Here is a 72,089-nt window from a genome sequence, read left to right as displayed (position 1 = left end):
CAAGTAGAGCAGGGACATCTTAACATACCACTTTTTGCATCCGGTTGCTGTTGAACAAGCCTCATGAATTCTCCAATCCCTTGAACGTATTCTTCCGTAAGCAAATTGGTGTTGGGATCCAAATGAGGTTTATCCATCCACGAACGATAATAAGCTCCTGAAGACATGATTTTCACGGAATTGTTATGACTAAAGAGAAAGAAGAGAGAATGAGGTGTGAATGAGTTGAATGAGGAGGGGCTGCATTTATAGGAAATTGCTTACGGACATCCGACGACTTTCCGACGGAATTCCGACAGATATAAAGCATTCCGTCGGAATTCCGTCGGTATTTTCCAATCTCAAACGGCTATAAAACGGTCATATATATTTGTCGGCAACGGTCACTTGGTTCGTCGGAAATTCGTCGGAAAATTCCGACGGAATACCGACGACCGTAACGGTTATATCTTTTAATCGGAATGACGTCGGAAATTCGTCGGAATTTTCCGACGACTTTTCGACGACTACAACGGTATATTGTTTATCGGAATGTCGTCGTAAAGTCGTCGAAATATTCCGACGACCCTTGGTTTCTCGGAAATTCGTCGGAATTAGCCGACGGAATTCCGACGACTTCAAATTTTTTGTTTTCATCGGAAATCGGTCGGAATTCCGTCCAGAAAGTCTGACGCCTTTGGCGTCCGTCGGAACCTCCGTCGGAATTCGGCGTGTTTTCTTGTAGTGCATCCCACTGTAATAACTCCGTAAACTGAATCTTCAATCGGTCCCATATCTTGTTTAGAAAATTCTACTTCTTAAACTCTTGAGATATGTCCAACTCGATCTCACCTCTCTGAAGTAATTCTTGACTCTCGACTAACAACTCATCGCGTTCATCTGCAAATAGCTTGCTACCAAATCCTTCTTGTAATTGTCTGAACAACGGCCACGTGAATATTCTGCTCTGAGTGATGGATCTCAAATCTGCCTCAAGCCAAAGTATACTTCGAACGATTTAGTCCTTCTTCAGTATCTTATGGTCCCAACTTCTTCTTCTTTGCATCATAAGCTTCATGATATTCCGTTGCAAACAGAATGCTTCTGGTGCTTCCATCATCTTGTAATACAGTCAAACCATGTCCTCCTCCTACGCTAAGCTTGAAACAAATGCTGAAGAAATCATGCTTGTATGGCTCTGGTGCTTGTACGTCTTAGCCTGAGCTGGTTAGACTTGAGAAACCGGAAGAATAAGTGCATCTAAGTGATCATGTCTAGTCGAATTGCTCTGAACCGGATCACAAACAACACCCACCTTGACCTCGATAACACACGAGTCCGAAGATGTATTCGATGTATCAATTATGTCCCATAAATCTCTCTAAAGTATTAGCATCCCCCACTAAAACTCAGAAGAACGGCATGAAGGCATGAGGTTACTGACTTCTAGCAGGACGGTAGTGAACCCCACCATGAGGGTAGCAAACTCGATGCGATGATAGTAACATCGGTAAGTAAGGTCAATCCGTTCAAGCTTGTCTTGGTGCTTCTGCTATGAAATATCACTGTTAGGTAACTACCCATGACTATCTATCCTAAAATGAAGGAACAAGCCAGCATATCCTAGTTATCTTTCGACTCATTTTGACTCGAAAAACATTTGAAACAAGTCCCATTCTAGCATCGTATAACCATGCTCTGATACCACCTTTGTGACACCCCCGATCGTAGATGACCAGAAATGACACGGTCGATGTTCCTCGATTGTTGATCTGAGGTTCTCAGAATACTTTTGATCGCCTTAGACCAACAACCAAAGAACACCAACGCTCCTATCGTATATAACTCTAGGCTTTTCAACCCGACAAAGCAATACCTGATAGTTAGTTCGTCCGGACAAGGACTAATATCATATGGAACCCGTACTTAAAAAAACATTCTTTATATATCAATCAAAAGCATCTTACAAAATTTGTTATAAATTAACCTCGAGGTTTTCGGTCAACAAATCTTATACATAAGATATATCAAAATGACTTTGCAAGGATAATAAAACTACCGCTGGCTAATGCTGTTCCTTCCCCTCCTAGAGTAAGGTCTCCCGCCTATTGGTTACCTGCATCACAAATGAGTCATGAGTAACTAGTTTACTCAGTGAGCCTCGTCCCGCACCCCAACATATATTAATAATATCTCAAGCAATCAACTTCATTTGTATACAATGGAAATATATTCCATATCTAGATATGTATATATAAGGAATATTCTTCCATCATTGTGAATCTAATCATATACTTCACTTCCTATTCCCGTCTCTCATATCATTCATATAATCATATATATATATATATATATACCAGACCCGAGAAACCACAAAGGCTAAACGAGTCTAGCGAGTTAGCATCACCATCATCGCCATCAGATATTCAAAAATTGAACATCTAACGCTGCATGCAGTTACACGGCCTCCAGGGTGCGACCATCATCGTGTCTTCGTGACCTTGTTCCATATCGCATGACCAATTCACGGTAATCATCATTCATACGGGAATATTTTGGAAGACAGGTTTATAATAAGACTTCACATGATTAATACTTCTATACTTAATTATATTTAATACTATACATATGTATTAGTACTTGAGAACAAGTACTAAGGTTTGAATAAACCTCTATGATCATTCATAAATATTTAATAAGTGTTTACACTAAGTAAACACCTTACCAATTCAATATTGATCAAGAGACAAAGCCTATCAATCATCTACAATCAGTACGTTCAATCAAGAAATATTCATTCACTACTCATCAATCATCTATCTAGACTCACATTGGATTCCATGAGATTGGCTAGGAAAGACTAGACTCGAGCTCAACTAATAACACTCCATTTCACTCCGATTTCCTCAAGCTTTAATATGAACTTGGTTGATATAAACTTCAATCTGAACACACGTCTAACCGATAAAATCCAAGGCTAAAGAACTTGGGTGTCTAAACTCTTGAACACCAAACCTTCAGCTCTTAACCACACCAGAACACACTGATTAAAGTCACAGGATGGTGAGAAAGGGTCGTCCAAGCTCACTTCTCTTCCCTGATTCTTTTCTGAATTTTTCAACTAATTTTTCTCACAGATTTTTCTCTTTTCTTTCTCTCTTTCTCTCTGAATTTTCTCTGGTTTTTCTTGCAGTAACAGGACGTCCAGAGGAGAGAAAAAGATGTTTTATACCATATGGGGTTGCTTCAGCTCAGGGTTTTCTCTTTACACAAAGTGGTAGTTTGGAGAAACATGTGGCAACCAGCTTCAGCACAAGCAGCTCACCTTTCTCTTACAAGAAGAAAGCTGCAAGCAGCTGAAGCAAACAGCTTGTGACCAGCATGTGACTTCTAATGAGCAAGCAGGTAAGCAAGTAGGTGCATGTCATGTGACCTAATTACTGAGAAAGCAAGTAGGCTAGAAGGTGCAAGGCATGTGACTGTTCAGAAATAATTTTAAGAGTTTTGTCGATATTTTTCGGACTGTTTCGACTAAATATTTTTCATCATTCGAATCTCGTCCTGCTCTGAATAAACTCGCCTAGCATGAACAAAAATCGACAATAATAATTAACACTCGACCAGAACCATCAAGAGATGGTTTTTCGACCAAAAGACAGCCCGTCGAGAGATTAATTCACCGTGTCGATTTTTATTTAAATTTTGATCGATCAATCTTCAAACTGATCTTAAAGAATTTTCTCGACCAAAATTCTATCTGCTCGTGAGGGTTATTACAATGGGAACCCTCGCTAAACAGGTAGAAACCCTAACAGCTAGAACCGCGGCCATCCTTCTGCATGGAACAACTAGAGTCCACAGAAGAAGGCTCGATTTCGCAACTCCACTAAACAAACCCAGCAACGCGCAGGGAAACTAGTTGGAACAAAACCTTGACAAAATAGCCCCTCTCGCGACGCAGAAAAACACGGAAATTCTCCAGCCTCTTGATCAGGAGGCGGACAAAAACAAAATCGAGCGAGTTGACTTGGATCCCAACGATTAGTCTGATCATTCGGACGAATAAGCTGACATTCATCCAAGAAGAACTAGAAGCTGCACGACTCGGTTTGTTCGACAAACCCATGACCAAGGAAGTAGAAAACATCTTTTGGATAGAAAAAGAAAAAATAGCCGAGTAAAAGGCTTAGGTCACTCGTAGCAAACAGTGACAAACTCGGAAAACTGCAACTAAAGATTCTCTCGAGATTCGCGATCTCCATGATTACATCACGAAAACGGCAGTAGAAGTGAAAGCGGTGAAGTGTCAAATCCACCATGCTACTAGCACCGCACCTGAGATCGACAGGCTCCTCGAAGAAGCTCGGAAAACTCCCTTCACCGCACGTATTACCGAGACAAAAATCTCGGATCCTGGAAAGATTAAAATCCCCATTTACAACGGCACAACCGACCATAAAGTGCATCTGCAGACCTTCCAGATCGCCATGGGAAGGTCAAAAGTAAGGGAATGGCTTGTTGTCAATTAATTCTAGGATCTAAGTTAAAGGGTGATCAATCATAAACTTAACTTTAAGAACAACTAGATAAAGAACTATATTTTAAACACCCTAGCAACATTTTGAGTTAGCAATACATATATAAATCTTATGAGAAACCTAAATCTAACAGTAAGACTACTCAGACATATTCATAAGAGACATGGTTATGATGGTCTGAATAATACTTAAATAAATCAATAGTAAGAGAAACAATAAAAAAAGTAAAGAAAGAAAGGGAGTTCAAGATCTACCCTTTCTCAAGGTGTACAGATCTCTCTCTCCAATCCTAAGCTCTCTCTCTCTGGAATAGGATGAAGCACAGCCGTCAACAATGGCTTAGAAACGGTAAAATAGGGTTTCTAGTCGTCTAGGGGTATTCTGGTTATATGTGGTGACTTCTGGGCTTAAATTGGTCACGAAATAGGCTCGGAACGTATTCTGGTTACTACCGTATTTTCGAGAAGATAGTAAAAGAAAAATACGATTTTCGTAAAAAATAACCAATACGAAGTTTTTACGAAGAAGTATCCTTGAAAGCTCAAAATGGACAACTTAAGCTCGATCATTGCGAAACGACCGCGAATGCACGCTATCCGGTCGCTACATAGCAACCAAGTCCAAGCCAAAGCTCGGTCGCTACGTAGCGACCGAGCTCGAGCCAAAACTCGGTCGTTACGTAGCGACCGAGCCCGAGCCAAGCTCGGTCGCTACGTAGCGACCGACCGAGCGTCCGTCTTGCTCGGTCGCTACGTAGCGACCGAGCGTCCGTCTCGCTCAGTCGCTACGTAGCGACCGAGCCCGAGCCAAGCTCGGTCGCTACGTAGAGACCGAGCGTCCGTCTCGCTCGGTCGCTACATAGCGACCGGGCTCGAGCCAAAGTTCGGTCGCTGCATAGCGACCGAGCTCTTCCGAAACGTCGAGACGACACCAGTCCATGCATTCTCGTCAAACCTTCAAATGCTATCTCCTGAAGACCGTAGCGAGCTAAGTCTATGATTTCCGCTATTCTAAATCATAGATCAAACTTTGCGGATTAATACCACAGAAAGTTCGTTCCTTATCGAAAGAAATCGTAATAAACGCTTCGAGTCGGAAGACGGCCCAAAGGGACCTAAAACACGACGCGAGGCCCATCCTATGATTTCTTAACCAAAAGCCCGTAAACCACAGCACGGTTTACGCTTGGTCCGCAAGGAAGGATAAATGTCAAGTTTCCGCGGATAAATACGGAAGAGTAAAAGCGTAAACCGACCTTGGAGCTAGTATATAAGGAGTCCTAGGCGAGGAGCGTGAGGGGAGACGATTATTCAGAGCAAACTTTGCACTTAGAGCATTTAGGGAATTTTTCGTTTCTGATATTTCGAGCTGCGACTCAATTAGGTTTAGCCGTCTTAAGGTTGCTAGAACTAGGAATCTCGCCGACAGCTCTCGAGCCCAGGCTTATACATTGTTGTAAACGCTCATACGCAAATTCGGAATAAGATCTTCTTTGCTCTCTTTTCGATTTCTTATACTTTATCGTTGTTATTCTCGTGTTCTGATTGCTTGACGTGTGGTAAATAGCAGATATCCGGGTCCTCTGGAAAATTAGGGTTTTCCTAGTTTCCTTATTTAAATGGAAATCGACAGTGCGAATTTCGGTTCCCACAGTTTGGCGCTAGAAGGAGGGGGGGGGGGTACGGATCAATCTAACCCGCAAAAGCCACATCACGCTGAATCAGACATGTCAACTAACGACGCGGATAACGTGCAGACTCCTCTTAACGGAGGCAGCGGCACCGATCTCCACACTTCAGCAGCGGACGTATCCGCGGCCAATGCACCAGCCAACGCCGCGACGCTCGAGGAGTTTAAGAAGATGTTCGCCACCTATGAGAAAATGTCGGAAGAACAGGATAAGCTCGTGAGTACCTTGACCAAACAGGTTGAAACCTTAACGGCAAGGACTCGAGCAATCCATCCCCGCGGAACCACCAAAATCCACGGGAAGAGACTCGACTTCGCTACCCCACTCGACAGATCTGGAGTTGCGCGGGAACGACCTTTGGGTCAAAGCCCTAGCGAGAAATCTCCCATCGAAAAGGGGAACCCTGAAAGTCCTCCGCCTCCTGCAAAGGATTCGGAGGATAACGAAGCCGAACGCATCGACCTGGATCCTAGTGATGTCTCCAACGACACCGACGAGGACATCGACAGACATCCAAGAAGGACCAGAAGCCGTTCTGCTCGAGAAAGCTCTCCGTTCGAAAAACCAATGACGGAAGAAGAGGAAATCGCCTATTGGAACGAACAAGAGGAGCTGGCTGAAAGGCAAACCGAGCTCACTCGCAGTAAACGCCGACAGGCTTGGAAATCTACTGACAAGACATCGGATATCCGCGATCTTCGCGACTACATCACCAAGACTGCGGAAGAAGTGAGAGCCGTAAAGTCTCAAATCCATCATGCTACTAGTGCTGCCCCCGAAATTGATCGACTGCTGGAAGGAGCTCGTAAGACCCCTTTTACCAGTCGCATTTCCGACATGAGGGTATCCGATCTGGGAAAAATCAAAGTACCAAAGTACGATGGTACGGCCGATCCAAAAGCGCACCTTCAGGCTTTCCACATCGCGATGGGAAGAGCAAGACTGAAGGACGGCGAAAAAGATGCCGGCTACTGCCGCCTGTTCGTCGAAAATTTGGAAGGAGCGGCGCTCGAATGGTTCGCACGCCTTCATCACAACACTATCGGGAGTTTCCGACAGCTCGCATCGGAATTTCTCAAACAATACTCTGTGTTCATAGATAGAGAAACTTCCGATGTCGATCTCTGGAGTCTCTCCCAGAGGGAAGACGAACCCCTCCGCGAGTTTATCAGCCGGTTCAAGCTGATAATGTCCAGGGTCAGCGGGATAAGCGACAAAGTGGCCATTGACGCGCTGAGAAAGACGCTCTGGTACAAGTCGAAATTCAGAAAGTGGATAAACCTCAACAAACCACGAACGATCCATGACGCCCTCCACAAAGCAACAGACTACATCATAGTCGAGGAAGAAACTAAAGTCTTATCGCAAAAATATAAGGCGGCAAGACCATCCTCGAAGGACGTGGATCCGAAAGCGAGAAAGAAGAACTCTTGTAACGACAAGTACGTCCATCACGAGGGGGAAGATCTCCAAGTGGCGCATAATTATGCGATCAATTCGGATCAAGGTCGAACCACGGGCAACACATGGACCCACAATCAAGGGTATGACGAAAACACCTTCTGCGAGTTCCACCAGTCCCGAGGACACTCCACGACCAACTGCAAAGTCTTGGGAGCAAGGCTGGCCGCGAAGCTACTCGCTGGAGAGCTCTCGGAAGTAACCAGCGTCAAGGATCTCATCCTCGACTCTGATCGCTCTCCAAAGACGGACAGAAATCCGCCCGCTGAAAAATCCCCTCAACGAAACCAGCCTGGGATAAACGCGGTAGGAGGCCAGACGACAAGGGGAATGATAACAATCTTCGCAGAGTCAACATGTCCGTCTGGAGGATCATCGGAGGATCACAATACTGCAGCGATACTGTGTCGGCCATCAAGGCTTACCAACAGAAGGCAGAGTCGAGTGCAAATTGGCCTACATGGTCTCCTCCCCAAGATGGCCAAAATTGCTCGATCACCTTCACAAAGGAGGAAGCCGGCGGCATCGATCAACCTCCTTGCGACCCGCTCGTCATAGATCTTGTCATATGAGACTTAGAAGTCGGAAGGGTACTCGTCGACACGGGAAGCACGGTCAACGTAATCTTCCGCGACACTCTCAAGCGGATGAGCATCGAACTCGGAGAAGTAATTCCGACGCCAAAACCGCTCACGGGTTTTTCAGGTGAAGAATCGATGACTCTTGGATCAATCCAGTTGCCAGTCATGGCCAAGGAGATCACGAAAATCGTCGAGTTCGCGGTAGTCGATCATCCCACTATCTACAACGTGATCATGGGAACTCCATGGCTCAATGCCATGCAAGCAGTTCCATCAACCTACCATCAGCTCAATGCCATGCAAGCGGAGTCGCGGCTATCTGAGGATGCCAAAAACAGTCGCAGCTATGCTTCCACGCAGAGCACAAGTTAAGGAAAGTCACGACTTCTGCAACTGCGAATCGAAAACGCACGAAGATGGATCAATCTTCGGCCAAAAACGCCCCAAGGAAAGAGGAATTAAAATCGTCTGCCGACGCAAACGCATCGGACATCGAAACTCGACACGAGTCCGAAGCCGACGCTACAACTCAACCGGAACATCCAGAAAATAGCGTTGACCCAGCCACGATCAACACGGTCAAGGCGGACAGCGCGACGTCTACCGCCGAGTAAAAACGCTCGCAACATGAAACATAACAACGAGATGGCTTGATCCTCGAAAGGGGTACGTAGGCAGCTCGTCAAAAGACGAGTTCAGCTATCCCCCTCTCTAAAAAGGGGGGGGGAGAGTGGGTGCGTATACTCGTATACTCCCACTTAGAAAAATCTTCATTATTGTAATCGAGTTTTTAGAAACTTCAAAAACTTTTACTATAATCTATGTCACTCCCTTTTTATCGAAAACGTTTTACGCTTCAGTTAAACGGAAAAACTTTCAGGACACACCTGGAAACGTTAAGACTCTTGTCTGCAGTCCCATCCGGCCCAAAATCGTAAAATTATCATCTTTCAAAACACTCAAAGATACACGTATAATCCTCGAAACAACTGCGAGACGTCGCAAAGTTAAAATTCGAAAAGTTAAAATTCGAAGATAATACGAACAAATTGTCCGAACGCGACCACCAACAACGTTACACCCCGTTCGTAGATTGGCCCCGACGAACACGCCAGCCGTCTTAAACAAACGCAATTCGATCACTCTTTTGATCTTCAAAACGTCCAACACAAGGACGAAAGCGCGCTACAACAAAAATCCAAAATTTTGGTTTAGCACTCCCAGTTGGCTTAAAATTGCCTCTGAGAAGATGCTCGATTCGTACCATACAAGTCATATAAGCCGAGAACCTATCGCGGACTTTAAATCGGAACGAGTCAGGAAGAAATCGCAACAAGAAAAACGATAGCCGGCTAGTCACCGTACAAACCTTAACCGAAAGTAAACCTAGGTCTTGCTCTAAACCCAACGCTCTGGTCTCAAACATCTCAAGACATGATATCTAAAAGATATGAGATCCTAAACCATGTCTCTCCGTTCACGTCTCAATGTTCCCGAAAATCGTAAAGATAAGTAATTTTCTACGAAAATCACGAACGAACCAACAGATTGAACGTCTCATCGGAATTAAATATGAGACGACAACTCGTATTTACTTCTAACCTACTCAGGGAAAATTCAAAATGAAACATCCAACATATATATAAAAGCCGCGTAAAGCGGTAAGGGATTCAAAGCCACCAACGGCCAGTCCCGGTAAATACAAATACGACCATCTAGGCCTAAGCGAAATCCAAATTTAAAAGGCCACACTCGGCCGAAAACAGATAAACGATAATCCAACTCAACCATCGACACAAAGGATCAGTCCATCCAACCGCTACCTTCTCACCCACCAAAGACGGGATCCTCAACGGTCGGTTCTGAATCATCCTCAGCGTCGGGCGGCCTTTGACCACTGCTCTGCCCAGTGGCATAGACAGCATGCAAGGAGGTATCTTCAAAAAACACCCCCATGTCATCGTCAATCGACGAGCTGAAACGAGATCGATGAGTCTCGACTGCAGCACGGACCCTCTCGGGAGAGAAGTAACCCCAAAACAGCAGGCCACCATGGAGCAGGTCTCGGACGACGCACAGATCTTCCGGAAAAGGAGGAATGGGGTTGTGCACTACAAAATAGACATAGCTTAGACATAAAGTAAAAAACGGGTGGTAAGAAAACAAAGAGAGATCATTCAACACGTTACCTCCTACCCCCCCACAGTCGCCTAAACGAAGGAAGGCACTCCACGGCAACCGAGGCTTGATCCAATCTAACGTAAAAAAAGTAACTCTTCCATCCACGATCGCCCTGAGAGAATCCTTTCAGGACTTCCATAAAAGTACGCGGTCTAAAACCGTACAGACGATCGGTCCCAACACGAGACAGGGTAAGGAAAGCTTCGAGATATTCAGCAGTAAGCTCTATGCCTCGCTCGTATCCCAAGACTAGCAACCCGACAAGGTGCTTTATACCGCGGGGAGAAATCTGACTTATCGAAACTTCCAAACGGTTCAGAAATTCTAATATAACCGACGGAATGGGAAACCATAGGTGAGCACGCATCAGATACTCCTCGTACAAAGTAAAAAAGCCTTCGGGAGGTTCGTCAGCCCTCTCCCCCTCGAGGGGTAATCGAAAATGCACGTTTTCCGGAATGTGACAGAAGCTGCGTAAGGTTCCAAGGAATGGGAGGGTACACCTGCTCGGTCTCCCGACGACCCTTTCCGAAAAAGGCCTCACGGGAACCCACGGCTTGGGAGGCGGTTCTTCCACGTTGCACAAAGCAACCCAATGTGCGTCGGCCTCGGCAGGGTCAACGGAGTGTGCCACGAACTCGATCTCTCGAACAACCTCACCGCGTTGGTCACGGACAGTTTCGCGATTGAAGATAGTAGGCTGAGCGTTACCCGAAATCCCTTGAGACATTCTCAACAGGGAGGAAAAGGAAAAATCTCAATGGTAGAGAGAGAAAATTGAAAGGATCTTTTCACTCTTAAGCTTTGAAAAGATAATGAAGTGAAAAGCTAGAAGCAAGTTACCTCCCTTCTTATAGGTATGAGAATTTACTATTCAAACTGGGACTTTCGGATATTAATTCCATCCAACACTCCTAACTTGCCAAATATGCCTAACCGCACGCTAGGACCCTACGATGCATGGTCCTAACGGGCTGGGGGGCTAACTGTTGGGGTCAAAAACGGTCACGACGGAATTAACACCCGAAAACCCTCGTAAATCGTATTTCCGAGAAGATAGTAAAACAAAAATACGATATTCGTAAAAAATAACCAATACGAAGTTTTTACGAAGAAGTGTCCTTGAAAGCTCAAAATGGACAACTCAAGCTCGATCATTGCGAAACTACCGCGCTTGCACGCTATCCGGTCGCTACGTAGCAACCAAGTCCAAGCCAAAGCTCGGTCGCTACGTAGCGACCGAGCGTCCGTCCCGCTCGGTCGCTATGTAGCGACCGAGCTCGAGCCAAAACTCGGTCGCTACGTAGCGACCGAGCGTCCGTCTCGCTCGGTCGCTACGTAGCGACCGAGTCCGAGCCAAGCTCGGTCGCTGCGTAGCGACCGAGCTCTTCCGAAACGTCGAGACGACACCAGTCCATGCATTCTCGTCAAACCATCAAATGCTATCTCTCGAAGACCGTAGAGCTCAGTCTATGATTTCCGCTATTCTAAATCATCGATCAAACTTTGCGGATTAATACCGCGGAAAGTTCGTTCCTTATCGAAAGAAATCGTAATAAACGCTTCGAGTCCGAAGACGGCCCAAAGAGACCTAAAACACGACTCGAGGCCCATCCTACGATTTTTTAACCAAAAGCCCGTAAACCACAGAACGGTTTACGCTTGGTCCGCAAGGAAGGATAAATGTCAAGTTTCCGCGGATAAATACGGAAGTTTTAAGGATAATCATGAAGATCGGAAAAAATGGAATATCTCCATTTTTATGCTATGACGGCTTAAGGGCAAAAGAGTAAAAGCGTAAACCGACCTTGGAGCTAGTATATAAGGAGTCCTAGGCGAGGAGCGTGAGGGGAGACGATTATTCAGAGCAAACTTAGCACTTAGAACATTTAGGCAATTTTCCGTTTTTGTTATTTCGAACTGCGACTCAATTAGGTTTAGCCGTCTTAAGGTTGCTAGAACTAGGAATCTCGCCGATAGCTCTCGAGCCCAGGCTTATACCTTGTTGTAAACGCTCATACGCAAATTCGGAATAAGATCTTCTTTGCTCTCTTTTCGATTTCTTATACTTTATCGTTGTTATTCTCGTGTTCTGATTGCTTGACGTGTGGTAAATAGCAGATATCCGGGTCCTCTGGGAAATTAGGGTTTTCCTAGTTTCCTTATTTAAACGGAAATTGACAGTGAGAATTTCGGTTCCCACAAACCGTCAATCTATTTTCCTTTATTTTCTCGACAGCTTCCGCTTGCGAGGCAGACTGACTACTCTTCAGTAAAACATGCAAAACTTCTTCTACAGGATGCTGATTGACCTCAGACCGGTGGTATTAGAAAGCTAACTCAAAGTTATATGTTGTGCCAAATATGGGCGTAAAATAACGGTGGTAAGGTCTCCATCCATAGCCAAACATCTGATGCGTCTGTGAAGCTCTGCATTCAAAAGGCTGCAAAAGATACCAAAATCACCACTTTCCTCCAAATCGTCCCTGAATCTGAAAACAATCTACTCTAAATAGAGTCTATATCGTACTAACTAATTATTAAAACACTAATAAACCATGGCAAAAAGTGGGTAAAATCCATGGTCTATCAAGAATCAGCTTAAGGGAAAGCCAAATCACATCAGCAACTTCTCTTCTTTCATGCAGATAACAGCAGCTTGCAGAAGCTCAACGCCAATTTCAGGACGAAGCTGTTCTTATTGCAAAGGGTGATGAAGAGCGTTCCCGGTTGGTAAAGGCTGAGGAAGAGCATTCAAATGTTGTAGCTGCTCAGCAGGCTAAGATCAACCAATTGAGCCTCGCTGACAAGTTTTTGCAAGCAACCGACCCTAGATTCCTTGCCTTCATAGCCAGTGAAACCACACAATCTGATCCCCTTCAGTTATAGGTTTCCATGACTTCTTGTTTGTTATCTTTTGAACGTGTGTTTTTTTTATGTTTGGGCCTACAATAACTTTTTATGTTTTGGAGTTGTTTTTCAATGTAAATTTTAACTTTTTATCTTTTATATCAAAATCTTTTTGTTTTAGTTCTAATTTGCTTTCTAGGTAAAATAACACTATTAGCATAAACTACTATTGATGAATCCCCAACCCAATTAAATAAAGAAAATACGAAACTGCTAAATCGATGTTCTTAACAGTAGTAAATCAGTCGTACAATTGGTCTTAACACAGTCGGTTTTCAGTCGCAAAATAAATCCGATGTTATATTCAGTTGTTAAAATAGTCACTATATTTGTCGCCAATCAGTCGTGCTGTAGTAGCAAATATTAGCGACTGAATACCTAAGAATTTCTTTTCCGCTTAAGTAGTCATATAAACAATAGTAAATATAGTCGTTTACTCAGTCAAAAATCAATCGTAAATCAGTAGCAAAAATTTACGACTAATATAGTGACTACGCTTCACTCAGTAATGTAGTCGTGCTTGCAGTTGCAACGCAGTCGCAAAGGTTACGACTATATAGCGACTGATATACTACTTTTTAATTTAGCGGCAAGCACAATTATGATCACCGGAATCAGTCGTAAAACAGTTGTAAAATCCATTTTATCGACTGTTTACCTACAGATGTTGTAGACGCAAAATCCATGTTTTCTTGTAGTGAAATCCACACAAATAGTATTAGCCAAGAAAGTGAACATAAAAGTGGTTGCAAGAATCTAAGAAATAATACATGACTCAAATAGGGCATGTTGTAAATTTTAAATTGAGATTCAATTCGAGATTCATAAACTTGTAGTATTATCATCTTGAGGAAAAGAGTTAAGAAATCTCACATTTTATCTACAGTGAAACATCCAGAATATTATGTTTCTACTTGAATTGAGATTGATGAATCTTCTTAAGATGAATCTTCTTAAGGTAAATCTATAAGATTTTGAGACAGATGACGTTGAGACAACAAGCAAAAGAAATTCTATATACATTTTAAATCAAAAGTATTTCTCAAGGCACTAAACATATTTTGGAAAAACTACATACATCTTTTTTTATAAATTATACTACACAAAGACTAGTGTACTTGAGATAAATATTATAGTAAACTGTGGTTTACAATATTTTTGGCACGAACTAGTTAGACCATTTTGGTTTAGTAATGATGCAAAAAAGATACTTAAATATTTATGTGAATATTCATTGAAGAACCATAAGATTCTTCCGAATGATTTTTCATATGTTGTTTGCTCACAAGATAAAATGGTAATATGGTTTTCACCAATCATAGAAAATTATTGGTATGAACAAAAGAGATGTTGTGGATTGGTCACCCACTATGCATCTTTATAATTTTGGTGAATTCATAAATATTTAATAATTATTGCATGTTCATTGAAATAATAATGAACAGTTTGAGCAACATAATTCACATCAAACCAACGAATAATCACCAGTTCTCCCCATCGTTGGTATTGGGTCAAAAACCAACCATTTTTCGTCTAAGAGTGTTGAATGTACAATATACATTATAGTTGCTCCACACAAAGCCTAATTAAGATGTGTTTTCAATTGATATGTTGGATATGAATTTCTATTGATACTTAAGAATCTAATCCCCGAAAGATATAAGTAAGGCTCGATCTGAATGCTAAAGTTGAAATAGTATTTCCTACATAAAGGGAGAAAATAAACTGCTGTAAAGGAAAAATAAGTTGAATTGAATTCTCAAAAAATAAGTTAACATATATATATATATATATATATATATATATATATATATATATATATTGACCCAGATAAATAGTGATCAAGTCACATATACCAGTTATAAATGATCCAATAAGAATTGATGCCTCAAAAGGACAATATCAAACCGCGAGTAAGTCTAATTTACCCCTGAAGCGTGGTAGATATGTTGGTTCCAAAGATAAGAATTCTCGTGAATGAAAAGGAGCATAAATTAATAATTGTCATGAGGAAATATAGTTTTTGGATGATCTCTAGAAAAGACGTTAAACATGACTGAAAGAAATTCAGGTACCTATAAGACAGTGAAGAGATCTCAATAAGTTATCTCATGTATGAAATAAAATAGAACTGATAAGGAAATCGACGTTGATGATATTTATGCATGCAAAATGGAAGTTGATATGATGTATGAGAAAGAGAATCATGAAAAAAAAATCTATTGAAAAGTGTACAAAAAGAAATGATTGGCCAAATTACAAAGAACCAATACACAAAGATATAGATCTCTTGCGAAAGAGAGAAGTATTTAGACTAGTAGTCTATACACCAAAAAGTATAAACCAAGTGGGATATAAATGATTTTTTGCACCAAAGAAAGATCAATATGGAATTGATTATGAAGAGACAAAGTCTCATGTGGTAGATGCAACGACTTTCAAGCTCTTTATCAGTCTGGCAATAAAAGAAGAACCATAATTATACTACCCACTACAAAATGATAATCCCTGAAATATAAAATCCATGAAGGAATGATTATATCAAAATTGACTTCTCGAGAACTCTAGCAATTAGATCGAATTAAAACAAATTCGTTTTCATGGGATATATTAAAAGTGTTATTTGAGAAAGTTACTAATCTCTTATGTGATTGAAGGATATAATTTTATATGACAATAAAGAAAGTCATAACATTAACTTTTATAATAAGAGCGTGAATAAATTACGTACAAGACAAATGATAGGACGAGTGTATGTAAAGAAATTTGGCTTAAAGTCCGAATAGACCAAGAAATTGTTTTCTATGTCAAAAGAGAATTACAGAGTAAGAAGTCTAAAGACCCTAGATATTATAATATAAATAAAAAATGGTTTATTCTGCTAATCTCAATTTCCTGAAGATATATTTGATCGGAATGCATATCCTGAAGATATTGCTTCTAAACAAAGAAATGTGATAATATGTGTTGTTGTACTGTTTTTCCGTACATGGTTTTTATTCCATAGGAATTTCCTCGACAATGTTTTAAGCAACAAAAACAAACACAAATGATAGACACCAAAGAAGAATGTTACAACTGCAAAAATGAAAGTCTATCACCATTTAAAAAATTTTGAGATCAAGAGAATCCAAGAAAATGATCAAAACATACAAGAGACATGCACTGCAGAATAATGAAGATGTTTGTATTTTACAAATCTTGACGTATGTACATATGAGGGAAAGTCGTTCGTCTTGCATTTTTTTCCGTTAACCACGGATTTTTTCATTGGTTTTTTTTGTAAGGTTTTTAACGAGGCAGCATCTTACGGCATAATGGTCATCAAGGGAAGTGTTATGAATATTATGGTGATATCCATTATGGCAAATCATATATATACTTGTTTCCCTAGCTTTACTTATTCTCCAAGTTAGATTTGTCTCCAAACTATTGTACTCCTATATAAAAGACTCATTATTCATGAATTAAGACACCAATTCCTTCTTTCTTCTTCTTATAACAAAAACTTATACTTCACCACGTAATGTTTTATTACATTTAATCACTGAATTTTTTTTCCTTTTACCAGTCCTTTTTATTTTACATTTCACCTCAGCCTTTTATTACATTTGAAATAGAAAACGTCAATTGTATAGTACATAGTTTGATGAAACACACGGTGGCCTTTTTAACTCAGGGTGATCTGTTTTAGATTACCCCGTTGTGAAATCTTTTTTCTCGCACGGCTGATTTGATTATCTTGAGCGAGTCTACCAGATCATCACATAGTAGATGAGGATCTGAGATCGTTGTTGTATCAACAGCTAGATTTATGACAATCTTGTCTATATAGCTAATAAAATTGATAATAAGAGCCTTGTCAAAACAACAAAGAAACAGAAAAGTTAAATTAATACATTGCATTGCCTTCGAATAAGTAAAATAACGACAAATTTGATACTTACTTGTTGCCCAATAAATGCACTTCCCGCTACATAGGAAACCGGATGGCCAAATAAACTTATTTCTTCTTGGGGACCTTTCACATTTGAAATTGTCATTGTTGTGTGACCAAATATCCTCGCTCCAATCTCTTGTACTCCCTGTTATTTTCCTTTAAGGGGGAAATTAGCAACAAAACAAAATGTATTGATTAAATAGTTAACATTGTAAGCGTATTCCACCTTTTTCCCAAAAAGTGTCGAGGTGAATTTTATAATTCCATACAAAATAAAAGCTTCCAGAGAGATTTTTTTCCTATCCATGATAGTTTTGGCCCGTCGGATATACTCCAGCGGATCATCTTCTACTTTTATCCATAGAGGATATACTCCAAGTTTCCCCATCTACACTTTGAACCCTTCGCCATCATATCAGCCAGATCCTGCATTTTCATTTTCATGGAAGTTACATTTATTTAATAGACGTTGTGTATAAGTTGACCCAATAAGAATATTGTTGTTTATCAGTTGGAGTTATGCAAATTATCACCTCTATCTTTGTTGCTGGTCTTAGGTTTACAGGAACAGATCCACGAACACGAATTTTTTCTAAGGTTTTTTTCTTCTCGGACATTGTATATCCATCTGTAAGTAATAAGCAGATATTACAACTATTTTAGTAGTAAATAACTTCAAAACATAATGTTTTAGTTAGAACTGGATAAAATATTTGTAAATTTTGATTCGATTCGTTATTCGTGTCGATTCCAACCGAAACAATCCAGATATACGTAACTCTAAGAAAAACAAATACTAATATGTAATATCTATAAGAAAAGAAGCAAATCACAAATAATATTTTAGAAACTGATATATGATCTGAACTGTTATATAAATATATTTACAGAATTATATATATATATATATATATATATATATTATATAATTATTATATTTTATGTAATTCTTACAATATTTATTTATTAAATTGATTATTTTTGTCATTACATTTTGAAAAAAGTAAATAACTATTTTTTATAAAATATTATTATTTATATTGTTTTGAATTTTTGCTTAATTTTTATTTGTTTATTTGTACAGATCGAATCGGATAATCAATTTAAAAATATAAAATTTTCCGGATATTCGAAATCCAAATGGGTAAAGATTGAATCAACTTGGGCAACTGATTATACAAACGAAACAGATCGGGTCACAAATACCTTTTAAAAACCCAAATAATAGATTTGTGCCCAACCCTAGTTTATTTTAGCTGATTCGTGCCCAACCCTAGTTTAGTAGCTGATTAGTTAATTTTATTTTCTCTAATTACGGCAAGTGCGCAAACCCACTATGGTAAGAGCTTCCAAGGTGAATGCCTTTAGCCAAAAACAAAAAGAGCTTGCGGACGTTAAACTCAAAGTGACATATATAGATCCAACACGGTATGCTACTACACGCAGGGTTGTGGCTGTGTTGTTACAAAATTACAACAAGAAAAGAAGTTGACATAGAAAGAAATTAATTATTTGAAACCACAATAAAAACTCGTAGGTAAATTTTATAGTTACCAGAAAGTACTTGAAAATATATAATAACTATTGGTGCACTTTTTGGATCTTTCTATTTTCATCTGCTTAAAACATTAACAAACGAAATACAATTAGGGTTTGTGTCTATGCTTCAAATATTATAATCATATTTATTGACAACACTACAAATTCAAAGAGAAAGACTTTAAAATTACCATAGTTTCTACTCAAATATCTTGAAAGACCTGCTTGTGTCATTCCAAGAAGAACATCATTCACCGTCTGCAGAAAATATAAATTCATCAAGTTGTTTGTGTAAGAAAACGAAATTAGTGATGCAGTTACAGTGAAAAATAAAAAATAAACAAAGACTATAATTGTTTACCATGTCATTGTGTTTTTCACTAACTTCACATCATCAAAACTTATTGTCTGATGGATAACCTTCCAAGATCGAATCCCATTGTTCGGATTAGCCATAAGAGGATTTTTGGTATCGCGCAGAAATAATATTGTAAGAAGAGTTTTAAACACGTCAACAATAGTGGAGAATATGGCCATCATCATTAACAAAAATCCAGAAAACAACCACCGAGCCGAAGACATGGAAGTAACAGGTTTTGCTGTAGCTGTTGTAGTAGATGTTAGTGCGCTAGGTTCTGATGTTTTTCGTGCACAAGCAACTAAGAGCGACACAAGGGACATTCCATCACCTATTGAATGATGTATTTTTGCTATTGCAATAGATTCTGCATTTGATGTCTTAATGTCGAGAAAATGAAACTCCCAAAGAGGTTTGGACATGTCCATGGGAATATTAGCAAGGTTGGAAGTGTAGTCTTCTACTAACTGATCAGGATTGTCAATGTTGCGATATTCAAGATCAGGAACAATCACATGATCTTCTACTCGAACACTAACAGGGATCCAGACTGGTTCTCCGTTTTTCTTATAGTCGGTGTCCTGAAATTTTAATTATTTATTAAAGACAAATGATAGTAAGAAATCAGTATGAAAATGACTAATGAAAGCAACCAAATTTAATTCAGTAGTTTCATGAAAAGGTGTGCAAAGTGAAAGCAAAAGACTTATCCCTTATATATTATTTGAGAAGTATTACAACATTATATCTATGATACGTGTCATCAATATAATGTTTTTTAAAGTTCCTAAAAGAATATGTTGGTCCATTACCATATATTATATTTCTCATTAAGCTAATCATAAAATTAATTAATAGTGTATTTTTAATATTTTTATTGTTTCATTAAATAAAAGCGACGGAATTACCTATATAACTAAAATATATATGAAAATTAATAATTTTAATAATTAAGTTTTGATATCAATTTGTTTATCCTCCATCATTAAAACATATTATATTATTAAAATAAAATAAATAATCATTTTCACAAAATAATAAAAAATTAGAATTTTTCCATATAAGTTATATTTTGAATTTCAAAAAACAACTGTATCTTAATAAAACTTTAAAAATCTCACATTAAATTTTTCCATGATCAATGGTTTAAATTTTTTATCACAACAAGATACAAATGTTGATAAAGCCATCTGAGTAAAAAATATCATTTAATATATATTCCGAATAAGATATATATATATATATATATGTATATATATATATATAATATACCATATAAAATATATAAAATTTAAAAATTTGCGCTGAAAAAGAACTGAGAACTTAGTATTTTAATTTTAATTTTTTCAGTGAATTTCTAAGAACAATTATAAATTTTAAAACTATTAAAAGCTGTACGATGAAAATTTGTTATCAAAGAATTGTTTTTATATAAAAAAAAGACTATTAAACCATTTGATTAGGATGTTTCACTTCATAGATATTCATATTAACACACACACACACACATATATACATACATATATATATATATGTAAATATCGCTAAATTTAATTATGTTCCATAGAAAATAGATAAAAATTATTTTATATATTTACTTATTATAAAGTGATTACTTTAGTTTATGTTTTTTCGTCAATTAACTAAATACTTAATAGCCAATGGATTCTCAATTATCAATATATATTTAATATTTTTTTATTTCATATTATGCAAAATATAAAATAGATAATAATATTTCTCATATGATGGTTGAATTGTTGGCCGTAGATCGTCTATGTAATATTTATTATCGTTGTAATAGCATAATTAATCAAACGTTAAAAAATGTAAAATAGGTAATAATAATACATAAATCTATACTATTATTTATGAAGTAATTTAGCTTATTTGTCATGATTTCCATGATTTTAGATAATTTTTCTTATTTAGCATGTTTACCATGATTTTAGTCAATTTGACTTAGTTGTCATGTTTTTATTAGGTTTTAGCTTAGTCTTTGATTTATTAATAATTTTTAACTGAATCACTAATCTATTAATTTAAAAATATCAGTAATGAATTTTATATATAATTAAAAACGAATTTTGATTTAATAATATTTAAATATATATGTTATATTAAATTCTTATATTCTTATTTGTCATATTTTGTTAGGTTTTAAGCTTTTACATAGGTCATTGATTTATTATTAGTTTTTAACTGAGTATTTATTAATTTTCACAAAATCTGTAATAAATTTTATATATAATAAAACACGAATTTTGATTTAATAATATTTAAATCTATATTTTATATTAAATAATTAAGTATAAACTAATATAAAAATGGTGAAAATATATTTAAAAAGAAATATATAGATCTCATGAAGTGATTTTGCTTACTTGTCAGATTCTCCATAATATTAGGTAATTTTGCTTATTTGTCGTTGTTTATTGCTTATTTGTCATATTTTCTATAATTTTAGGCAATTTACTTATTTGTTATGTTTTTAATAATTTTAGTTTTTCTATAATTTAGGTTATTTATTTACTTGTTATGTTCTTAATAATTTTAATTGGTAATTTTATTTACTTGTCATATTTTTTAAATAATTTTAGGTGATAATTTTAATTTTGCTTATTTATTATGTTATTCGTGATTTTAGGTTATTTTATTTATTTGTCATGTTTTATTATTTTTAGAAGTTTATTTGTCATATACCATGATTTAGATTAAGTCATTAGTTTTAATAAATAACTTTTTGAATTGTTAGTTTTAAATATTTATAGTGATTATTTAATGAATGTTTTCATTATATTCAGGGATTATTATTATTAAAGAGTTTTTTGAAATAAATTTATAGTTTTGTTCATATTATGTTTACTTTGTCTTATGTTTACCTTAGTAATATTAAAATCGCTTAATATCTTTATTTGATATTTTTAAAGAGAAACTTGCTTTTTTTTTTATGTCACCCAGTTATATTATCAGTCAACAAATACGAGTCCATGGAATACAATATCTCACCATTAAAAATTAAAAATCTAGCTTTTATCAAACATATATATGTATATATATATATAATTTCTTGGTTTTATTATATAAATTTTAAAGTATGTTTTTAATTATTGTAAATTTTGTTAATAAGTGTCACTATGAACTCTGACGGAAAGACAATTCATATATAATGAAATTAAGATTGATGAAGATGAGTTTGATTTCATAGGCTTCACTGATAATTAGTAATTATAGTTTATTTTTATATTTATTTTTGGTGTTATTTTGAAGTATTAATAAAACTTTAGTAGATTATTGTGATGCGATACGTTTTACACGTGTGGGTTGGTGATAGAACAAATAAAAAAATTTTCAAGTACTAAACCATTATCTACGTTTCGTTGTAATAAAAGGTAAATTATAGCTTCTGATTAATTTAATATTTGAAACTAATTAAATAATTTAGATAAAAAATTAAAATTATATTAAAATTTGAATTAGTTAGATATATATTAGTCTGCACACTAATTAATTTGCGGACCATCATCTAATTAATTTGTATATACAGTTTTCATCTTAAACTAGGAAATGATAAATGTGGATGATTAAAAACAGACCAATTAGATTATTTAAATAATATAATCTAACGAAGTGGATAAACGATACAATATAGACCAATTAGATTATTTAAATATATATATCAGAGAAACGCAAAATTACTAAATACTAATTTTGTTATTGATGTTTTATCAAGAGATTTATTATATATCTTCATTTATCTTGTATCCTATGCGTATATAATAATATGAAATACAGCTCAATGTCTACGTTCATGATATATATATACTTACTATATATAACCGTTCAAAATACCAATTATACTAAAAATAAGTATTATATTTCATTTTTATCAGAGTTAATTGCTATTAATAGTTTTAAAAGTATTTAGTAAATTGCTTTACTGTTTTCAAGGTTTAAAGTGTCCGTAGATGTCAGTTTCAAAATTTTTTATGCTCCCAATAAAAAAGTAACGTTAAAAATTATCGTATGTATGTATTATGTTATCAAGTAAAATTTACAAACAACTTAAATTACGGGTATTCTAAATTCGGTCATTTTATGACATCAGCGAAGTTTGTAATAGATATGTAGACTAAAAAAAGATATGTAGACAGCTGCATAAAATCAGTGAACTTAGAATTCGGCAGGCTAAACATCAACTTAATTGACTAACTGAATACCTTTGTAACTAGATGATAATGCACGTGCATGCGCAGAATAAGTTTTTTATAATAATATTTATTCATTAAATAGTTTTAACATTTGTAACATTACAATTTTTATCAATTGTAAAATGAGGAATACAAATGTTGGTTTCTTAAATGTAACAATGTTGTTAAAAAATTAACGTATTACAACTCATATTAATTATTTTTAAGACTTCATATGCACAAAAAAAAAGTTTTATGGCTGACACAAATCAGAAAAACTAGATATGCAACTCAATTATAAAATGATGAAAGGAGATAAGATTTTATGCTATCGTTTTTTTACTATTGATTCTCCATAATTGATTTTATTTTCTACATCTAATTGTGCTTTCGTTCTTTTTTCTGTTTACTGATATGAATTTTGTTTCTCTGTTTAACTTCTTCTGTGAATTAAACTTCTTCTGTGAATTTGATAAATTACATAAGTGTCAATTTTAAAAGATAGACATATGTAAAAATTAGTTCCACTCCAGATACATATCTAAGAATCAAAATTTTGAAAACATCATTGGTAAACTCTATTCACAGGTTAGTGTTCAAATATAATATCAAACTGTTATAGAATATAAGTGCAAACTAGAATATAAATGTTTGTCTAGTATATATTCACGAGTTTGGTCTAAAAATAATCTAATTCTAACAGAACAAATTACTTATTTTATTAACTTATGCTTTTAATGTTTAGTTACTTAAGAGTACACCGATAAAAAATATATATAATACATTATCATTCAAGTATATGTAAACTATGTATAAACTAAGAAATGTTTGATTTATTAAATGATAAGCGAGAAAACTTATAATAAATAGTTCAAATCTCTCATTCATACAATTACAACAGCTAGATAGGATATTAGAAAGAAACAAATATTAGACGAATGATCAAATCTCTCATTCTTCGAACAAACTCAAAAGGAGGTGACTGAAATCTTGTCATGATATTTCATTAAAAGCTTTTCAGGAATAAAAATCACGACTAAAATATTTAATTTGAATGAAATAATATATATATAATGTTTCCATTATTAAAAATCACTTCGATTTGAAAAAGTGTATTTCGGAGATTGACATGATAAAATAGCTTATTAGAAACCACCTAGTCAAAAAAATAATTTGCACACATAAAAGTATATACATTATAGTAAGCACATAAATCAATACCAATACCTTTTGTTTATTATTATTATTTTTCATCGAAAGACTATTCTATTACTCAAACTTGAGGTGGTCCGGGTAACCAGACCGGAATAGAACAACCAATGAAATAAAGAAACCTATGGAAAGATCTCGCAGTCCTAGCTAAGAAATCTGAAATCTGGTACTGCGCTCGCTGAATATGAGCAATCGTAAAATCCGGAAACAGGTCTTGAGAGTCTCTATCTTCTCCAATTCGGTCGCAAAGCTCGGCCAAACATGGGGGTCATTTATCATTGCAATCAAATCCTTGCAGTCCATTCCAAAACTTTGACAATGTTGGAGCATACTCTCCATCGCCCATCTTAGTGCTTCCATCTCTGAATGTAAGGCATACTCTCTAGGAATATAATTTTGTGTCGCCATAAGTTGAACATTTCGCAAGCTATCAAGCCAGACCCATCCATATCCACTAAACTGTGCAGTAGATGTCCAAAACCCATCTATCATACATATATTATCCAACATTAAGACTTGAGATTTTCAGTACTAAGGGCTTGTGGAGCTGCATGTATTGTCTCATTTGCGTTAAACCAGGCTTGACACTCGCTCTCTGCATAGCGGACTAGCTCCAAAGAATCCTGTCAATTTCCCTAAAGAATTTATCATTTCTGGCCTTCCAAAGGTACCAAATTATTCAGGGATATGGGTCTCTGTCTAATTTTGGTTCAACAATATTGTTCTTCCTCCAGAAGAGATAATCCATATTAGCATATACGCTTGGAAGAGGAAAGATATCTTGACTTGTTGGTGTCGCTGAGAGAGACCAAACTTGTAAAAGTGGTGGACATTCAAAGATTGCATGAGTTACATATTCTTTTGGCTCTCCACATCGTGGACAGTAATTATCACATCTCATGTTACGGCGTACCCGATTCCTCGTTACTGTCACATAACCAGTTATCAATTGCAATATAAGATGACAAATCTTTTGAAGAGCTTTTACCTTTCAAGCAAAGGCTTGAATCTTTGTTATACTAGGTTCCAAAACATCCTTCTCTTCATCAGCCTTTTGTAGGTTCTGAGCTACCCAATATCCTCATTTGCCTGTATACTGTCTATTTTTAGTATAATTCCAGCAAAATGTATCCCAGCGATGAGTGGTACTTATGGCCTGACTCCTTATGTAGGGTATATCAGCAGGGTCAACATAGTTCTACAATAAGCGAATATCCCATGCCTTCATATCTTAGTTAATGAGTTCACTGACTCTCATGTTTGGATGCAGCGATGGGGCCAAGGGCCGTGCTGGTCTAGCTGGTGTTGTCGGGATTCAAGGATCCTCCCACACCTTAACCTCATATCATGAATGTACCTTATGTCTGATTCCCAATAATAATAATTTTCGCGCTGCTGAGATATCAGCCCACACATATGATGGGCTGTTTGCAGAGATTGTTCGTAAAGGCAAACTCATTCTGTAGTATCTCCAATCCCGCCCTCTTCTCGTGGCCTGCAGACCTTTTCCCACTTTGCCCAGTGAACTCCTCTCTTTGGGGGGGTTTGATCTCCATCAAAATTGTGCAATCACATTAGCAAGATTTTCGCATATCTCTAACGGGAGCAGAAAACTAGATATAATGTATGCCGGAAGAGCTAACAAGATAGATTTAATCAGAACCTCCTTTCCACCTTTTGATAGCCATCTGCCTGTCCATCCATTCACTATATGCATTAATTTATCCTTTATAAATGCGAAAAGTTTGCATTTGGATCCACTAATATCTTCTGGAATTCCAAGATATGTTCCCATTCCTCCTTTGTTCTGGATCCTAAGCGTATCTTTGATCTGCTGTCTAACATTAGTGTTGATCCTCTTACCAAAGAGTACGGAGGATTTTTCAAAATTAATGCATTGTTCGGATGCTTGTCCATATTTTCTGACTACTTTCATCACTTCATCACATTCACGGGGCTCCACCTTACAGAAGAAAAGACTATCATCAGCAAAAAGAAGCTGAGATACAGAAGGATACGCGCATGTATGCGCATCCTCGTTATCTTCCTTTGATTCTCTGCATGATTAAAAAGGCTAACGAGCGCTTCCGTGCATAAAATAAAGATGAAAGGAGACAAAGGATCTCCTTGACGTAGACCTCTCTCTGGAACTATGTTTCCTCTTTGTTGTCCATTCATAAGTACCTTGTATTTCACCGATGTAACACACCTTATAATCCAGGTAATCCAAACCTCAGAAAACCCCATCTTTCGCATAACTGCCTCAATAAATGACCACTCCATTCTGTCATATGCCTTACTCATATCTGTCTTTATGGCCATCCTTTTGTTTTTTCCGCTTGGCTTTGTTCTTAGGGCATGAAACATTTCTTGAGTAATCATACTATTATCAAAAATTTGTCTTCCAGCAACAAAGGCTGACTGGGTTTTTGAAATTCCAGCAACAAAGGCAGATTTGTTTTGTCAGCAACAAAGGTTGATTGTTTATTTACAATCATGCTTTTGGTAAATATATCAAAACAATCATTGTATGTACGTTATAGGTATATAATTAAACTTTAGTGATATTGACATATATATATTTATAGTATATAATATAAATATTTATTATTGACACTTCATATTCATATGATTTTATGAGCATTTGTGTATTTGCTGTAACGAAAGTTTAAACCATTAATCACAAAACTTTTACTGTGAGATTTATCAATACAAATTTAAAATTAAAATATTAAGATCTCAATAATTTTTCAATAGAAATTTTTAAATTAACATTTTTATATATTTTATCTAGTATATATAATTTAATTTAAATAATATAAATAAATAAATATATATATATATATATATGTATCTATTAGTAAGACTTCATATTCATATGATTTATGATTATTTGTATCATGCATGAAAAAAAAAGTTAAACCACTAATCATAAAATTTTCAATGTAAGACTTTTACCATTTTTAGTAATTTATATTCATTTTAAAAAATTCAAAATATAAAATATAAGTAAAATATAGTTTTTTATTATGCTTAATGTGATTGTTTAATTTCTTTTAATAATATAAAATTAAAAAAAAAAAGAGGATACAAAATTGTTATCAGATATGTATAACTCATTATCATTAATTGTCATATATATATTTTAATCATGTTAGGTAATTTTGTAGTTTTTATTGAAGGAAAGAATTGAGAATATTCCTTTATACATTACTAATCTATTTGATAGTTAGTTTTAATAAAAAGTATAATATATATTTATATGTACCAACTTATTTTTCTAAAGATTCTAAGAATCATCTTGGTGATGACACATGACTACGAAAACATGTTGCAATATTACGAGATTAAAATATAGGGGATTATATCACTCAGAATAGAGTATTTAATTATTTTGTCTTAGTTTTTCCAGTCCCCCGTGAGTTTAATGTTCGTCTGACATTATTTACATCATCTTCCGATTATTTACATCAGCAAATACCATAGTTGCGGTTATTTTCTAGAACATATAACATATATATGTTTATTTAGTTTTCTGACATCAACTAAATGAAAGATAAAACTTCACAAACTTGGTTAGATACAGTTATGCTTCTAGCTGGAATTGCTGACTTTAGAATTGATTTTAAACAATTTTAGGCCGATATACACAAAAGGAAACTATCGATAAAATTGATTTAACAAATATTGAGATAGCCGTTTAATTTCAGCTAATTGCAAAACCATTAAAAACGAAACTGAAATTAAACGGCTATCATACGATTAATAGATTAGTCATCTGTTTAACTAAACTAAAATTGAAATTAAACTGAAATTAAAATGAAATTAATTAGACAAAATTAAAATGAAATTAATTCCAGCTAATTAAACTGATATTAAACAGACGATTAATCAAATTCTTCATAAAAAAATTATTATTATATTATATATATTCAATTACATTTTTTATTTTGTAGTCCCGAACTAAGTATTGTGAATATGGATATTCTCATAACAAATAACACATTCATAAAATGTTGCAAAAAGAAAAATCTAATTTTAAAAAAATTTTAAATTATATAGCCAGTAAAATAGCAGTCAGAAGTCACATCATCTAATTAAATATATTTTTTTAGTTTTTTTTGGCAACGAATGACTATTCTATTACTCAAACTTGAAATGGTTTGAGTAACAAGACCAGAATAGAATAACCAATAAAACAGAAATCTATGAAAGGAACGGACAGTTCTAGATATTGAATCTGCAATCTCATTATGCGTCCTTAGTAGCTATATATATATATATATATATATATATATATATAAAAAATACCCAGTTTCAGCGTAGACATAGATATTTAATCTGGGAGCATTGATCAATGTGTTGTTGAGGCCTTCAACAAAGGAAGATAGGTTCAATCTAGTTTTTGACCCAAAAGTTATCACAATGAAGGTTTCTGGTGAACTGAGCAACTGTGATACCGGGCTAAGCGGCTCTATTGCCACGGTATCAAGCTCCTCCCTCGCCATGTTTTTTCCCTTATCCATAGCTGTCTCAACAGTTCTATAACCGTTTTTTTTTTTGGTAAAACGTTCCCACTTCGCAATTCTAAACGTTGTGCTGCCATTGCTTTTATATTAATTATTTTTTGAGTTTTTTTAAGGTTCACTTTCTAGAGTGAACCGGTTCACCAACCAATAATAGTTTGTTATTTCATATTCAATTTTTTTTAGAAAAGAAAACAAAATAATAAGAATTGTCAAAGTCATATTGTATTATGTTTTTAAAATAAAAAGGTAAAGTTAATAAAAAAAACAGTAGCTACAAAAAAATAATTTTTTTATAACATTGTTAACAGAGTCAGCAAAATACTAAACTTTAAATCCTAAACACTAAACTCCAAACTCTTGGGTAAATCCCAAAATCATTGGGTAAATCCAAAACCTAAATCATAACCACTAAATCCTTAATGCCGTCAGCAAAGCTCTAAACCCTAGCCTTTAACCCCTAGGATTTAGGATTTATCCAAGGATTTAAAGTTTAGTATTTAGTGTTTATGATTTAGGGTTTGGTGTTTTGTTGACGGTTGTGGGAACCGAAATTCGCACTGTCGATTTCCGTTTAAATAAGGAAACTAGGAAAACCCTAATTTCCCAAAGGTCCCGGATCTCTGCGAGAGCCAACGACAAGTGACCGAATATATGCGGAAATCATGAAAAGATAACAAACGAGTTTAGAGAAAACAGTAGATCTTATTTCGAGTCCGCGTAAGACCGTTGCGATCATTACAAGAGATCATGAAAGCTTTGGCCGCAAAGGCTGTCAGCGAGTTACTTAGTTCTAGCGGCCTAATAGCTCAAACCTAGTTTAGTCGCAGCTCGATAACGAAAGACGAAATAGATAAAGAAAAGGTTTTTGATTGATTTCGGACTGAACCTTGTTAAAGGCTGCCTACGTACTCCTTTCGAGGATCAAGCCGAACGTAGTTCAATTGATAGAGCTGGACAAGAGATCGAACTGCCTGGGCGAGTTCGTCTAGTAATCGAGTGCCAGTCATAGAAACCGAACTTGTCGAAAATAAGCCTAAAGTTTCTAAGTGCAGAGAATTCCGAATCTAAAAAGCTCTCTCCTCTGCTCCTCGCCTAGGACTCCTTATATACTAGCTCCAAGGTCGGTTTACGCTTTTACTCTTCTGCCCTTAAGCCGTCATAGCATAAAAATGGAGATATTTCATTTTTCCCGATCTTCACAATTATCTTCAAAACTTCCGTATTTATCCGTGGAAACTTGACATTTATCCTTCCTTGTGGGCCAAGCGTAAACTATGCTATGGTTTACGGGCTTTTGGTTAGGAAAATCGTAGGATGGGCCTCGAGTCGTGTTCTAGGTCTCTTTGGGCCGTCTTCCGACTCGACACGTTTACTGCGAGTTTTCCGCGGTTTCTAATCCGCGAAGTTTGATCGACGAATTAGAATATCGGGAAACATGGACTGAGCTTGCTACGGTCTTCGGGAGATAGCATTCGAAGGTTTGACGAGAATGCAAGGATTGGTATCGTATCGATGTTCAGAAAGATTCAATCGCAACACAGCGACCGAACTTTGGCTCGAGCCCGGTCGCTACGTAGCGACCGAGCGGGGTGAGCGCTCGGTCGCTATGTAGCGACCGAGCTTTGGCTTGAGCTCGGTCGCTACGTAGCGACCGAGCCTGGCTGAGCTCGGTCGCTACGTAGCGACGGAGCGGGACGATCGCTCGCTCGCTATGTAGCGACCGAGCTTTGGCTCGAGCTCGGTCGCTACGTAGCGACCGAGCGGGACGATCGCTCGGTCGCTACGTAGCGACCGAGCTTTGGCTCGAGCTCGGTCGCTACGTAGCGACCGAGCGGGACGATCGCTCGGTCGCTACGTAGCGACCGAGCTTGGCTGAGCTCGGTCGCTACGTAGCGACCGAGCTTTGGCTCGAGCTCGGTCGCTACGTAGCGACCGAGCGGGACGATCGCTTGGTCGCTACGTAGCGACCAAGCTTTGGCTCGAGCTCGGTCGCTACGTAGCGACCGAGCGGGACGATCGCTCGGTCGCTACGTAGCGACCGAGCTTTGGCTCGAGCTCGGTCGCTACGTAGCGACCGAGCGGGACGATCGCTCGGTCGCTACGTAGCGACCGAGCGGGACGATCGCTCGGTCGCTACGTAGTGACCGAGCTTTGGCTCGAGCTCGGTCGCTACGTAGCGACCGAGCTGTGTGCATGCTTGGTCGCCGCGTATCGATCGAGCTTGGCTTGTCTGCGGTCTGATTTCCATACTCGAGCTTGTCCGCGGCCAATTTGGATACATGTCCGTTGCCTTCGGACAATCGGTATTTAGTGGTTCGATTGAGATTTGGACGATATCTTATTGCAAGGCTCTTCGTAAAGATTTCTTTACGAAGATTACTTTTCGTAAAAACGTTTATGCTGATTTTTACGGACTTTTAGACATTGATTCCGTCGTGACCGATTTTGGCCCCAACAGTTAGCCCCCCAGCTCGTTAGAACCATGAGCTTCTAGCGTGAGGTTCTAGCGAGTGGCTTGGCAAGTTAGGCAAGTTAGGTGAGTTAGGCGTAATTAATGGTTGAAAAGGTCTGTGGTAAGTGATCTTCTCGCTCTCCTAAAAGTAGAAAACGCGATAAGATTGGGGCTGCGCCTTATGACGGCTGCCTACGTACCCTTGTTGAAGGGATCAAGCCTTTCGTAGTTCGTCTTTGAGTTAAGGATCTTATGACTAGTTTTCTAGTGAGACCTTTATGATCTAGTTTTTATGTAGCGGTTATAAGGCGTGTTGCTGCCGATGGCATTTTGTATGGATGTAGAAGGAAAACTACGAGTTGTCATCTCGTAATCTAACTCTGTGTGAATTGCTATATCCGTAATCTGTTTCGAGAGTTTTCCGCAGTGTGTAAACTTGCGGGATTTCTGAAGATTCTCGAATATTGGCAAAGAGACAAATTTTGGGATCTCGTATCAGGGTGTTTGATACTATGCCTAGAGATGTTAGAGACCAGTGCGCTGGGTTTAGGGCAAGACCTAGGTTTACTCCTGGTTTTAGAGGGTGCGATGACTAATTCGACTTACGTATCCCGTTTCAGTTTCATCCTGATTCCATACCGATTTAAAGTCCGCGATAGGTTCTCGGCTTATACGACTTGTATGGTTGGAATCGAGCATCTCTCCGGAGATCGGAAGTGCTGGACCAAAATTTCGGATTTCTTTTATAGCGCTATTATCCTTGTGTCGGATGTACGAGAGTCATCTCTACGAGATGGCTAAGTCTGTTTAGGACGTTGAGAGTTTGTTGTGATCAGCAACAAACTTAATGGTAAAAAATACCGTTTCGAGTCTTCGCGAAGGATATGTTTTGAGAAGATGTTATTGCGTATGACTGTCTGGTCTTCCAAGAAAATGTTTTTATCGAGGAAGGAAATTTCGTCGAAGAACGAATCTTCAGGCGTCTGCGACGTCTCGCGATGCTGAAGATTTGTTATTCTTTCGTATGCCGTGTTTTGGGCTTGAAATGTTCGCGGGTTTGTAGATGTTTCGCGATGTTGCAAGGGTTTAGTCTTAGCCCTGCGTTTGAGAAACATTCTGGTTTGACTACAAATGTTCGCAGCCAAAATTGTTGTTACTGTTTGGATGCTAATAGTTTTATTTGCGATCGAGGAATTATGACTGAGGTGTCATGTAAATTTGTCCATGGGAACAGGCGTTTTCCTTCATAGTGTTTTGTGAAGTGTTGGCCTTCCGAGATCTATTTCGTGGATTCTTTAGGATGTTTCGTATAGCTCTAGGAGCTTTGTTCTGAATTTTTCCTTACATGCCGCGTATTACGGTTAAAACGTTGCGGGCTTGGAGGAGCGTATTGAACTTGGTCAATTTTCGAAAAGTTTAGATTTTCCGTTAACCGTTTGGTTGTTAGGACTTAGTTTCGTTACGAAGAATTTATCATATGATTTCCGACTGTGGGCTATACGATAATTTATCATATCACATAACCGATTTTACGAAGGTCGTAACTCAGTGATATGTATACATATGTCAAAGTAGCATTGTTTCTGCGGGTTCTACGAGAAACGTTCCCGTTGTGATTTTTATCTTAGGTGAAAGTTGCTTGGAGTTACCCATGGAGTATTACCGAAGTTTATTTCAATACGATCTAGTCGCGGGACGTTTTTCATAGGTTACGCTTGGACTGCGATTTGGTTGTTTCCACGTTGACGACTTGGGATATGTCGGTTCCGAGGAAATTGCCAGAAATGAATCGGTTTTAAGACGACGTTCATGTCTCTAACTTTTTCTCTTTTTAGGAAGCGAGCTTGATATGCGTGGCGATCGTTTCTCGACTTTCGGAGAGTTTAGATCGGTTTGCAAGATCTGGATGACCAATTATGGAACAATATATCGAGACAGGAAAAAATTGCTTAAAACTTAGTTCGCTAGACTATCCACCTAGGTTTTACGTTCCCTAAAGTTCTATGGCAGCCTCAAAGTAATTTCCTACGAAAATTCCAAGTCTGATTTCAAAAATTTCAAGTCGGAAATACCTTAGTTCTCTCGAAGATGCAGTTTTGTCCCTTCTCAGTTTTGCGTGCTCATTTCTGTTTCCTATTCTCGTGTATGTTCGCCATTTCCGATATTGGTGTTTATCCTTTGAAACTTGACATTTATCTTCCGAACTTGACTGTTATCTTCTCCTTAGATAAGACGTCGATTTTTGTAAAAAGGTCCAATGTAATCGTATAGTTAAGGCGGCTAAGGTGTTAAGTTAACAATTGCCGTTTTATACGATTAATCTGAATCCATGCGAGAAAATAGGTCTTTGCGGGTTTTTTTTTTTTTTTTTTTTTTATATCGTAAAATCTCAATGGTAACTTCAATCGAGGCGAAACAAGAGACGTTTCGATCGAGATTCGAAAGTGAACGCAAAGATGGAGGTAGGGTGAGCAGAAACAAGCCAAGGAGTTTAAGATGAGGTTTACTTGTTTTTGTCGTAAAATCTCAACGGAAACTCCGATTGAGACGAAACGAAAAGCGTTTCGATGAGAATTCAAAGGAGAACGCAAAGGAGGACCCCTTTGAGGCCTGACAGGTCGCTATAGCGAGTGAGGATGTCATCTCGGTCGCTATAGCGAGTGGAAGGGAGCCGAGACGAGTCCCACTTGTTTTCGTCGTAAAATCTCAACGGAAACTCCGATTGAGACGAAACGAAAAGCATTTCGAAGAGGATTCAAAGGAGAACGCAAAGGAATAACCCTTTGAGGACTTACAGGTCGCTACGTAGCGACTGACAGTCTGACAGGTCTCTTTTTAGCGAATGGAAGCAAGCCGAGAAGCGTCCTACTTGTTTTCGTCGTAAAATCTCAACGGAAACTCCGATTGAGACGAAACGAAAAGCTTTTCGATGAGGATTCAAAAGACAACCCAAAGGAGGACCTTTCCGAGGCCTTACAGGTCGCTACGTAGCGACTGACAGTCTGACAGGTCGCTACGTAGCGAGTGGAAGCAAGCCGAGAAGAGTCCTACTTGTTTTCGTCGCAAAATCTAAACGGAAACTCCGATTGAGACGAAACGAAAAGCGTTTCGACGAGGATTCAAAAGACAACCCAAAGGAGGACCTTTCTGAGGCCTACAGGTCGCTTCGTAGCGACTGACAGTCTGACAGGTCGCTACGTAGCGAGTGGAAGCAAGCCGAGACGAGTCCCACTTGTTTTCGTCGTGAAATCTCAACGGAAACTCCGATTGAGACGAAACGAAAAGCGTTTCGACGAGGATTCAAAAGAGAACCCAAAGGAAGACCTTTCTGAGGCCTTACAGGTCGCTACGTAGCGACTGACAGTCTGACAGGTCGCTACGTAGCGAGTGGAAGCAAGCCGAGACGAGTCCCACTTGTTTTCGTCGTAAAATCTCAACGGAAACTCCGATTGAGACGAAACGAAAAGCGCTTCGGCGAGGATTCAAAAGAGAAACCAAAGGAGGACCTTTCTGAGGCCTTACAGGTCGCTACGTAGCGACTGACAGTCTGACAGGTCGCTACGTAGCGAGTGGAAGCAAGCCGAGACGAGTCCCACTTGTTTTCGTCGTAAAATCTCAACGGAAACTCCGATTGAGACGAAACGAAAAGCGTTTCGACGAGGATTCAAAAGAGAACCCAAAGGAGGACCTTTCTGAGGCCTTACAGGTCGCTATGTAGCGAGTGGAGAGTTGGCTTGAGCTCGGTCACTACGTAGCGACCGAGCAGTGTGTGTGCTCGGTCGCTACGTAGCGACCGAGCAGCGTGTGTGCTTGGTCGCTACGTAGCGACCGAGCAGTGTGCGTGATTGGTCTCTACGTAGCGACCGAGCAGCGTGTTCGTGCTCGGTCGCTACGTAGCGACCGAGCAGCGTGCGTGCTCGGTCGCTACGTAGCGACCTAGCAGCGTGTGTGCTCGGTCGCTACGTAGCGACCGAGCAGCGTGTGTGCTCGGTCGCTACGTAGCGACCGAGCAGTGTGCGTGCTCGGTCGCTACGTAGCGACCGAGCTGTGTAATCGTTTTGTTGTGTTTCCTTTTTCCGCGATTAACGTAGGGGTTTTTCAGCGGTTTTTTTGGGAGAACAAGTTTTATCCTTCCGAAATGTTTTCGGAAAACGTGTTTTGGTAAAACCCTTACGCATCGAGATTTGTTTACGGGGTTTTGATAAGATTTATCGTTTCCCTTCTTGTTTACAGGGAGAAATCGCGAGCTTGTTTTAGTGCTCTTCCTGTGGCGGAAGGTCGCGACTAAGTTTTCGATTTTGTTGAAAACTACGGCGTTTGCGTAAGCGTTGGCCATAGGAGCAGTCAGTGATGCGAGTTTGTCTTTCATATATCCAAACATCGTTTCGATCAAGCGTTTTGTGGCCATGAGTAAGAGTAATCCGTAACCCCCCCTCCTTCTAGCGCCAAACTGTGGGAACCGAAATTCGCACTGTCGATTTCCGTTTAAATAAGGAAACTAGGAAAACTCTAATTTCCCAGAGGTCTCGGATCTCTGCGAGAGCCAACGACAAGTGACTGAATATATGCGGAAATCATGAAAAGATAACAAACGAGTTTAGAGAAAACAGTAGATCTTATTTCGAGTCCGCGTAAGACCGTTGCGATCATTACAAGAGATCATGAAAGCTTTGGCCGCAAAGGCTGTCAGCGAGTTACTTAGTTCTAGCGGCCTAATAGCTCAAACCTAGTTTAGTCGCAGCTCGATAACGAAAGACGAAATAGATAAAGAAAAGGTTTTTGATTGATTTCGGACTGAACCTTGTTAAAGATTTGGACGATATTTTACTGCAAGGCTCTTCGTAAAGATTTCTTTACGAAGATTACTTTTCGTAAAAACGTTTATGCTGATTTTTACGGACTTTCAGACATTGATTCCGTCGTGACCGATTTTGGCCCCAACAACGGTGTTAACAATGTTAAAAAAAAATTGTTCTTTTTGGCAGCTACTACTATTTTAAATTTATTTTTACCTTTTTTTTTATTTTAAACACATAATATGACTTGGCAAATTCTTATTATTATTTTTCAAAAACTGAATATGAAAGACAAACTATTATTGGTTGGTGAAATAGGAAGTGAAATCATATCACTCAAATTATCTTAAAAAGTGATTTTTACTCTCCTAAATAAGAGGTCAAGTTGTAGTACTTAAGGATCAAATTCACAAGGAAATAGGACACACAATAGATCTAAACAGTTTGTGATTAAGCTAGGTAAATAATAAAAATAGTAAATTGCAAATAAAGAGAACAAGGCAGTTGTTTAGTTGATTGGTTTGAAGTTTGTAAACAATTATTAGAAATCACTAGATCTAGGGTTTATATTCAGGTAATTAGGATTATAGAGGTATAGAATACTTAGGTTGTCAATCCTAGAACTCTACTTCTAGTGTAAAGATATCCAGCTTTCGCATGTGATTCTTGTGTTTTGACTAAGTCCAATATCGCAGCTGTCGCTTGTTGATACGAATCAAACATTGATCTATGTTATGGTAAGAAGGTCGATCGATGTTCTCTTAGGCAGTCTTTAGCGAGTTGATCGATAGGTTCACTAGTATTGTCTAGATTAGTTGTTGCTTGTTTCTAGGAATATTGGCTCAAGGGAATTAATTCTGGTGCAGAACCTACCGTCGTAGTTGTCTACATCCTAAGCTCAAGGTTCTAGTTAGCTACTCTAGAACACATGCATTAACAACAATTCCTTGAAGGATATTTATCACCTTAGCAATTCAATATTTTGGACTAATCCCTCTTAACCTATTTGAACCCTAAATCTAACAGGTGAATTACTCAGACATGGCAAAACAATTCATAACAAATAACTGAATAAAATGCACAAATAGAATAGAGTTAGAAATACTGGAATTCCAATACAAATCTCTGAAAGAGTCTTGGATCTTCTCTCCAAATCTACTAAAAATCCTAAGTATTTCTTGCTGTTAAAAGTGAAAAGTATGAAAGCGTACGTTGCCTAGAACAATGGCAGAGCACAAAAATATTAGGTGAAAATCGGCCAAGGGTATTTTTGAAAATGTGTTGTGACTTAGGATTTAAATATACTGAAAACCTAGATGGGTCTTGCGCGCTTCACTGTCGATCGACGGCACATGATGTGCTTCGATCGATGTTTGTCTTTGATTGTCGACTTCAATACTGGTTCGATGGTCAACTACGGGCTTTTTCTCATTTTATCTCCAAAATGCACCAAAATCACCACTTTCCTACAAAACACTTCTGAACCTGTAAATATACTAAAAAGACTACAAAATAGATTAAATAGTTACTAAAACACCTATATACCATGGCTAAAAATGGGTAAAATCCATGGTATATCAACTCCCATAAACTTACCCTTTTGCTTGTCCTCAAGCAAAACAAAGAGTAGTCTTTATGAAAAAGGTTTGAAAACAGCAGGGACTCACACAATTTAAGAACTAATTATCAACACCTCTACAATGTTGCAAGCCACATCAAATCAATTCGAACTTTAGAGGTATTCTATATACCATGTCCTAACTTAGCAATCAAATCCATCTAACCAGTAACTTAGCTAATACTGTCTGACTAACCCCTCTACTAACCTCCTTTCTTACATATAAAAAAGTGAAGGCTTTACCATAGGAGTATTTATCAAAAGACACATGGACTCTTACTCATGCAAGTTTCTGAACACACATGTAGTCTTTTCTGATCCTTCCTTCCCTCTTTCTCTCTTTTCCGAATCTCAATTTCATTGAACAATGATGCTGATATAGTCCATCTTATTCATCTTCTTTTTCATTTTTCTCCTTCTTTTTTTCCTTTACAAAGTGTAGGCGAATAATGGGGTCACATGAGACACTCCTATCCCTCGCTTCCAACGATGTGTGATCTTTCCATTAGAGATAATAGGGTCGCATGAGACACTCCTACCCCTCTAAACCGCAGGAAATCATTTCAATCTTTTTATACTTATAGATGCTGAAGAGAGAGAGATAGATAGAAGGGAATCAGAGGCACACAGACTTTTACCTTCAAGACTTGCAGGAGGAATCCGACCTAATGTATATCAAGCCCCAAGACAAGCAGATTAAGCTCAATTGTAGGCGAATAATGGGATCACATGAGACACTCCTATCCCTCGCTTCCAACGATATGTGATCTTTCCATTAGAGTAGAATAATGGGGTCGCATTATACACTCCTACCCCTCTAAACCGCAGAAAATCATTTCAATCTTTTTATACTTATAGATGCTGAAGAGAGAGAGAGAGAGAGAGAGAGAGAGAGAGAGAGAGAGAGAGAGAGAGAGAGAGAGAGAGAGAGAGAGAGAGAGAGAGAGAGAGAGAGAGAGAGAGAGAGAGAGAGAGAGAGAGAGAGAGAGAGAGAGAGAGAGAGATAGAAGGGAATCAGAGGCACACAGACTTTTACCTTCAAGACTTGCAGGAGGAATCCGACCTAATGTATATCAAGCTCCAAGACAAGCAGATTAAGCTCAATTAGGTTGGAGGTCAGTCTTGGTTCCTTCAAATATTCTCAGCAAGTGTGGATAACTGACAGGTGATCCACTTACTTTATCTAATACACCATGCAGTCAATAAATCTAAGAGTGGTGCTAGAGAGTGGTTAGATAATAAGTGAAATTGAAAAAGTTCATTGTCTCCTTCTTGACTCAATTAAATTTTTTTGAAAACATTGTATAAAACTCATAGATAAACTAAATATCAGTAAACCTTCCCCATACTTAAATTATATTGTCCCCAGTGTATATCTAGTTGAAGTTTGGTGAGAAAATAAATCATAAGTACATAATTTAACAAGGAAGAACAAGATACTTGCTCGCTGATGTTGGTGTCGATCGACACAAGATTGTGTTTGTCGATCGATCTCGACCAGGTCTCATCGGTCGATAGGCTGAGCAATCATCTCCTTGGATCTTTTTATTTTGTTTTTTATGACCTGCAATAAATTAAATACAAAAATCAGTAATAGATTCAAAATAAAACTAAGTAAAACATACCTAATAGTGTGTTGCCTCACACTCAGCGCTTATTTGTAGTCATTTAGCTTGACTTTTGAAGGTTGTTTGGATAGTATGGAGGTAAGTGACTACTTGCTGGAAAACAAGTGTCTACATCTTCTCTACTCATCTGAAACCATGTACCAACGAAACTTCTTATAGCTTCATATCCTCTGGTCCACTGGTTCTTCATTATCTCCCTAGCAACCACATTAGCATGCATCCTTTTCTGAAGATGTCCAATACAGCCTTGCTGCATTCTAAATCTGGCATGAGTTGTTTCCACAATTTCCTCCAATCTCTGGGAAAAATCGTCCTTCATCAAGTCTTGAAAAAATTAATCTCATCAAGCTTGTCTTCTAACAACTTCACTGTTACCAGCCATCTTCTGAAAGGTGCGTCTTCAGTGTCGATCGATGGATAATCTTCTGCTCGGATTTCAGTTTGTCTCCGAAGCATGTCTATCTCCTCTTTCAACTCATCCATGTGTGTAGTCAACCTGGTTATACTGTTGTTGGTTGGGTAGTAGACATCATCGAGCCTCCTGTATGAGTCATCTAGTGACATCTCATGGGGCTCTGTAGATTCCATGTACCATTTCATCAGTCTCTGCTTTGCTTTAAGTGTCTGGCATTGGCATGGTTAAGGTGATTTTCTCTGCATATTCTGGTAGAAAAATATGAGTGTGTCCATCCAATGCAGCTCTCTCCATAATCTCTTTGATGTCTTCCCTTGATACATGAATTATATGCGATCTACAGCTCATGCATTTCCATGCTCGTCTCTGTATATGTCGTATTCATCTCTTGTTTCCCATTGAAATCTTCTTCTACCGCTAGAATCACAAGCTCTCTGTCCAAGCTCGTAGAAACGGTCGATCGATGGTCGACATGTTCTGTCGATCGATGCTAGATCATCTGTTTCTTCTTGCTGACTGAGAGGGTTTCCTGATCCTCTACCCTTTGCAATAATTTCTTCGACGTGTTTAGAGATGTACATAACTCGTCCATCTAGAGCACGTGCTTGTCCTTCTGAATCTCTGAACCAAACTCATCTGCTCTGATATAACCAAAATTTACATCTAGCTCTGTTCCGTGATGAGTATCGATCGATTGTTTAAGGTTTATGTCGATCAATGTTTCCCCCTGGTCTCATGAGAAATTCAGAGAACTCCTGCATTTTCCATGCCAAGGCCATGATACTCAATGGCTTCCTCTTCTTTGTAGTCCTCATCGTACTCATCATGCTCTCTTTCACTGATCTTCCTTTTTGAAGGTGTAGCAGTTTGGATTGCAAAGCTAGGTTGGTAGTAATCATTCTCCCAACTGTTGATAGATCCTTCTGGGAAATTTTGTATCATCATTCGCAGGGTCACTGTTGATTGGTGCTTCCAATTCTTTGTGGATCGTCACTTCAGACTTCTCGTATATCGATGCTTCAGGTTGAGTGTCGATCGATGCTTCATTCTCCGATTCTACTTCAGCGCCTGGGTCGCAATAACAAACTGCAATGAATCCTGGATCCTCTCCAATCTCTATATATCCCGTGTGTTGCTTGACAACTCTCATAGGATCATAGTAGACAGTAGAGTCTATGAGTGTCAGGCATAACTTGTTGGTCTGCATGTCGCAAACTGCTCCCACACTAGCCATAAAGGCTCTCCGAAGTAATAGAGAAGAATTTCAGTTGAGCTTGATGTCCAGGACATGGAAGTCAACTGGAACTAGGGCATTACCAATCTGCACCTCAAGGTCTGTGATGGTTCCTCCTGAGCCCCTTTGAGAACAGTCCACAAAGTGAATGAATCTTCTGAAGGCTCTATATTCAGACCTAGATGGTCTGCCATCACCTTTGGTAGAATGCTGACTGAAGAACCTTTGTCACTGAGCGCACTAGGGTAATCAATGCCTCATATCAAGCATGGTACTACAAACTTTCTTGGATCAATATTCTTGTTCAGTATGATCCTCTGCCTCATCTTCTCTATGACCTGGTGCAACATTCTCTCAATGTCTTCTTCATGCTCCTTAGTCTCTCTGAAGAACATCCACAACCTGTGGGTAAAGTAAGCCTCCTCAAATAGCTTATCCATTGGGGTCCTTAGAATCCTCTTTGTGAAACAATCCATCTCCTTATCATTAGCTCCTCTCTTAAGATGCTTAGGAACCTTTTCCTTCCTCTTCCTTAAGGTACTCCCTACAGTAGCCTAATGAACTTGAATAGACTCTGATGCATCTTCAGATTGCTCACTGATGTTGTTTGTTGATGTATCTGAAGGTTGAGATGGGTTTTTGAGTGCATTCAATTGTGCTACATCGATTTTGGGTAGTTGCACTCAGTAGCAGAGAGGTGCTCGTCGATCGATGCCATGCAATGACTGTCGATAGTTGGTTGAGTGTCTCTGTCAATCGGCGGCTGGCTCATAGTGCTAAACGATGTCTCGCGTGGTTATACGAAAGAGTTTGGGTGGGTGAGGGTGCTTAGCTGCGAAATATTCATGGGTCATGATTCTTACTGTCTCGCATGATGCAACTGATTCCGTATGAACCGTCGATCGATGTTGAGCAGTAGGAATCGAACGGTGTTCATCTGACTCCATCGGTCGATGTTCTTCTCTTGGTGTCGGTCGACACCAATGTGAACTTACAAAACTTATAGAGCTCTCAACTTCGAAATCTCCCTCCTGAAGTTTCTCTTCCCTAACTACTTTCCAAAAATCATCCTCTATGATGGCATTCATATGGTACTTCCGTGCTTCATCTCCTTTACCCTTGATGAAGGTGTCTTGCCTCTTAACAACCTCTCCTGTCTGAACCACTTATGTCTCCAACTTCTTCACATGTGTATTCAAAGTCTCCAACTTTGTGTTCAGCTCAGTGTAGACATCATCTATCTTCCCATTGACATTCACCATCAGCTTCTGTTGGCTCTCAAGAACCTGATCAATCATTGCTTCCAACTTGTTCTCTCGAGTCTGTGGTGGTATGTTCCGATAGGAAGAACTTTCATAAGCTCTGTTTTTGTTGTTGTTGAAGTTACACCTCGGTCCATTTCCATAAGAGTTTATGTATCCATTTTGATTCCCAGGCTTTTGACTCTGAAAACCAGTACCACTGATGAAGTTCACATCCTCCTCAAAATCTCTGTCATTGTCGACATCTACAGCCTCTACATCCTCTGCAAAGCTAACCTGCTTCTTAAGAAGCTTGTGAACACTGTCCAACTTAGCCTTAACGTCGTCCAATTCCTTGGGTGGCCGATTTTCTCTTCTCAAAATCAGTGTTTTTGGTGCTATTTCTAGATGCCAAGTTCTCAATATGTCTCACAGCCCCTTCTGGATTCCTAGTATTGAAGTTTCCTTCGCTAGCAGTGTCCAGAGCCATCTGATATGCCAGCGCAATGCCTCTGAAGAAAGTGCTGAGCAGTTCCATTTCATTAAATCCATGGTGTGGACAGTCTCTCTGATAGGACTTGAATCTGATCCAGAAGCTTCTGAATGACTTTGTAGGCTCATGTGTGAATGTAGCAATCTTGCTCCTTAAGTCCTCACCCCGTGACACATCAAATAAGTTACGCAAAAATGCGTTCTTGATGTGAGCCCAGGATGTAAGAGATCCTGGTAGTAACTGCTTAAGCCAGCGCAAAGCTTTTTCAAATAGTGAGTACTTGAAGAGGTTGCAAAAGAGATAGTCCTCAGGGACTCCATTGGCTTTAGTGGCAGAAACCAAATCCTCGAACCGCTCCAGATGGTCCATAGGATGCTCATGTGATAAACCACAGTATGGTGTCTGCGCCACGAGTGTAAAGTATTGGGGTTTGAGCTCGAAATCGTTCATCTAGACACTACAAGAAAACATTTATTTACCGACTGCAATATCAGTAGTTATTCAGTCGCAAAACGTAACATAACGACTGATTTGCGACTGATCAACGTGGTCGCAAATTGTTGTGTCGCTAATACGAGGAGTCGTTAATAAGTCGCAATTTTGCGACTGAATTACGACTAATTTGTCACTGTATATTGTAGTCGTAAATTAGACGCAATTAAGTCGCAAAATATACCGACTGAACTACTACTATCCAAAGACCAAACTATGACTGTTTATCAGTCGCTATGTAGACGGGAAATTGTAGTCGCTTATTAGTCGTTAGAGGGGAGTCGGTAGATAGTCGCAAAATTAGCGACTACCCAACGACTGATTATGTACAGCATTAGTGACTATATAGCGACTGAGTTGTTGATTTAGATGTGTAATATGTGGTTATCTAGCGACTACATTGCGACTAAATTTTGTGACTTATTAGCGACTCCAAGATTCAAAAATCACAAATCAGATTTTTTTGATTTTCTTTTTTTTTTAATTAATTTGTTCATTTGCAGTAAAACAATGACAATAATAAAAACGAAAATTTTAATATAAAACAGAGTATTCATAACATAATGTTGCAAAAGGCACTCTAAGGAGTTAAGCATTAGCATACAAAATATTATAGTAGTACAAGAGTAGGGAACCTAAAATTCATCTTCATCTTCACTTTCACCTTCCCCTTCATCTTCACCTTCTTCACCTTCACCTTCACCTTCACCTTCACTTTCACTTTCACTTTCACTTTCACCTTCACCTTCACCATCACCTTCACCTTCTTCACCTTCATCATCATCTTCACCTTGATTAGCAGCCATGAAGGCCAAAAAATTTGGATCAGTTGCAGCCAGATACTTCTTCACCAAGGAAAAAATTTTGAGCTTTTTTGCTTGCTTGGCAGTGTAAGCCGCCTGCTTCTCAATCTTCCGGTGAGCATCGCTGAGCTGTTTTTCGAGGTCTACGTACGAAGAAGAGGATTCACAACGCTTGCGCTTTCCGTTGACAATAGTACTTTCTAGGCTTCCTATTCCATAGTGTCTTCCTCTTTTGTCTGTGACAGTGGACTACAAAAGCAAAGGAAGTAGACAGATATCAATCAAATCAAACAATATGTAGTAAAAATATCCTTAAAAAAAAGGGATAGAAAAGCAATTTACCAGAAGGAAGAGCTCATTATCCTGGTCTAGAGAGAGTTGTGGAGGGTGTGAAGTACCATCTGAACTCTCTGAGTTTTCAGCTTGAAGGTCAGCCAGCTTGGCTTGCTTGTTCTTCTCATAGGCCTCTGCAACTAGCTTTGCTTTCTTATCTACAAAGCTGCCATTTTTTTTGGTGTGTGCCTTGATGAAAACTTCACCAATAGTCACTGGTCTGCCCAATTCTTCAACCTGAAATGGTAAATAAAATAAAGGTTAATGAGCCAGAAAAATTTCAACTTGGAGACAGGAAAAAAAGTTACCATTTCTTGTTCGATTTGGAGGTAAGACTTCTGGCCAGCATTGTGCTTGTGAGGACCAAGACCATTTCGGTCAGACAACCGAGCAGCTGATGTTGTCTCGCTTTTTTGTTGGGCTTTAGCAGTGTCCCAGTAAGCTGTCATTTCTTTCCACAGATCATTCAAAATCCAGGATGGTCGAACTCGAGACTTCCTACGCTTGCTAACCATGTCCTTCATACGTCGCTGACATACCTGCCCGAACTTCTCTTGAACCACACCAGTATATATGGGATTCCAAGTGTGAGTTTTCTACAAAAATAAGACAAGGCTGATGTTAGTAATCAAATAAATCAACAGTTTAGTAGTTTAGAAGAAAATACTAAACTGCAACTTAAAAACAGTTGCAATCCCATACAATAGCAATTAAGAAAAAAATACTTAACTGCAAATTCAACAAAGAATTTTTCTTTTTTGTCCTCATCGACGCAAGTCCAACTATAGAAGGGACCATCAAACTTGTTTGTAAAGACTTTAGTGATCCTCCGAGTCAGTTTACCTTTGTCCCGACCAAACCTAGAAACACAGAAACATTAGTATAAGGCCGAGAGTCATATCGTATAAAAACAATTATCAATCATAGAAAACTCACAATATTCTAACATCTCAAATCTAAACAATTTCGAACTCTCCAAACAAAATTAGCAAAATACAATTACCAATGACAGAAACAATATCATAAGCAAACTGGATATGTCCCTTGAGTATTTCACAGAAACAATTATCAATCACAGACACAATCTCATAAGCTTAAAATATTCAGATAGATAAGTAACTAACCACATGGTTCCAGGCTCGAAGGTGGGAGAAAGGCTCATGGTGTAGCGCTCTCGGCCGGGCTGGGAGAGAAGGGCGTTGAGAAGCCTCGTCTGGTCTTCAGACAGATTCGGTTCTACTGGAAATGGTGAGTTGGGGACTGGTTCATCCTCATCTGGACCTTCTGGAGCTTCAGTATTCTGTGAGTTTTGAGCTTCAGAACTGATAGGAGATTGTCGCCTAATAGAGACCGTAGGTTGTCGAGGTCGAACATTGGCTGAGGTTTGAGACCCTCGAGGTTGTGGTGGTGGAGCTGGTTGAGAAAGAGGCGTTGAAGCAGCTCGAGGTTGGGTCCTCGGCGTAGACTCCTCGAACAGCTGTCTCGGAGGTGGGTAGTCACTCACCGTTGGTCCAGCTCTGCGGTTGCCACGAGGTGGAGGCTCTGTTGTCCTTGGAGTGAACTCATACTGCGACGGTAGAGGAGATGGTTTAGACCGTTTTGAGGGTTTCCGAACCTTCTTCGTTGATGTTCCGGCCATCGTCTTCAGTTTCGAGAGAGAGCGATTAGAGATTACGACAGAGAGTTTCGATTAGGGTTCTAAGTGTTTGGGGATTTTCGAGAGAGAGTTGTGTCGCTAGAGTAGAGAAAGAGTGATTTTATTAACTTTGGTCTTTGGGTTTGTAGAGTTAATTGGGCTTAAGCGGGGAATGAAATTTATGGGAGGGAAATTATTGGGACTAAAGGGGGGAATTATTTAGTTGATAGGAGGGAAATTAAATTAGAAAATTTTGTGGACTTTAGGGGTTAGGGATGGGTTACGAAGGTTTAGTGTGTTGGGGGTTAGGGATTTTCTTATAATGAAACAAAATGAAATCATAATGTACTTTTATAATATAGTTTAAAACACAGTTTACAAAATTATATTTCAATACACATTAAAACAAAATTTACAAAATACTAGATTAAGACCCCCTCCTTGGGCGGGATGAATATTATATATAAATTATTTTGAATTATTATATATTTTTTACATATTATGAAATAATAAATATATATTGAATAATAAAAAATTTAGTAACCATTACGTATATAATTAAATAGGTACAAATACTTAAATAAATTTTATTAATCGAGACAAATACTTTTTCTATTTTATATGTTATAAAATTAAGTTTACATGATATTAACATAGATATAAAGTACATTTTTAATATTGACATCTGCTAAAAAATATTTTATACTCATATTATTTTGATCGTTTGTATTTCTCTATAACTAATTTTTTAAATAAATGATAACAATAAAAAAATTATGGGATGTTTAATAGTTTTAGTAATTTATAATTTTAAAAATATTCAATGCAAAGTTTAAAATCTAAATATTAAGTTGTCAATAATTGTTCAAAATGTTTATCAAAAAAATTCAAAGCAAATTCGAAATTAAAATACTTATGTATTTTATATTTTATATGGTATATAATTTATTTTTAAGAATATTAATATACATATATATAATATTTATTAAATGAGACTTCCTACTTCTGTAATTTCATAATCATTTGTATCTTGTTATAACATAAAGTTTAGACCATGGATCACAAAAGTTTCAATGTGAGATTTTTAACAACTTTAGTCATTTATATTCGTTTTTAAAAATTCAAAATATAGCATATACGAAAAAATCTAAATTTTTATTATATAGTTAACATGATTGTTTAATTTATTTTAATTAGTTAAATTTCTTAAAATGATAGAGAATATAGTAATTTTTATCAAATCTTTTATTATTCAAAATCATTAATTGTCATATATACTTTAGCCACAGTAGGTAATTCCGTGATTTTTATTTAAGGAAACAATGAAGAACATTTATGATTAGTTTATGGTTAGTTTAATAAAAAGTTTATTATACATTTATATGGACCAACATATTTTTCTAAGGATTCTAAGAATGATTGTGGTGATGACATGTGGCTACAAAAATATGTTGTGATGCTTCTCTTTTAATATATAGGGGATATTACAACACACTAAAACAAAGCTCACAAAATTATATTACAATACACATTAAAACAAAGTTTACACAATTATATCACAGTACACACTAAACAAAAGTTTAAAACAAAGTTTACAAAATTATATTACAAACACACATTAAAACAAAGTTTATAAAATCATACTACATTTTAATAGGGTTCTTCTCCATCTCCATCATCAGAAGAAGACGATGATACATTACACTGGAATTCATCCTCTGGTTCAACATCTTCCACATCAATATCAAGATTTATAGGTTGTACCCGAGCATGAACCAAATGGTCGACTGCAAGTTCTTCAATTGTAGTCATTAAAACAGCATCATCATTTTCTTGTTGCAACAGTGTCGGTTCTTTATCTTCATATTCTCCTGAAATGATTCTCCTTGGATTCACTTTTAAAACATTGAGCCACGACTGCTTTGGTTTCTTAACGTACGGATACGGGATATAACAAACTTGATCTGCTTGAAACGCTGTGCAATATCAAATAATAAGAATATAATTAAATTAACTATCAAATTATAAAAATTTAATTACAATATAAAATACGTACCTAGAATAAATGGTTCGTATTTATAGTATTTCCGCGATGAAAGAACGTCGACGATGCCTCCATTTCTCCGTCGAGTGCCTCTACCAATTACCGGATCATACCACTTACACTTAAAAAGTGTGATTTTCAAATTGACCGATCCCTCATACTGAATTTGTATGATATCAGTCAATATCCCGTAGTAATTGGCTTCATCGGATGCATTTGTGTAACTTTCTCCTTTAACACTCACACCATAGTTACATGTCTTTCTTCCCTCGCCATGCTTCTGCGTATGGAACAAATAGCCTTTTGTGAAGTACATGGGCCATGTTCTGGCTCTAGTCAGGGGTCCATTCGAAATATCTTTAACCCACACAGGAAAATTATGTGTGTTGCTCCAATAGCTAACCTGCAACATATATACATATATATATAATTATAATATATATATAATTATAAACATTTAGTTATATAATGGTATGTTAGTCAAACGTACATAATCTTTCACCCATATATGATATTCGTCAGCTCTCTTCGCAGAGAGGTCTTTTTCGGAGAGGTCTGGATATTTTGCACTAAGAAAATCTTCAAACATCCTATATTAGCCAAACACAAATTAATATGAGCAACTATAGTTGGATAAATCAATATGGAAGATGATAATATTATCAAATTATACCTCTCAAGTGGCTGAAAATAATCACAATTGCGTAAAACATATGCATGTGCGCATCTATAGTCTTTCTCGGAAAGCCATATTTCTTGCGTTTCTCCACTTGGATGTCCTACGTGCGTAAATATATCAGGTACTCCAGGGACATGATATACGGGGACTTCACCTTCATCAAATCTTGTGAACCTGCACAAAGGATTATGAAAATAATAAATATTATATATAACAAAAAACATTTTTAAACACATTAAAATTAAATATGAGGAATAATGATAGTGTTTACCTTGATTTGGTTTGTATATGATCAGAAAAGTAGTGTTCTGAGAAGTAAGCTATCTCCTCGTTGATATATGATTCGACAATCGAGCCGGCCGCAAATCTTTTGTTCTTGGCTTTTGCTTTCAATTTTTTGAAATTCCTTTCAAAAACATACATCCACCTATATTGCACAGGTCCTCCTAGTTCAGCTTCGTATGGGAGATGTATAGGCAGGTGTTGCATGACGTCAAAAAATGATGGTGGAAAGATCTTCTCCAAATTGCAGATGATCATAACAATGTTTTTTTTAAGAATTTGGACATGATTTTTCTGCAAAGTTCTCGAGCAAAGGTCACGGAAAAATCCTCCAACAGCTACAATATTCAAAATACATTTCTTAGTAATACATACTATAATTATATATAAAGCTGTATCATTTCGTAATATATAAAACTATACTTAAGTACCTGATAACGCAAGATGAACATTCTGGTCAAGGAGTTCTGAAAAGATAAATGGAAGTAGCCGCTCCATAAAAACATGGCAGTCATGACTCTTCATGCCAGAAAATTTGTTGTTTTCTATATCAACACAATTAGCTAAGTTTGAAGCATATCCATCTGGGAATTTAACCGCATGTTTCACGCATTCCAATAAACTTCTCCTTTCGTCTTCGTTTAGTGTGTAGGGAGGAAATGGAGCTTGACCAGAACCATCAAGATGTAAGTGTGGACGATCACAAAATATTTCCATATCCAATCTTGAATTGATTGTGTCTTTCGATTTACCCTTAACATTCATAAGAGTATTCATGATGTTGTCAAAAAAATTCTTCTCTATATGCATCACATCAAGATTATGTCGGAGAATTAGGTCCCTCCAGTATGGCAACTCCCAAAATATGCTTTCCTTGTGCCAGTTATGGTACTTCCCATAACCAGACTTCTTCTTTTCATGACCGTTTCCACCGCAAACAGACGTTTTTGGAGGATTGACACCCTTTAATCGTTCTGAATAAACTTGTTCACCAGTTAAAGAATCAGGTGGATCTTCATTTACCGCGTTTTTCCCCTTCAAGAAATCCTTTCTATTCTTTCTCAGTGGATGATTAGGAGGAAGAAATCTTCGGTGACAATCAAACCAACACGTCTTCCTTCCATTAGTCAGATAAAAAGCCTTTGTATCTTCCATGCAAATTGGACAAGACAATTTACCATGGGTCGTCCATCCTGATAGCATGCCATACGCCGGAAAGTCGCTTATCGTCCACAGTAACACGGCTTTTAGATTAAAATTTTGATTTAAAGACACATCATATGCTTCGACTCCAGTTGACCACAATTCTTTTAACTCCGCAATCAAAGGTTTGAGGAAGATATCAAGACTAGCTCGTGGATGATTTGGCCCAGAATTCAGAATTGTAAGAAACAAATACTCTGTATTCATGCACATATCAGGGGGTAGATTATATGGAGTTAAGATCACAGGCCACAACGAATGATTACGAGACATCCCAAATGGATTGAATCCATCTGTACATAATCCAAGATAAACGTTGCGAGGTTCTTCGGCAAACTGGGGATGCATCTCTTGAAAATGTTTCCATTCTGCCGCATCAGATGGATGACACATTTCTCCCTCTTTTGATTGGTGCTCAGCATGCCATCTCATTGCCGCTGCTGTCTTCTTGCTCTGATACATTCTCTTCAGCCTATCAGCTATAGGTAGATACCACATACGACTATATGGTACCTTGGTTCTACGTCTTTTGTCCTTAGGCTTCCATCTGTCCGCACCACAAAATTGACACTTTTCCCATCTTTCATCTTTTTTTCCAGAAGATCATACAATTGTTAACACAAACATCAATTGTATAATATGGGAGCCCTAAATTCCGCATCAACTTTTCGGTCTCGTAGTGTGATTCGGTTGCCGTGTTTCCTTCTGGTAAATAGTCTGTCAACATTTGACATACCGAATCTACACACTTTTCACTCAGATTATAATCTGCCTTGTTTTGCAAGACCCGAGCAGCTAAGGATAACTGCGACTGCCCTTCACGACAACCATCATACAAACAATTTTGTGCTCCTTCTAACAAATCGTAGAACTTCTTCGAATGGTTGCGTTGTGGGTCTACTACATTTTGATAACTATCATCTTGTTGATAGTTATCAAAACTCACATTATCCCGAAATGCATCATTCACCATATCAACATAATTATTATCTTCATTACTTACTTTTTCACTACCACTTAAATGTGTCGGGTCAACATAACTTGTTCCTAATTCCATATCAATTTCTTCTCCATGCTTATACCATACATAATAGTCTGGCATAAATCCTCTATTATATATATGTTTCCAAATTTTTGGTCCCGGAAGAAATTTATCGTTCCGACAAACACTACATGGGCAGAAAAACTTACCGCTATTGCTCTGTGCTAGAGGCTGACTGCTCGCAAATGTCATAAATTGATCCACCCCCGCTATGAACTCTTCTGAAAATTTCCCCGTATCTTCATCGATCCTCTTGTACATCCACTCACGAAAATTTGAATAATTGTAATTTCCAGACATTGTACAACATAAAACTTTCGTTTTCTAACTTTAGTTTTCCTAGAATTTTTGATTTTTTTTTCTTGTAGTGATTTTCTACGAGTGAGGAGAAGAAAATGGGCTAAAGCATGTATATATATAGAAAATGTCCGACCAATCCGCGACCAATTACCGACTGCGTGACAAAAATTAGGTACACTTGCAAAAAAAATGTAAATCACGTGTTGTACCGGTTTTTAGCGACTGATTCGCAACTGAGTTATGACCACATATATCAGTCGCAAAATAGTCGCAGAATTTAAGACTGATTAGCGACTGCGTTATGACCACATGTATTAGTCGTCAAATAGTCGCAGATGTTACGACTGATCTGCAACGAACGGTTACCGACCCCATAACAGTCGCTAATTAGTCGTTATTTTACGACTGTCTTGCGACGAATTCTCATGGTCCCTAATAAGCGACTAAATAACGACTGAATATGCGCAGTTGCAAAGCAGTCGCCAAAAAGTCGGAAGATAGTTGTTAAATTTGGCGACTACGCTATTAGTCGCAAAGTGCAGTCGCCAATCACAGGTTTTCTTGTAGTGAGATAGTTGGAGGACGAATAGCAGATCTGTTGGCGTAGTACTGATCTGGATGGTTTTAGTCAGCCAAAGTTCTGGTTCGAGCAGCCTCATCTACAACTTGAGAAGCTTGAGCGGCTTCAACATCATGATCAGGAATTACAGCCCTCTGATCATCTAACCTCTGACCTGTTGCATTACGCAGATGACATGATCTCATTCGGAACTTATCTTCCATGTTCACTGCAAACTTTCTTGATCCTTCCTTTTTCATTAATGAGTTGCAGTACCCAAATTTAAAAGCATTCAGCAGTTTAGGACTTCTCTCAGATGAACCTCATCCAAGTGAACCTAGTTAGTCATCCACTAGGAAAATCACATACTTCTTACATGCAATACTCTTTGTTTGCATTGGCCCATTAAATCCATGTGAATTAGATCAAGAGGTGCCATGGTTTACACATCAGGAACCTTCCTGTGCTGAACTTTCACTTCTTTTTTTTTTGATTGCACGATCAACATATCATCTTACCATCTAAAATCATGTCTTTTTACACAAAGTTTGTCATGTTCCTCTGTTTCATATTTCTGAATTGTCGATGCCATATCATTAATAGAAAACTGGAACTGGTACTTCAAGATCCTAGATACTACATACCTAGAACCTATCCACATATCATCTTACAATTAGATCTAGTGCAGAACCAACCGTCATAGTTGTCCACAATCCTAAAGTTCAAGGTTCTAGTTAGCTACTTTAGAACACAAACATTAACAGAAATTCTTTGTAGGATATTTATCACCTTAGCAGTTCTATATTTTGGCCTAATCCCTCTTAACCTATTTGAACTCTAAATCAAATAAGTAAATTACTCAGACATGGCAAAGTAATTCAAAGCATAAACTGAATAAAATGCATAAAAGATTAGAGTTAGAAATACTGGAGTTCCAATAAAATCTCTGAAGGAGTCTTGGATCTTCTCTCCAAATCTACTAAAAACCCTAAGTTTGTTTGCTGTGAAAAGTAGAAAGTATGAAAGCGAGTGTTTCTAGAACAATTGCAGAGCATATAAATATTATGTTAAAAGCAGCCACATGTATTTTTGTAAATGTGTTGTGACTTGGGATTTAAATCGGGTGAAAACCTAGCCGGGTCTTACGCGCTTCACTGTCGATCGATGGTTGTCTCTGGTTGTCCTCTTTCGGACTGGTTCGATGGTTAGCTACGGGCTTCTTTTCGTTTTATCTCCAAAATGCACTAAAATCACAAGTTTCCTCAAAACTGTGGGAACCGAAATTCGCACTGTCGATTTCCGTTTAAATAAGGAAACTAGGAAAACCCTAATTTCCCAGAGGACCCGGATATCTGCTAATTACCACACGTCAATCAATCAGAACACGAGAATAACAACGATAAAGTATAAGAAATCGAAAAAGAGACCAAGGAAGATCTTATTCCGAATTTGCGTATGAGCGTTTACAACAAGGTATAAGCCTGGGCTCGAGAGCTGTCGGCGAGATTCCTAGTTCTAGCAACCCTAAGACGGCTAAACCTAATTGAGTCGCAGCTCGAAATAACAAAAACGGAAAAATGCCTAAATTGCTCTAAGTGCTAAGTTTGCTCTGAAAAATTCCTCCTTTATGCTCCTCGCCTAGGACTCCTTATATACTAGCTCTAAGGTCGGTTTACGCTTTTACTCTTCTATCCTTAAGCCGTCATAGCATAAAAATGGAGATATTCCATTTTTCCCGATCTTCACAATTATCTTCAAAACTTCCGTATTTATCCGCGGAAACTTGACATTTATCCTCCCTTGTGGGCCAAGCGTAAATCGTGCGGTGGTTTACGGGCTTTTGGTTAAGAAATCGTAGGATGGGCCTCGAGTCGTGTCTTAGGTCCCTATGGGCCGTCTTCCGACTCAATATGTTTATTACCATTTCTTTCGATAAAGAACGAACTTTCTGCGGTTTTTAACTCGCAAAGTTTGGTCGATAATTTTGAATAGCGGAAAACATAGACTGAGCTTGCTACGGTCTTCAGGAGATAGCATTTGAAGGTTTGACGAGAATGCATGGACTGGTGTCGTCACGACGTTTCGAAAGAGCTCGGTCGCTACGCAGCGACCGAACTTTGGCTCGAGCCCGGTTGCTACGTAGCGACCGAGCTTGGCTCGGGCTCGGTCGCTACGTAGCGACCGAGCGGGACGAGAGCTCGTTCGCTACGTAGCGACCGAGCTTTGGCTCGAGCTCGGTCGCTACGTAGCGACCGAGCGGGACGAGCGCTCGATCGCTACATAGCGACCAAGCTTTGGCTCGAGCTCGGTCGCTACGTAGCGACCAAGCGGGACGATTGCTCGATCGCTACGTAGCGACCAAGCGGGACGATCGCTCGGTCGCTACATAGCGACCGAGCGGGACGAGCGCTCAGTCGCTACGTAGCGACCGAGCTTGGCCGAGGTTGGTCGCTACGTAGCGACCGAGCGGGACGATCGACCGAGATCGGCTCGGACTTGGTTGCTACGTAGCGACCGGACAGCGTGTAGGTGCGGTAGCTACGCAATGATCGAGCTTGGTTCGTTTGCTTTGAATCTTCAATGATACTTCTTCGTAAAAACTTTTTATTGGTTATTTTTTACGAAAATTATATCTTTCTTTTTACTACCTCTTTCGGAAATGTGATTTCCGAGTGTTTTCGGGGGATAATTCCGTCGTGACCGTTTTTGACCCCAACAGTTAGCCCCCAGCCCGTTAGGACCATGCATCGTAGGGTCCTAGCGTGCGGTTTGGCATGTTTGGCAAGTTAGGCGTGTTGGACGGAATTAATATCCGAAAGTCCGAGTTTGAATAGTAAATTCTCATGCCTATAAGAAAGGAGGTAACTTGTTTCATAATTTTTTCACTTTCTTGTTTTCTCTAAGATCTCTCTTAAGAAAAACTTTCTATCTTTCTCTCCATCCTTTTCCTCTATTTTCCCAAGAGAAGTGTAAAATGTCGAGCAAGAAAAAGATTGCGAAAAAAGGGTCTTCATCCGCGAGTGCTTACGAAGAGCTCATTGTTCCGAAGATGGAGTTCGTTCCTCACTCGGTAAATCCTGCCGAGAACGAGGCATGGTGGGTTGCACATAATGGTTCGATGACTCCTCCCAAAGAGAAGTCGTTCCCGGTCCTGAACCATCGTGCAGTCGAGAAAGGGGATCCAAGCAGGAGTACCAACGAGTTTCTCGCGATCATGTGATCGTTCTATCATATCCCGGATGCTGTGGAGTTCCGGGTTCCCCATCGCGGGGAGTGTGCTAACAGCCCCCCGGAGGGTTACTTCACTTGCTACGAGGCGTTCGTAGTGCGTTGTCGCTTGTGGTTCCCAATCCCTGAAATCATCGTTCGAGTGTTGGATCGTTTTGAGGTTGCGATAAGCCAGTTGACTCCCCTCGCCATTCAGCATCCTATTGGAGTCCTGATCCTGAGCTACGAGCATGGCCTTTCCCTTTCCGTTGATCATTTTGAAGCACTTTTGAGGCTACAGCTTGTCAAGGATACGGACAAGCATAGGCTGCTCCCTCGGAGTTTCATGTCAGTGGTTAAGAAGTTCATCTCAAACTTCAACTCGTGGAAGAAGTTTTTCTTCTTTGTTCGTATAGACGCTGCGTCTGTCGAAAAGAGTTGTATTCCACTGTTCCGGAGGTTGCCGAACGATCGTCCCTTCATCAATCCTCTTGCTCCATTCCCTGAGGACATCATTGCGGTGAGGGATCTTCTTAGGAACGGTCCCTTCTTCTGGACTTCCTTTACGCCGAAGAGGGTTCGGAAGGCACTGAGGTTCGTGCACCCCGGTCCTGCTTCGGTTGCGGACACTGGAAGCGACTCCGAACCTGACGACCAGAATCCCATTGTAGCTCCAGCAGCTGTGCCGGAGTCGAGCTCTTGGAAGGGAAAGGATATCGACCTTGGCGACATAGAATTTTCGATGGATGACTCTATGCTTCCAGGATGGGATCCAGACCTTGCTTATGGCGACGGGAGTGGCTCGAGCGAGGTCCCTATTCCGGATTTTGATGATTTCTTTGCTGGTCTGCCACCGGGTTTCGATGCTCCTCCACCTGCGAAAGAGTCAGCGAGGCCGAAAGTTGTCGCGGAAGGGTCCCGGATCATCAATGGGGTATGATTTTTTCAAAAATATTTGTGATTTCCTAGGTATTTTTTTTTTTTTTTGCTTATAATGCATTAATTGGTTTCGCAGGGCCTCAACTTGCTTGGCTCGGCCATTGAAGCGAGCCATAGGGAAGCTATGGTCTATCGTTTTGAAGCGGAGAAAGCGGAACGAGATCTCGCTCACGTGCAAGGCGAGATGTTGGAGCGAAAAGCGCAACTTACTCGTGATCATGCGCGGGCTGTCCGTAAGGCGGAAAGGAAGGGCAAAAGAGAAATCGTCGAGGTGATGAAGACTCGTGCCTCTCAATTCCAGGTTGAGTATGGGAACCTCAAGAATGTCTTTACCTCGGTGGGTGATTTCCGTGAGTGCCGCGGTTCAGTCTGAAGTCTTTGGAGGACGCAAGCCGATGACTATGTGTTCGAGAAGGAAATGAGCTTGATGAAGAGTGGCATGAACGAACGTGCCCACGCTGAGGCGCTCATTCCTTCGATCGATGAGCGGATTTAAGGGTTCTGGGATTCCATCCCGGTTTCCCCTGATACCTAGGAGGTTCCGACCGGGTTTCCCGATGGTGGCGAGGAAGTGGATCGTCCCGCGGATGCGTTCGGTGCTTCGTTGTCCGGGGACTTTGACTTTGGACTATGAGAGGTGGAATGGTTATCAACAGAAAGATGCTCGTCTTTCCGTTTTATGTTTGTGGCCGAGTGTGGCCTTTATTTCGAGAGATTTGTATGAGCCTGTTTTGGCCGTTTTTATTGCTTATCGGGACTGGCCGTTGGTGGCTTTGAATCCCCTACCGCTTTACGCGGTTTTATATATATGATGGATGTTTCATTTTGAGTTTTTCTGAGTAGGTTCGAAGTAAATATGAGTTGTCGTCTCATATTTAATTCCGATGAGACGTTCAATCTGTTAGTTCGTTCGTGATTTTCGTAAAAAATTACTTATCTTTACGATTTTCGGGAACATTGAGATGCGAACGGAGAGACATGGTTTACGATCTAGTATCTTTTAGATATCATGTCTTAAGATGTTCGAGACCAGAGCGTTGGGTTTAGGGCAAGACCTAGGTTTACTTTCGGTTAAGGTTTGTGCGGTGACTAGCCGGCTATCGTTTTTCCTGTTGCGATTTCTTCCTGACTCGCACCGATTTAAAGTCCGCGATATGTTCTCGGCTTATATGACTTGTATGGTACGAATCGAGCATCTTCTCAGAGGCAATTTTTAAGCTAACTGGGAGTGCTAAACCAAAATTTCGGATTTTTGTTGTAGCGCGCTTTCGTCCTTGTGTTGGAGGTTTTTGAAGATCAAAAGAGTGATCGAGTTGGCGAGTTCGTCGGGGCCAATTGACGAACTGGATGTAGGGTTTTGGTGGTCGCATTCGGACAATTTGTTCGTATTATCTTCGAATTTTAACTTTGCGACGTCTCGCAGTTGTTTCGAGGATTATACGTGTAACTTTAAGTGTTTGAAAGATGATAATTTTACGATTTTGGGCCGGATGAGGCCGCAGACAAGAGTATTCCAGATGTGTCCGGAAAGTTTTTGCGTTTGACTGAAGTATAAACGTTTTCGATAAAAAGGAGCAACTTAGATTGTAGTAAAAGTTTTTGAAGTTTCTAAAAACTCGATTACAATAATGAAGATTTTTCTAAGTGGGAGTATACGAGTATACGCACCCACTCCCTCCCCCTTTTTAGAGAGGGGGATAGCTGAACTCGTCTTTTGACGAGCTTCCTACGTACCCCTTTTGAGGATCAAGCTATCTCGTAGTTCTGTTTCATGCCGCGAGCGTTTTTACTCGGCGGTAGATGTCGCGCTGTCCGCCTTAACCATGTTGATCGTGGCTGGGTCAACGCTGTTTTCCAGATATTCCGGTTGAGTTGTAGCGTCGGCTTCGGACTCGTGTTGAGTTTCGACGTCCGATGCGTTTGCGTCGGCAGACGATCTTAATTCGTTTTTTCTTGGGGCGTTTTTGGCCGAAGACCGATCTATCTTCGTGCGTTTGCCGTTTGCAGTTGCAGAAGTCGTGATTTGCCTTAACTTGTGCTCTGCAAGGAAGCATAGCCGCGACTGTTTTTGGCATCCCCAGATAGCCGCGACTCCGCTTGGGGTTGGGAATTTGAGACCCAGCTGGTAGGTCGACGGAACTGCCTGCATGGCGTTGAGCCATGGGGTTCCCATGATCACGTTGTAGATAGCGGGATGATCGACTACCGCGAACTCGACGATTTTCGTGATCTCCTTGGTCATGACTGGCAACTGGATCGATCCGAGAGTCATCGATACTTCGCCTGAAAAACCCGTGAGCGGTTTTGGCGTCGGAATTACTTCTCCGAGTTTGATGCTCATCCGCTTGAGAGTGTCGCGGAAGATTACGTTGACCGTGCTTCCCGTGTCGACAAGTACCCTTCCAACTTCTAAGTCTCGTATGACGAGATCTATGATGAGCGGATCGCAGTGAGGTTGATCGATGCCGCCGGCCTCCTCCTTTGTGAAGGTGATCGAGCAATTTTGGCCATCTCGGGGAGGAGACCATGTAGGCCAATTTGCACTCGACTCTGCCTTCCGTTGGTAAGCCTTGATGGCCGACACAGTGTCGCTGCAGTATTGTGATCCTCCGATGATCATGTTGACTCTGCGACGATTGTTATCATTCCCCTTGTCGTCCGGCCTCCTACCGCGTTTATCCCCGGGTTGGTTTCATTGAGTGGATTTTTCAGCGGGCGGATTTGTGTCCGTCTTTGGAGGGCGATCAGAGTCGAGGATGAGATCCTTGACGCTGGTCACTTCCGAGAGCTCTCCAGCGAGCAGCTTCGCGGCCAGCCTTGCTCCCAAGACTTTGCAGTTGGTCGTGGAGTGTCCTCGGGACTGGTGGGTCCACGTGTTGCCCGTGGTACCCTTGATTGCGGGTCCACGTGTTGCCCGTGGTTCGGCCTTGATCCGAATTGATCGCATAATTATGCGCCCCTTGGAGATCTTCCCCCTCGTGATGGACGTACTTGTCGTTACGAGAGTTCTTCTTTCTCCCCTTCGGATCCACGTCCTTCGAGGATGGTCTTGCCGCCTTATGTTTTTGCGATAAGACTTTAGTTTCTTCCTCGACTATGATGTAGTCCGTCGCTTTGTGGAGGGCGTCCTGAATCGTTCGCGGTTTGTCTAGAGTTATCCACTTTCTGAATTTCGACTTGTACCAGAGCGTCTTTCTCAGCGCGTTGATGGAAACTTTGCCGCCTTATCCCGCTGACCCTGGACATTATCGTTTGAACCGACTGATAAACTTGCGGAGGGGTTCGACTTCCCTCTGGGAGGACTCCAGAGATCAACATCGGAAGTTTCTGTGTCTATGAATACAGAGTATTGTTTTAGAAATTCCGATGCGAGCTGTCGGAAACTCCCGATGGTGTTGCGATGGAGGCGTGCGAACCATTCGAGCGCCGCTCCTTCCAGATTTTTGACGAACAGGCGGCAGTAGCCGGCATCCTTTTCGCCGTCCTTCAGTCTAGCTCTTCCCATCGCGATGTGGAAAGCCTGAAGGTGCGCTTTTGGATCGGCCGTACCATCGTACTTCGGTACTTTGATTTTTCCCGGATCGGACACCCTCACGGCCCTCACTTCCGCTGCAGTCTTGGTGATGTAGTCGCGAAGATCGCGGATATCCAATGTCTCTTCAGTAGATTTCCGAGCCTGTCGGCGTTTACTGTGACTGAACTCGGTTTGCCTTTCAGCCAGCTCCTCTTGTTCGTTCCAATAGGCGATTTCCTCTTCTTCCGTCATTGGTTTTTCGAACGGGGAGCCTTCCCGAGCAGATCGGCTCCTGGTCCTTCTTGGATGTCTGTCGACGTCCTCGTCGGTGTCGTTGGAGACATCGCTAGGATCCAGGTCAATGCGTTCGGCTTCGTTATCCTCCGAGTCCTTTGCAGGGGGTGAAAGACTTTCAGGGTTCCCCTTTTCGATGGGAGATTTCTCGCTAGGGTTTTGACCGGAAGGTCGTTCCCGCGCCACTCCAGATCTGTCGAGTGGGGTAGCGAAGTCGAGCCTCTTCCTGCGGATTTTGGTGGTTCCGCGGGGATGGATTGCTTGAGTCCTTGCCGTTAAGGTTTCAACCTGTTTGGTCAAGGTACTCACGAGCTTATCCTGTTCTTCCGACCTTTTCTCATAGGTGGCGAACATCTTTTTAAACTCCTCGAGCATCTCGGCGTTGGCTTGTGCGTTGGCCGCGGATATGTCCGCTGCTGGAGTGTGGAGATCGGTGCCGCTGCCTCCGTTAAGAGGAGTTTGCACGTTATCCGGGTCGTTAGTTGACATGTCTGATTGAGAGTGATGTGGCTTTTGCGGGTTAGATTGATCCGTAACCACCCCTCCTTCTAGCGCCAAACTGTGGGAACTGAAATTCGCACTGTCGATTTCCGTTTAAATAAGGAAACTAGGAAAACCCGAATTTCCCAGAGGACCCGGATATCTGCTAATTACCACACGTCAAGCAACAGAACACGAGAATAACAACGATAAAGTATAAGAAATCAAAAAAGAGAGCAAGGAAGATCTTATTCCGAATTTGCGTATGAGCGTTTACAACATGGTTTAAGCCTGGGCTCGAGAGCTGTCGGCGAGATTCCTAGTTCTAGCAACCCTAAGACGGCTAAACCTAATTGACTCGCAGCTCGAAATAACAAAAACGGAAAAATGCCTAAATTACTCTAAGTGCTAAGTTTGCTCTGAAAAATTCCTCCTTTATGCTCCTCGCCTAGGACTCCTTATATACTAGCTCCAAGGTCGGTTTACGCTTTTACTCTTCTGTCCTTAAGCTGTCATAGCATAAAAATGGAGATATTTCATTTTTTCCGATCTTCACAATTATCTTCAAAACTTCCGTATTTATCCGCGGAAACTTGACATTTATCCTCCCTTGTCGGCCAAGCGTAAATCGTGCGGTGGTTTACGGGCTTTTGGTTAAGAAATCGTAGGATGGGCCTTGAGTCGTGTCTTAGGTCCCTATGGGCCGTCTTCCGACTCGATACGTTTATTACGATTTCTTTCGATAAAGAACGAACTTTCCGCGGTTTTTAACTCGCAAAGTTTGGTCGATAATTTTGAATAGCGGAAAACATAGACTGAGCTTGCTAGGGTCTTCGGGAGATAGCATTTGAAGGTTTTACGAGAATGCATGGACTGGTGTCGTCTCGACGTTTCGGAAGAGCTCGGTCGCTACGCAGCGACCGAACTTTGGCTCGAGCCCGGTCGCTACGTAGCGACCGAGCTTGGCTCGGGCTCGGTCGCTACGTAGCGACCGAGCGGGACGAGAGCTCGGTCGCTACGTAGCGATCGAGCTTACGTAGCGACAGAGCGGGACGGACGTAGCGACCGAGCTCGAGCCAAAGCTCGGTCGCTACATAGCGACCGAGATCGGCTCGGACTTGGTTGCTACGTAGCGACCGGACAGCGTGTAGGTGCGGTAGCTACGCAATGATCGAGCTTGGTTCGTTTGCTTTGAATCTTCAAGGATACTTCTTCGTAAAAACTTCGTATTGGTTATTTTTTACGAAAATTATAACTTTCTTTTTACTACCTCTTTCGGAAATGTGATTTCCGAGGGTTTTCGGGTGATAATTCCGTCGTGACCGTTTTTGACCCCAACAAAAACCACTCATGAATCTGTAAATATAATAAAAAGACACCAAAACAGAATAAGTAGTTCCTAAAGCACATATATACCATGGATAAAAATGGATAAAATCCATGATATATCAAATTCACGAGAAACTCTTGTTTCTTGTCCTATTATCTCTATGTTTACTGTCATTAATAAATGAGACTGGTACAAGACGAGCTAGCGTTTTGTGGTTCCAGTTTTCTTGTAGGTAAGAATTGCTTTCTCCCATTTAATTTGTAACAAACACTTACCTATATGTTTTCTGTCTCGTTTAAATAGTGTGTTCTATAACTAATTAATAACATCTAATAATATATATAATAAATAGGGAAGTTTACTCAAATATACAATATTTTAGGACAATTGACTAGAACCATACAAATCTTTTTTTTATTACTGACACTTTTTAAATACCAAGCGCGCCATTTTTTAACGTTATGAGAAAAAACGTATTTACAAGAATGCCATTACTTTTTATGCCACGTAATCAAAAATCCAGCGCCATGTAGAAATTCGGTTTTTCATTAAGTCAGCCGTAAAGAGCTATAGAAGTCGTTACGGCTGAGTTATTGCTATGTTGCGGCTGAATTAAACAACGCGGTTGACTTAAGAGAAAACAGCTGACTTAAGAACATAAATCAGCCTTTAGTTACGGCTGATTTACAGAAATCTGGCTGATTTATGGGATAACGGCTGACTTACGTACACAAGTTACGGCTGACTTATACATCGACGGTTTGATTTCTGTAAAATTTGGCTGAGTTGTAGTTAAGACACGGCTGAGTTATGTTTCTACGGCTGAGTTAATGAACATCGACTGGCTGAGTTATTGAATTTACGGCCGACTTATGAGATTTTGTTACAGTTGAGTTATATTTAATCAGCCGTCATTGGATGGATTAATAGTAAACTCAGCTTATTTACGGCTGACTTATTAGCGAAAGATTAATTACTAGAATATCATTTGTTTGACGGCTGATTTATTTGACGATACGACTGACTTAAGATTTTTCATCATAATTACAGCTGATTTATTAGCAAAAGATTAATTATTGAAATAGTATCCACGTTTCGGCTGACTTACATTATACATGAGGGCTGATTTATTTAGGCTGAGTTATATATTTGTTTGGCGGCTGACTAACCGATTTTCCATGTTATCCGCCATGTCATCAATTCGGATTTGCCATGTCATCACTAATGTTACAACAATAAAATAAGGGTATATCTTATTCTTCATCTTCTTTATCTATCTTCTTCAACTTATTCTTTATCTTTCTCTAAGATCTTATGGTTCTGGTAATTTTTGTTTCCGCAACTGGGTCTAAAAACATAGATTTTTTAAAATTTAAAATTTGAGACAGATTTACTACAGTCGTCGTCGTTTTCGATGATGATCGGTTAAAGAAGAAGCTTCCCCTCCTCCAGTTTCATATATGGCAGTCCTATATCATGCTGCTCCCTCTCTCATTGGATTCGTCGTCTTGCAGAAGAAAAAAGACTCAAAGAGAGAGATGAAGAAGTTAAGTCCCGTAAATTGTGAGAAAAGAGAAGAGTTGAACAAAAAAAAAAGAAAATGAGAGAAGACGAAGAAGATGATGAATTTGAAAGCTGAGTTTATATTTTTGATGACTCAGATGGTGCGTCATCTGAATATGATAAATTTAGTTCATACATTAAGTCTCCAACACATACGTTAGGGCTGAATTATCCTTACGTTACGGCCGAGTTATTCATACATTACGGCTGAGTTTATAATTTTTATAACTTTATAGTTTTAGCGCTTGAAGTTCAAATTTAAGAAAAGATTAAAGTTTTAATATTGTTTTCAAATGATTAATTTTATAATTTTTATAACTTTATAATTTTTATAACTTTATAATTCTATAGTTTAGGGTTTGAGGTTCAAATTTTAGAAAAGATTAAAGTTTTAATATTGTGTTCACAGTAGAAGGAATGAGTTTGTTCCCGCCCAAAATATTTTGTTCCCGCCCAAAATACGAAACGTCGCAAAAACAATTACACTTGACAGCTGAGTTTGAGGAATGTTACAGCTGGCTTTTACCATTCAGATACGTTACGACTGAGTTATGCATACGTTACGACTGAGTTTATAATTTTTATAACTTTATAGTTCTATATTTTTGGGTTTGAGGTTCAAATTTAAGAAAATATTAAAGTTTTAATATTGTGTTCAAAAGATAAATTTTATAATTTTTATAACTTTATAGTTCTATAGTTTAGGGTTTGAGGTTCAAACTTAAGAAAATATTAAAGTTTAAATATTGTGTTCAGAGTTGAATGAATGATTTTTTCCTGCATGAAATATTTTTTTCCCTCCCAAAATACGAAATGTCGCGAAAAAAATTACACTTAACGGTTGAGTTATAGGAACGTTACGGCTGCCTTATACCATTCAGATATGTTACGGCTGAGTTATGCATACTTTACAGCTGAGTTATGCATAGGTTACGACTGAGTTTATAATTTTTATAACTTTATAGTTCTATAGTTTTGGTTTGAGGTTCAAATTTAAGAAAAGATTAAAATTTTAATATTGTGTTAAAAAGATAAACTTTATAATTTTTATAACTTTATAGTTCTATAGTTTAGGGTTTGAGGTTCAAATTTAAGAAAATATTAAAATTTAAATATTGTGTTCAGAGTTGAAGGAATGATTTTTTTCCGCCCAAAATACGAAACGTCGTGAAACATATTACACTTAACGTCTGAGTTATAAGAACATTACGACTGGCTTATACCATTCAGATACGTTACGGCTGAATTATGTACACTTACAGCTGAGTTATGCATGCGTTACGGCTGAGTTTAATTATAAACCAACCCTAATCTAAAACCTATAAACAAAAAAGCTTGCAGCCGTGTCGACAAAATCTAAACCTAACTAAACCACCGTGTGTTTCTTCCATATCACGAGAGCCGGAAAGTCATTATTATCTTCTTCCTTCGCCACCGCAGTTTCGTTACCATGAGAGCTCCGACGTCTTCAAGCCACACAACGGTTTTGTTATCTCCTCCACCATCAAGCTCCTCTGCCTTATCCACATTCTAGTAACAAGAACAAATTCAAAACACAGAGAAAGAGCATGAGAGATTGAAAGAGAGAGAGGTGACCAGTGTGGTGACAAGCGGTGGTAGTGGCGACTACGGTGAAGATGGAGACCGGCAAAAATGGATCTGAGAAACTGAAACAAAGACGACGTCGGCAAGTATAGATGGCGACGAGCTCAATATCCGTGATGATGGCGAAGACCAGTCTTCTTCGACACTTTCTCTTCTTCGCCGACAATCTTCTTTTCTTCTTTGACGTTTCTTCTTTTCTCACTTCTAAGATTTACAAACCAAATATACTAAGGCCTAAGAAATGAATGATAATGTATGAATCTCTCTTGTTTAGAAGACATAAAGTGAGAGAGATGAAGAAGAACTGGAACTGTAAAGAACTCCCGAAAGAAAGAGAAGAGGAGAAGGAGACGTCAAATAGAAGAGAGAAAGTGAAGAAAAAAATGCATTTTAAACCAATAGATCAAAACTAATCAATGGTCAAAAATTGTAATCCTTGTACTAAAAAATCTAACCAATGAGAAAGAAGTTAGAAGATAACCACTAGATGGATTTATAGCCCTTAGATTAAAACAATCAATGGTTAATGTTTTAATTTTTTTGGTTAAAATTATATTTTATATTAAAGTGTATTTTTGATAAAGCTTTAAATTTTAAAACTTGGATTTTATGATTATATGTTGATTTTTTGATTTGTGGTTTAAATATGAAGTTTAAAGTTTAGGGTATATAACCGAGTGAGTTTAGGGTTTTGTATATAGTGTTTTGGGTTTCGATTTAAGATTTAAGATTATATTTTTAAATAACAAAAATAGTAGAGTTTTAATGTTTTATGGTATAGGTCAAAGTATGTGGTTCAGGGTTTAGGGTTAAAGGTTCGAAATAGATATGATTTGAGATCATGTTTTGAAAATATTTAACTTTATAATTTTATATTTAAAATTTGTAGTTTAAATTTTAAAATGTTATAAAATATTATAATTTTATATCGAAAATATTGAACCCTTTGACTAAAATCAATCAATGGTCATGAAAAAAGCAATATAATTTGTAATTTTAATTCTTTTCAATTTTTTTTTAAAAAATTGCTTAAATTTATAAAATGTAGTTACTTGTTTAAATCAAAATTTAAAATGGAACTTTAAATTAAAGATTATTTTTTTTAAATGATTAAAATTTGAGTTTAACTCTAAACTGTAAACCTAAACTTTAAACCTAAACCTTAAACTTTAAATAATAATAAAAATATTGGATTTAATGTTCAAAGATAAACTTTAAATTTTTATAACTTTATAATTCTATAGTTTATGGTTTGAGGTTTATATTTAAGAAAAAATTAAAGTTAGAGTCTTGTAAGTAAGAATTGTGTAAGTGATTGTAAGAGAACATATATCTCAAGATCAAGTTAAAGTCTCAACTTGAAATTCAAGAAACTATACACATTCAGTTGATTTATATTCACTTGATATTGATAAGATGATCTTCAATATAACTTCTTAAAGTACTTAAATTCAGTTTTCCGATTTTAGGGTATGTTTGAGGTATTGCTGATTTATATAAACGATACGGCTGAGTTATCTAAACGATACGGCTGAGTTATCTAAACATTTTCTGATTTTAGGGTACGTTTGAGGTATGGCTGAGTTATGTAAACGACACGGCTGTGATATATAAACGAGACGGCTAAATAGTGTAAACATAGCATAAATCAAACACACAGTACATGGGTGAGTTATGTTTTTTACATATTTTTTTTTGAACACACAATACTTATATTAAAATTAAAAGCCCAATAGGCTACGCCGGTTACAACCGCAGAGATTCTCGACGGTAAACTGATAAACGAAAAAAACTAAGACATGACGAAAGATAGATGTGGCTAAGGAGAGAAGAGACCCATAGAGAAGCTTCACTTGTAGTCCTGAAGCCCGCGTTCGAAGAAACGCAAAGAAGTCGAAATCGACGTTGAGGAACCCAACCAATGAGTTTTGAGAGCAATAAGTCTGTGAACCTCCGTAGAGTATAACAGATCCGGTGACAGGGTCACAGTGTCGACTATGTGAAGAACCGTCGATGCTTGAGACGGCATAGTGTAATAGAGACGCAACGGTAATGTAGTAGCGAGTAAATCTGGCGAGTCCATACTCTAACACAGTATTTCATGCGACGAGGAAATGGGTGGGGGATCGAAAAGCTGACTCTGTGAAGAACCGTCGATGCTTGAGACGGCGTAATGTGATGGAGGCGCAGCTGTGACATAGTAGCAAGCAAATCTGCGAGTCCACACTCTTGCACAGTAGATCATAGAGACGTTGCGGCACTTGAATAGAACAATGTCAAAACTGAAGCAAATCTTTGGAGGGGTCGTCGCTTTAATCGAAAACTTCACAATGAAAGATTCTGCAAACAAACTAAAGCTCAAAGAATGGTCTGAGCCCTGTAGAGTCTCAGCGGGGCATGACTGGGAGGAGGTGACATAGATCATAGTTGTATCGGTGTTGCTGAGTTGATGAAGTGTGACGAAAAACAGTCGCGGACCGGACGCAAAAGATTCCCCGGAGATAGTGGAAACCATCTCCTGCTGAAGAGTGAAGAACGTCACGACTGCAAGGAGGGATGTGGTGGTGGCTTGCGGCGTCGGAGAAGGTTTGACCATCAAGTGAGAGCCGGTAAGAGGACCAAGGGTATACCTCTGTACTGCTTCCGGAACTGGTTGACATTTGCACCTAGGCCATGATGTGTGAGTAGGCTTGGAAGATTTAGAAGATGGGCCTTTAGAAGTCCAACTTTGTTCCAGGCCAATCATTTGTGTGAGAGCGGGTCTAGGGGCTATGGCACGCAGAGGGAGACAGGTATCTCAGACCCCATTATCACCGGAGTAGATGTCGACGGCTGAGAGACAGAGGGTATCACGAGGTGGCGATGGTGAGGCGCGAGTCTCGTCGGAGAGGTCATAGACTCCGGTGCAGCAGTTCGAAGATGAGTCGGGTTTGGCGTTTGAAGAACGGATCTCGTCGATCCCACTCAAAGCTCTGTCTACGAGCTTTAACGAAGGGAGAGTTGCTTGCAGCGGGTGGGGAATTCTGATGGAGAGCTTCATCGTAATGGATACAGGATGGCCGTGGCTAGCAGATCTGGAGTAAGGAGCGCTCGGGAAGCCAAGGTGGAGCTATCGCTGGAGGGAGTATGTATCACATAGAGAGGAAAGCTTACTTGAGCCAAGATTCTGATAAGTCCCAGAGAAGAAAGTAGGTTCGTTGGGCTCAAAGAGAACCTCCTCAAGCAGAGGCGGAGACGTCCGCGTCACCGGAGAGACGAGGTAGCGATTGCAGAAAAGACAAAAGCAAACTCAGAAACGGATTGTGAACAAATAAAATAGGTGATGTAGACAAGGAGAGCCGACGAGGAGTCCCGACGCCGGCGAGGAAACACGCCGCTGGCATCGGAAGCCATAGATCTGAGCTGTCTCGGGAGTTGTGTCTTGGAGGTTGATGGCTAGGGCGAACTAGTTATGTTTTTTACATAGAAAACCAAAAATACATGTTTTCTGCACCATTCTTGTATTCATCCATGTATCCAAGCTTCAATGAACTCCTCTGTGTCGTCTCTACTGAATCCGTCACTTCTTTTTGTCTCATTTATTTTCTTTTTGTTCAAATTTCTCTTTCACTCAGATCTGAAAAAAAAAATTAGATTATCCATATATGGGTATGAAATCACAAACAAACTTAATTAAATACATCCCACAATTACCGATCTGGGTGTTTTTGGAATGTATTTGTCTTTTCTCCTCGGAATGCACACTTCTTATAACAAGGTTTCTGGAAATTAGCGAGAAGTAACTCAGCCACAACTGCATATATAAACCAGCCGTAAAAGAAAAGTAACTCAGCCACAACATAAATTAAAACTCAGCCACAAACTCAAAAAACGCAGCAGAGAAGAGGATTTCGGGCAATTGCAGCGAAAAATATTTCGTAAAAACGATTGGAGACAACGATTTCGGAGAAGAAGATATCGGAGAAGACAAGACAGAGAGTTAGTTCGAGGAAGAGGCAGTAAACACAATGTCGATGACGATTTCAGAGAAGATGTGGTTAGGGTTCCTTTAGTTCTTCGACGGAGTTGTGCTGTGTTATTGTGTTTTTTTTAAACGTTATGTAATTAAAGAGATGGTTGATTGTTCTCTATTGATTATGTGGATACTTAATTAGTGATGTGGATTTATTGTTTAAAAATAATTTCAATTAAAAAAAACTAACCAAAAGTCCTTATTGTCATTTACTAGGGGTATCAAAACACTCTAGTAATTTTCAAAAGATGTATAACATTCTAGTAATAAACCAACTTTTCTATAACATTCTAATAATTTTCTCTAATAAATAAGCTACAGTACATGAATATTTCTCGAAATTTCTCACCCTTACACGTAGAATGTAAAGCTTTGATTTGGACAGTGAGATACACAAACCCTTAAATATCTTAGAGATAGCGTTCAGAACAAAGTTGCTCAAAAAAAAAGCGTTCAGAACAAATTGTAAGGTGGTGTTCTCAACGACGTAATGATCATCCTTTACTATCAATCTAGAAGAATTTCATGAATGTAAGAGTTGGCCTTATAGGCTGTTTATTTTGGATTTATAAAATCATAGTTCATCTCTTTTTAAAAACGATAGTGCAGCTATACATAGAGATATAGAGAAAGAATATGAGTTGTCATCTCATTTCTGACGCTTAGCGGATCGTGATATTTGTTGATGAGAGTATTTGAAGGCGTTTCCGTTTGCAACGCCTCATAAACATACAATGCCGTTTGTCAATGGACATGTTTTGGAATTTTGTCGGGTTCTTTGATACTATGCCATGAGATGTTTGAGGGCAATGTTATGGGTTTATGGCAAGACCTAGGCCTACTATCGGTTTAGGGTTTGAGATGACTGTCTCGGCTTAAATCACCTGTTGCAGTTTCGACCTGATTTTGAATCAATTTTGAAGTTTGCAAAAAGTTCTCGGCTTATGTTGCGTGCATCAATCGGGAATCGAGCAACTCTCCAAAGACAAATATCGGACCACGAGAAAAGTCTATGGAGGATACTGACCAAAATTTTAGATTTTTTTATAGCGCGCTATTATCCTTATGTCAGATGTTTGAGAGCATATCTCTATTGAGAGAGAGCATATCTCTATGGAGAGAGATGGCTAATTTTTCTTAGGGTGTTAGTGTTTGTTGTGATCAGCAACAAACATAGTGGTAAGTGTTAGTGAGCTTACCGCTCGAGTTTGAACCTTCGTGGAGGGTGTGTTTTTGATAGATGTTAATGGGTATGACTTTTCGAGTTTCCGAGATGGAATTTTCATCAAGGATGATGTTTTATGTCAAAAGCCAGTTCTTCAAGTGTTTGCGACATCTCACGGTACTAAAGCCTGTTGTTTTCTTTCGAGCAAATATTTCCGTTATGAGAACGTGTTAGAAAAGTTTCTGCGTTTGGCGTTAAGGTCTTGTTCGACCTTGTGGCCGGGAAATACTTCATTTTTTTTTGCGGAGGTTTCGCAGCCAAGGTTTGTTTGTATAGAAAATTAATCGAAGCATCTTTCGTATGCTGCATTTTTGGTCGAAACATTTGCGGGTTTTTTTGGTGGCGTAAAGGTTTTGTTTTGACCTTGCAGCCGAGAAACGTTTTGGTTTGTTTGCGGATGTTTTGCGGCCAAAGCTGTTGTTTATGTTTGGACTTTAAATTGTTCGATTTGTGATCCAGGAAGTAGGACCAAGGGGTTGCATAAATTTGTCCCATGGAAGAAGTGTTTTCCTTCATTGTGTTTAGTGAAGGATTGGCCTTCCGAGATTTATTTCATGTATTTTTAGGGAGGCTGTTTCGTATAGCTCCAGGAGCTGTTACTAGCGTTTCCTCAGTTTTCTGTGTTTCTAGGTGAAACGTTGCAGACTTGAAATGCTTTGTACAGCATGTGAAACTTGGTCAATTGACCAGAAGTTAATATCTTTTGTTAATCGTTTGGTTGTTAATGAGTCTTGTTATGAAGACTTTATCGTATGACTTCCGTTTTGGGTTATACGATAATTTTTTGTGTAGTCATCACTCGGTGTTTATTTGAGGAATTGCAGATTGCCGTTGAGTGATTGGATGGAGTGTTGGTTGTTCAAATTTTTTTGGCTTGACGTGAAGGCTGTGTCCAGTGTTGGGGTCAAAATCGGTCACGACGGAATCAATGTCTGAAAGTCCGTCAAAATCAGCATAAACGTTTTTACGAAAAGTAATCTTCGTAAAGATATCTTTGCGAAGAGCCTTGCAGTAAAAACCTCGTCCAAATCTCAAACGAACCACTAAATACCGATTGTCCGAAGGCAACGGACATGTATCCAAATCGGCCGCGGACAAGCTTGAGTATGGAAATCAGACCGCGGACAAGCCAAGCTCGATCGATACGCGGCGACCAAGCATGCACACAGCTCGGGCGCTACATAGCGACCGAGCTCGAGCCAAGCTCGGTCGCTATGTAGCGACCGAGCGTCCGTCTCGCTCGGTTGCTACGTAGCGACCGAGCCCGAGCGTCCGTCTCGCTCGGTCGCTACGTAGCGACCGAGCCCGAGCCAAGCTCGGTCGCTACGTAGCGACCGAGCATCCGTCTCGCTCGGTCGCTACGTAGCGACCGAGCCTGAGCCAAGCTCGGTCGCTACGTAGCGACCGAGCGTCCGTCTCGCTCGGTCGCTACGTAGCAACCGAGCCCGAGCCAAGCTCGGTCGCTACGTAGCGACCGAGCGTCCGTCTCGCTCGGTCGCTATGTAGCGACCGGGCTCGAGCCAAAGTTCGGTCGCTGCGTAGCGACCGAGCTCTTCCGAACA

The 72,089-nt window shown here is 39.0% G+C and overlaps 2 protein-coding genes and 1 pseudogene across 2 annotated transcripts; all 3 read right to left on the bottom strand.

The window, feature by feature from the left end:
* Positions 1-15,330: 15,330 nt before the first annotated feature.
* Positions 15,331-29,736, bottom strand: LOC125607324 (annotated as a pseudogene).
* A 14,258-nt stretch (positions 29,737-43,994) lies between these two features.
* LOC111211122 lies at positions 43,995-45,138 on the bottom strand. Its single transcript, XM_022712018.2, has 3 exons — positions 44,922-45,138; positions 44,623-44,850; positions 43,995-44,529 (listed from the first exon to the last, which is right to left on the bottom strand). Exons 1-3 carry the CDS (start codon positions 45,135-45,137, stop codon positions 44,113-44,115), a joined length of 861 nt encoding a protein of 286 aa, XP_022567739.2. The 5' UTR covers position 45,138; the 3' UTR covers positions 43,995-44,112.
* A 2,761-nt stretch (positions 45,139-47,899) lies between these two features.
* On the bottom strand, positions 47,900-50,955 carry LOC106398062. Its single transcript, XM_013838661.1, has 6 exons — positions 49,686-50,955; positions 49,244-49,358; positions 48,967-49,146; positions 48,784-48,883; positions 48,306-48,696; positions 47,900-48,225 (listed from the first exon to the last, which is right to left on the bottom strand). Exons 1-6 carry the CDS (start codon positions 50,953-50,955, stop codon positions 47,900-47,902), a joined length of 2,382 nt encoding a protein of 793 aa, XP_013694115.1.
* Positions 50,956-72,089: the final 21,134 nt, after the last annotated feature.

The sequence above is a fragment of the Brassica napus genome, chromosome A3, assembly GCF_020379485.1.
Source record: "Brassica napus cultivar Da-Ae chromosome A3, Da-Ae, whole genome shotgun sequence".
In the NCBI taxonomy this organism is placed as follows: domain Eukaryota; kingdom Viridiplantae; phylum Streptophyta; class Magnoliopsida; order Brassicales; family Brassicaceae; genus Brassica; species Brassica napus.
Note: the sequence above shows the minus strand (reverse complement) of the source record. Positions and strands in the feature narration are given on the sequence as shown.

What these genes read in the sequence shown, in the direction of transcription:
- LOC111211122 (XM_022712018.2), bottom strand. Translation starts at nt 45,137, where the DNA reads ATGAAGGACATGGTTAGCAAGCGTAGGAAGTCTCGAGTTCGACCATCC. An exon ending in TCCAAATCGAACAAGAAATG is followed by an intron (nt 44,851 to 44,921) that starts GTAACTTTTTTT and finishes TTACCATTTCAG; the next exon opens with GTTGAAGAATTGGGCAGACC. An exon ending in ATAATGAGCTCTTCCTTCTG is followed by an intron (nt 44,530 to 44,622) that starts GTAAATTGCTTT and finishes TTGCTTTTGTAG; the next exon opens with TCCACTGTCACAGACAAAAG.
- LOC106398062 (XM_013838661.1), bottom strand. Translation starts at nt 50,955, where the DNA reads ATGTGGTATCTACCTATAGCTGATAGGCTGAAGAGAATGTATCAGAGC. An exon ending in TGTTCATCTTGCGTTATCAG is followed by an intron (nt 49,359 to 49,685) that starts GTACTTAAGTAT and finishes AAAAATTGAAAG; the next exon opens with CAAAAGCCAAGAACAAAAGA. An exon ending in CATATACAAACCAAATCAAG is followed by an intron (nt 49,147 to 49,243) that starts GTAAACACTATC and finishes TCCTTTGTGCAG; the next exon opens with GTTCACAAGATTTGATGAAG.